This window comes from Aquarana catesbeiana, linkage group LG03 (assembly GCF_042186555.1).
Source record: "Aquarana catesbeiana isolate 2022-GZ linkage group LG03, ASM4218655v1, whole genome shotgun sequence".
In the NCBI taxonomy this organism is placed as follows: domain Eukaryota; kingdom Metazoa; phylum Chordata; class Amphibia; order Anura; family Ranidae; genus Aquarana; species Aquarana catesbeiana.
The window spans coordinates 628,578,977-628,651,065 of NC_133326.1; the positions used below are offsets into that span (position 1 = coordinate 628,578,977).

The 72,089-nt window shown below is 45.0% G+C and overlaps 2 protein-coding genes across 11 annotated transcripts in view; both read right to left on the minus strand.

Moving 5' to 3' along the window:
* Nucleotides 1–3,635: 3,635 nt before the first annotated feature.
* On the minus strand, nucleotides 3,636–26,599 carry LOC141133214 (histone chaperone asf1b). 2 transcript variants are annotated; one of them, XM_073622445.1, is made up of 5 exons: nucleotides 26,300–26,599; nucleotides 19,592–19,725; nucleotides 18,104–18,219; nucleotides 16,127–16,303; nucleotides 3,636–5,636 (listed from the first exon to the last, which is right to left on the minus strand). In XM_073622445.1, exons 2-5 carry the CDS (start codon nucleotides 19,698–19,700, stop codon nucleotides 5,436–5,438), a joined length of 603 nt encoding a protein of 200 aa, XP_073478546.1. In that variant the 5' UTR covers nucleotides 19,701–19,725; nucleotides 26,300–26,599; the 3' UTR covers nucleotides 3,636–5,435. The 2 variants fall into 2 exon arrangements, with proteins under 2 accessions (XP_073478546.1, XP_073478545.1); XM_073622444.1 differs by having other exon boundaries at nucleotides 19,592–19,740.
* Nucleotides 26,600–70,449: 43,850 nt separating this feature from the next.
* ADGRL1 (adhesion G protein-coupled receptor L1) overlaps nucleotides 70,450–72,089 on the minus strand; it is a 631,260-nt gene continuing 629,620 nt past the window's right edge. For all 9 annotated transcript variants that reach the window (XM_073622453.1, XM_073622449.1, XM_073622454.1 and 6 more), the window contains one exon: nucleotides 70,450–72,089. This exon is cut by the window's right edge and continues 3,020 nt beyond it. The gene's annotated coding sequence lies outside the window, so the exon portion shown is untranslated.

Sequence of the window (72,089 nt, forward strand, 5' to 3'; positions counted from 1 at the left end):
CCACACTCGGGATCGCATTGCAGGATCCTGGGGCGGCGTTACTTACCTTGTCCCCGGGATCCTGCGATGTCCCCCGCAGTGTCCGAGGGCTCCGTCCTCCTCCGAAGCCTCTCTGTGCCAGGCTCCATTCCCTGCGAGCGGCGCGACGCACGGGGGCGGAGCCTGGCGGCAAATTAAAAAAAAGTAAAAATCATAACATACAGTACTGTAATCTTACAGATTACAGTACTGTATGAAATGATTTCACATCCCTTTTGTCCCTAGTGCTTTGTCCTATGCCCTGCATGCAGTTTTATATGATATTTACTGTTCTTTCTGCCTGGAAACTGGAGATTGTCCATAGCAACCAAAAAGTGTCCCTTTACGTCAAAAGTGGCTTTAGACCAGCTAGAAAACAGCGATAGTAAATTCGAACACTTGCAGAATTGAGCGATAGTGAATCGTGGGGAAATTTATTTTATTACCATTTTTTTTTTTTTTTAATTATTTATTTTTATTTATTATATTATAATTTATGTTTTTGTGTTTCAAACTTTATCATAGCCGGGATATCTACTAGACTCTGGTTTGGACAGATTTAAGTGTGTTATTGTTAAGATTTACAGACCTACAATATAAAACGCCAAATTTCCATGCAAAATAACGGTACCGCTTTCAGCACCTAAAATCCGAAATAATCATACCGCCAGGGAGGTTAAGAAAGAATTCTCTAGGTTGAGAATCCAACCCAAACTTTCCAGGTAACTGGTTGTAATGCGCACGGCATGCTCCAAACGAGCCACAGACTGGTCTATTAGCAATAGATCATCTAGGTATGCCAAGACTGTTATGCCCTGTGCCCTTAACCTGGCTAGAGGTGGGACCAGGACTTTTGTAAACACCCGGGGTGCTGTAGCTAGCCCGAAGGGAAAGGCTACAAACTGGAAATCCTGCTGTTCTACCTCGAACTGCAGAAACCTTTGGTGAGCGGGAAACAGACATGCAGCTATGCATCCCTGATGTCGATAGAAGCCAGAAGTTCTCCTCCTAGTAGGATAGACACCACTGACCTGATTGACTCCATGCGAAAGTAGCGGATCTTCAGGAACGGATTTAGATTCTTTAGATCTAGAATGGTTTCGGTATCGTAAAGAGGTTTGAATAAAACCCCAAACCTTGCTCTTCTGTGGGGATTTGTATAATCACCCCCTGAGCCAGTAAGTGACCGAAACAGAGATTGCCTTTTCCCTGGATCTTTGAGAACATTTGACCTCAGAAAATGAGACGGTGGAAACTCCCGAAATTCTAGTTTGTACCCTAGAGATACTGTGCAGATGACCCATCTGTACCTGAATTTCCTCTTGCCAGACCTTCATGATGAGGCTTTGGCATTCTGCTTTGCAGGTTTACGCCCCCAGGACTTCTTTTGTGCCTGGGCCTGACCCTGAGACTTTCTTCTAGAGTCTGAGGCTGTTGCCACTGCCTAGAGGCAGATGCCCCTGGCACAGGAGAAACAGTCTGCTTAAATGAAGGGTCTTCATACTTTCTTTTGACTGAAAAGAGCACTTTTCCCACTAGAAATCATTTGAATGTTTTTGTCCAAATCATCCCCAAATAGCTGATCCCCATGAAAAGGATAAAAGGAAAACCAGACAGAAGCCTTTTTACAAATCACGCGTCTATGGCAAAACATAATGCTTTTGGTAGCTCGGCCAAATCCCAGGCTTGTTGTGCAGGAACCTCTTTAAAGGCCTGTCTAAACTGGTCCTTTAGGGACTGACAGATGCCTATTGCAATGACTGCAGGCTGAGTAACGGCACCTGCCAAGGAAAAGGAGGATTTTAACAGGAATTCCAACTTTTTATCTGTTGGATCCTTAAGCATTTGTGCATTGTCTACTGGACAAGTTAGACTTTTATTCACACTGGAAATCGCAGCGTCACCTGCTAGTACATTCCACTTTTTGGTGACTTTCTCCATCCATGGGATAGAGTGCTGTGAATCTCTTTGGAGGGACGAAAATGCTTATCTGGGTGAACCCATTCAGCATAAATAAGCTGTTCTAGTAATGCACGCACAGGAAACACATGCAAAGGCTGTGAAGGTTTTAAAGGAACCCAACAAAGAAACAGAACTTTCAGCTGACTCCGTTAGGGGTAGCTTGAAAGTGGAACGAACCCTCGCCAAAAGAGACTGTACCAGCAATTTCTCAGATTGAGAGGCTGAACAAGGTTCATCAACCGTTGTCTCCGGTGCAGAGGAGTGATCGGTTCGCCTTTCCTCCTGATCACCTGAGGGTAACACCTCATCCTCTGCTCACTGTTCCCTTGGTAAAGGGTTTGAGGTGGGGGAGGGGGGTCTAACACTTCCTAGCCTTTTGGATGGAGGATGCGATTAAAGCCACTAATCTTCCTTCTAGACCCTGCAGGGCAGAGGAAAATGCATCTTCAGTCACATATACAGGGGCTGGATGTGAATAGCAGCTGCACCACCAATTGTGGTTCAAATAACTCACCCTGGCTTGCCATATCTGGTATTTCAGGAGAGGATGACACTGTAGAGGCACGACTGGAGATCCCAAGGCCTGCGGATGGGATTTTTGGTACCTTTGTGGTGTCTTTTTTAGAAGCCATAGTGCTGAGTACAAAAGCAGAGGCATTTAGTAAATGCACAACTCGCTGAGCAATAGTCTAGCAAAAAACAATGCCGCTAATAAAGTTCAGCTTTGGTGCCGAGTGTTATTTCCTGTACTGGAAATGCCTGTATGCATCCTTATGTGCCCCCAGCGCTCCTTATGTCCCAGACTCCAGCTGGTTAGCTGAGAAGCGTCTGCCTCTGTTTTCCCCAGCGCCTCTCGTGGACTTATGTCCTGCGCACAGCACCGTGTCTTAAGCCACACCCCCGTCAATTACAGTCTCCCCGTTTAAATTAGCCTAGTTCGTGCGTGGACAGCGTCAATACGCTGCTTGGTCAGTGCAGACCCAGCGAGAGGGCTGGAGAGGCAGGAAGTTAAAAAAAAAAAAAAAAAAAAACTTATGAGCTTCTGTGGGGATGAGAAAAAACCAACATAGGAAAGCCGCCGTCAACCCCCTCCCTTCCCCCTATCCTCACCGCAGGATACTGCTGAAATCAGATAGATCCAAACTCCACCCATCACGGTGAGCTGTGTTTAGCAAACCTTCAAGGACTGGGTCCCTTTTTATCGGGGTTCCACTCCCTTGGACCTGTATAGCACCCCTCAGGAAAACTTTAGGTAATGTGCGCATGACCAAAAAGCCCTGGGTCCCGCCCTGCAAAGAGGCGTTACAGGCAAAACCTTGTGCTTTGTATAGGAAGCCCGGGTACCATTCACCGTGGCCTCAGTGGCACTTTGCATGGATTCGGTCTGTGGAGGCCATTTACATCCAACATGGATCCCTCCTGGAACTCCTCAGACACATCTTCACTCGTGACCAACACCTTAGACACTGGCAAAAAAACTGAGGTACTCCTGGTAGGAGGGGCTATATAGGGAGTGAACTTCCTGTACTGGGTATATCAGTGTCCATCACCTGAAGGTGCCTATATACCACAGTGATTACTATGGTGCTCTGTGTCCCGTGATTTACTATAAAGAAATTCATTTTACCTACAAGCAAATCTCATTATAGGCTTACCTGTAAAAAAAAAAAAAAAAAAAAAAAAAAAAAAAAAAAACAAACAAAACAAAACAAAGCGGGGTTTACAACCGCTTTAGAAATCAAACTGCTGCCTCTTTTCAGAGTGACCCTTAGTCAGAAAAAATAAGACTGCCTGGGAAGAGTGGAGAGAGAAGAAATATAAAAAAAAACAAACACACCATTTCGCTGACGGCTACTAGATGTAGGAGTACTTCTCCCACCAGTAACTTGTGACTTCCTTGAGGACAGAATTCCCTAAATAGGCATTCACCATCAAAAGACATGTGGTGAACAATATGGCTGAGAACATGGAGAGCAAGGTCAAAAACAGCCCTACACTGTTTAAAAAAAATAAAAATAAAGATAAACTGAACTTATGCACCTTTACATTATAAGAACTCATTCGTGCACGAAGTGCTTTTATTTCAAAAAGTTGCTACATACAAATATATATACACACACACAAAAAAAAAAAAAAAAAGAAATCAAACCACCACAGAAAATGATGGTGGAAACTCCTAAATAAGCCACACAGTAACAAAATACAAAACTGGACAACATGCTGGATGCAGAATAAAACCTGCTTATAAAAAAAAAAAAAAAAAAAAAAAAAAAAAAATTATATATATTGATACAAAGAATGCACATTTTGCAAACGTCAAAAGTGGAGGTTGTTTTTAAAGGAGCTTTCATCAAAGGGGCAACAAATTATTCCGCATTAAAATATCCTGGTGCTGGTTAAGTGCTTATTTTTTTTTTCTCTGATGCAACATTGACACCAATACCGCCCTTGGATGTCTTCAACCCTTTGTAGTGGGGCTGGACCTGTGTGCATCTCTGACGTACAAGAGGTAGGGAAAAGTCCACAATAAGTAGGATGTATTTGGGCTCCAAATATATTAGAAACAGTGCTGCCTTCATTGGACGTATCAAACATGTCATTAAACCTTGACATAAAAGACAAAAGTCTGCTAGTGTAACTGAATAAAGGGTGACTTAAAAAAAATATTAACGTGGAAGGAATGATACTATCAGATCAAGAGCAATGATTCACATACGGTAAGGAAATTAAGTGGTATCTACAAATGTTACAGAACTGTTGTAACACAACGGCAGAAGTTTTTTTCTTTTGTTAGGTCTCCTTTGGCAGTTTAAAGATAGAGATGAAATTCATAGGAAAAGAAAAAAAAATTGTGGATATCAGTGAAAACCTGTATTTACAACACCTAGATGGCACTGCCAAATAATGATCATAGAAAAAACAAAAACCAAAACAAAAAAAACCCAAAACAGGACAAGGATGAGGCAGCGACTCTTCAATCTGCATTTTGTTGCTCGATTGGAGGGTCTTATTACTTCAAGTTACAGCTCACACATATAGGTAGCTAGGCTCATCATAGCCAAACAGTGACTTTTCCTTAACAAATGTTCAACAACGCCTGTTAAGCACAGGCTAGTGATGCAACACTTCAGTAGTCTAAAGCTGCTCACAGGTCAAACAGTATTACATTGCTAAACTACAGTGTGTGTGTGCTTCACAACCTCTGTTCTCTGGTGATGAGCATACAAACACTGCACAATGTTGCATAGCTGTGATGTGCCTAGCTACCAACATGTATGAGACATTACAGCAGTGTGATCTGATGGTCTCAGGCACCATTGGAAGATTGGCAGTGACCACAAGCACCACTTGATGAGATTAGAAGCTGGTGCTGACCGGCTTGATCTTTAATATGTCTTTCCGGCACAGTGAGTAGAGGTTTATAAACTGATTCCCAAGCTGGAGTGCTCCGGCACTCACATACAATCCATTGAGTTCTCTGGAATGGGGTTAAGTGCACCAGAAAGACCCTTCACAGGTGCGCAGGTTGGAGGAAGCATCGCATGGGCAGCAGGGTCCACATTCTCAATATCTTCCATCTTTGACTCGCCTGTACTCTCCCAATTGATGTGAAAGCGCGTAACACGTGGATTTGATGCTAAAATGTTCCTTTGAAGCTGTTGGGAGAAAAATCAATTGTCAAGTAACAAGTCTTTCTACAAAGGCAAATAGATTAAATGATGCCTTCCCCAAAAAAGCAGCAACGAAATCAACAAACCCTCCCATGTTACCAGTAACTAAATCAATGCTCTGATGTTAATGCCTTTAAGCAGAAGTATAGGCCAATATAAGTCTGCTTAACCACTTCAGCCCCGGAAGAATTTACCCCCTTCCTGACCAGAGCGTTTTTTGCGATTCGGCACTGCGTCGCTTTAACTGACAATTGCGCAGTCGTGCGACGTTGCTCCCAAACAAAATAGACGTCCTTTTTTTCCCCACAAATAGCTTCTTTTGGTATTTGATCACCTCTGCGGTTTTTATTTTTTGCGCTATAGACAAAAAAAAAGAATTTTGAAAAGAAAAAAAAAGCATTAATACCACCCAAAAAATTTTAAAACATTTTTTTCCCTCAGTTTAGGCCGATACGTATTCTTCTACATATTTCTGGTTAAAAAACAAAAAAAAAAAAAAAACCCAAGCGTTTAATTGGTTTGTGCAAAAAAAAGTTATAGCATCTACAAAATAGTGGATAGTTTTATGGCATTTTTATTGATAATTTTTTTATACTAGTAATGGAGACGATCAGCGATTTTTATCGTCACTGCGACATTACGGCGGACACAGACATTTTTGAGACCATTGTCATTTATACAGCAATCAGTGCTATACAATGCAGATTCCTGTGTAAATGACACTGGCAGTGAAGGGGGTTAACCACTAGGGGGCAGCGTAAGGGTTAAGTGTGTCCTGGGGAATGTGTGGCCATGCGTGACACGTCACTGATCTCTGCTCCTGATCACAGGGAGCAGAGATCAGTGACACTGTCTATCGGCAGAACGGGGAGATGCTTGTTTACATTAGCATTTCCCCGTTCTTCCTCTCCATGAGGCGATCGCGGGTATCCCCGTGGCGATCGAGTCCACGGGACCCAACTCGCAGAGCTCCTGGCCGGCGCGCGCCCCGCAATGGCACGGCGGTAAATTTAAAAGGAACGTACGGGTACACCCAGCCATGCCATTCTGCTGACTTACATCGTCCTGCGCAGTGTTTGTGCTGTGTAATCTGCCCCCTCTAAACTGTAAAAAAAACCCTCCCTGAACCCTCTATTTCCTGTATGCCCTTTCTATACTGACCACGATAACCAGGGCTGTTCAGCCCTAATCACCATGGTCAAAGTGGGGCCTCCGTCATACGCTGCCCTTGGTTTCCTCTCTCCCCCCTCACTCCCCTCCTAACGGTCAGCGCCCTCTCTGTCTCCGCCCCCCCATTATTGAAAAATACCTAAAATTGTCACTGCCAGCCTCTCTATTACAGGCTGGCATACGACACCGTAAATCCATTCTAAAAACAAGCATTCTAAATAGTTATTTAGAGGTGTCTTCAGGCCGGTCCCGTGACTCGCAGCCGATTTACAGCTCTGAGACAGGGCTTCTGCGGGAGGAGCTGAGCTATCATGTGATCTCCCCGGCTGGCGTCAGAGGGAGATCACGGTCCCTACTGCAGTAGCCTTGTATTGGAGTTGAAAAACAAGTCACGTGACCAGCCTGAACACAGCTCTAAATAGCCATTTAGAATGCTAATTTTTAGAAAGGATTTACAGCGTGCTATGCCAGCCTCTAATAGAGCGACTGGCAGTTTGTTTTTTTAAAAAGGCTTAACACCAACCTTAAATGGACAATGGGGACTTTAAACACTTCAGCCCCAGATGGATTTACCCCCTAACTGACCAGGCCATTTTATACGATAAGACACTGTGTCGCCCCTTTAACAGACAATTGCATGGTCGAGCGACGTTGTACCCAAACAAAATTGATTTCCTTTTTTCCCACAAATGGAGCTTTTTGGTGGTATTTGATCACCTCTGCGGTTTTATTTTTTGCGCTATAAAAAAAAAAAAAAAAAAAAGCAACAATTTTGAAAAAATATATATAATATTTACTTTCTGCTATAATACCTATCCAAAAAAAATATATAAAAACAAAAATGTATTCACCAGTTTAGGCCAATATATTTTCTGACACATATTTTTGGCAAAAATCAAAATAAGCGTATATTGATTGGTTTGCGTAAAAGTTATAGCGTCTTCAAAATGGGGCAAAGATTTAGGGACTTTATTTTTTTATTGGTAATGGTGGCGATCTGTGATTTTTAGTGGGACTAACATTGCAGCGGACAAATCTGACCCCAAGTGACACTTTTTGGGGACCAGCGACACCAATACAGTGATCAGTGCTATAAAAATGCACAGATAACTGTATAAATGGCACTAGCAGGGAAGTGGTTAAATGTGTCCTCTGGGAAGTGTATCTAACTGTATGGGGGATGGGCTGCCTGGGAAAATAGATGCTGTTCCTGATCACTAGGAACAGCTGATCTCTCTCTCTCTCTCTCTCTCTCTTCCCCTGTCAGAACGGGGATCTGTTTGTTTACATTGACAGATCCCCGTTCTGGCTCCCTTTCTCGCGATCGCGGGTGGCCAGCGGACAGAGCCAGCCAGGCCCATTGGTGAGCTCCCGCAGCACCACATGCACAGACTGACGTACAGGTACATCGGTTTGCGCAGCCGATTCGCAGTATATATGCGGAAGGCGGTCGGCAAGTGGTAATATCTAAATGATGTCTGCAACTATAGTCTGTCTGCATCATCCAGATATTTTTAAGCTGGCGATTCCCTCACGTGTAAAAGCTATCATAGCGGCTGTTTAGCCAGTTGATTGCTTTTACAGGCGGCAGGAGGAGACGCCGCCCCCCCCAACGACCATTGGAAGCCAAAAGCTAAGTCATGACATCACTTCCGGCAATGTAAACGTTTTTTTTTTTTTTTTAAAGCTGGAAAGCCTGAGATAGATTTTTATTTATTTTTTTTTAATTTCAGGCTTTCCAGCATAGAAGAGATTGCGTCAAGGGGTTGTGGCGGGGTGATGCTTGCAGATGCAGACATCACCCCAGTACCTTTTTTTTTTTTAATAGAGCCCACGGTCGGCTTTCTAGTAGGGGAAAATTAACACATTTCATTTTTTACTGGCTGAGCAGTGGTATGTAGTGAGCTAGGGAAGTTAGGGAAAGATAGACTAACTTTATAAACATTTAACAGCAAAGGCTTTATCTAGACGCAGATGCCACAAGATACCTGCTATAATACTGTATATATTAACCAGAAAAGTCTATGTGCCTCTCTCCGATTTAGATTGTGGCAAGGGCCCAACTTTCCATTCAAACCCATCTGCGCAAAAAAAAAAAAAAAAAAAAAAAAAAAAGGGAAGTTGCCGTCTAAATTTATGACTGTCACGTTTACTTTGAACCCAGCTCTTGCACCTATTAGACAATGTTTCAGCTAGAAATTGTAACTGCAGCATTACTGCTGCATAATCATTGCTTAAAACATCGCCATTCTAACCAGACCAAAAACAATAAAAAAAAAAATCAACGAATTAAAGCCTTTTTTTGTAAGAACTAAGCAAATGTCTGAATGAAAGAAGGAACCCCCCCCCCCCCCACACACACACACAATGGTTAACCACTTGCTGACGAGCAACGGTATAACGTTATACGCCGGCAGGTCGGCACGTTCCTGCAAATCGCCGTAGGTGTACGTCGTTGAGCCGCAGCAGGCGCGTGGCCGTGATGTCCGCCGGCCACCTGCAATCACGGGAACGAGAGCCAGAAAGGGGATCTGTCAATGTACAGAGACAGATCTCCGTTCTGACAGGAGAGTTAGAGAGAGATCTGCTGTTCCTAGCGATTAGGAACAGTGATCTCTCTCCTCCTCCAGTCAGCCCAGCCCCCATACAGTTAGAAACACTCCCAGGGAACACACGAAACCCCTTGATCGTCCCCTAGTGTTAACCCCTTCCAAGCCAGTGACATTTATACAGTAATCAGTGGCTATTTTTAGCTCTGACAACTGTATAATTGTCAATGGTCCCAAAAAATTAAATTTTTATAACAGCTTACCTGTAAAATCCTTTTCTTGGAGTACATCATGGGACACAGAGCCTTAATTACTTAAATGGGTTATGGGCCACCTTCAGGTGTTGACAGTGGAATACCCAATACAGGAAGTCGACTCCCCTATATAACTCTTCCTCCTTCCAGGAGTACCTCAGTTTTTGTAGCCAAGCAATATACTTAAACCCCAAAAAGAGGGACGGAACCTCTGTGTCGCATGATGTACTCCAAGAAAAGGATTTTACAGGTAAGCGGTTATAAAAATCCTATTTTCTTTATCGTATATAATCGGACACAGAGCCTTAAGTAATTACTTAATGGGAGGAAGACACAACCCAGAGGTCACCCCCAGACCTGAGGACTTATATTGCTGCCTGCAGCACACTGCGCCAGAAGGCGATATCCTCATTCCTCCTTACATCTACTTGATAAAACTTTGTAAATGTATGTACTGAAGACCAAGTTGCGGCCTTACAGATCTGAGCCATGGAGGCCTGGTGACGCACTGCCCAAGAAGCACTAACCGCTCTGGTAGAGTGCCCCTTAACTTGAAAAGGGGGAATCTTACCCCTTGAATCATAAGTTTGAATGATCACTTGTCGAATCCACTTAGCGACAGTGAATTTCAATGCTGCCTGTCCTCTTAGGACCCTCTGGCAGAATAAATAAGAAATCAGTCTTACGAATCTGAGCAGTTTTCTTTAAATAGATTTTCACTGCTCACCACATCAAGACAATGTAGTGACTTTTCATCCCTGGAACATGATTTTGGAAAAAACAATGGCAGGACAACATCTTGATTCAGGTGAAAACCTGAAACTACTTTTGGCAAAAAAGCCTGGACGAGGGCGTAACACCACTCTGGTCTCATGAATAATCAAATATGGCTCTTTACAAGAGCAGCCAATTTTGAAACCCTCCTTGCTGAGGATACAGCAAGCAAAAATACCTGCTTCCTTGTCAAAAGGACTAAGGGAATATGCTGTATCGGTTCAAATGGCTGTTTTTGTAACACTGACAAAACTAAATTCAAGTCCCAAGGGCTTAAAAGGTGATTTAACTGGCGGATTAATCCGCATCACCCCTTGCATAAAACCCCGGACTAAAGAATGCGTAGCAAGCAGTCTTTGAAATAAAAAATTGATAAGGCTGAGATTTGGCCCTTAATATTACTCAGGGCCAATTTCATCTCTACGCCTAATTGGAGAAAGGCAAGAATTCTGCCTATGATATATCTCTGTGAGTGCCAACCCTTGGATTCACACCAGGAAACATAAGTCCAAACTTTATAATATATAGTTCTGGAAGCTGGTTTCCTTGCATCAAAGTAGAGATAACTGACCCGGAAAGCTCATGTTTCTTCAGAATGTGGGTCTCAATAGCCAGGCCGTTAAATTTAGCGCTTGTAAAGTAGGATGGAATATCGGCCCCTGTGAGAGCAGGTCTGGCCTTAGTGGGAGGGGCCATCCACTGCCATCTTTACGATTGCTGCATACCATGACCTTCTGGGCCATGCTGGCGCTACCAGAATTACCTGCTTTCTTTCCAGCTTCATCCTGCAAAGTCGTCGTGGCAGCATAGATCAGCGAGAACTGATCCCATGGGGTTACCAGCACATCTGTTCCGCATGCGAGTGGATCCCTTGTCCTGGACACAAAGTTGACTAACTTCATGCTGAATCTGGACGCTAGAATATCTACTTCCTGAGTCCCCCATCTTTGGCAAACAGCCCGAAAAACGTCGAGGTGAAGAGACCTTTCCCCCGGGAATAACTGCCGGCGACTTAAGTAGTCCGCCTGCCAATTCTCTACTCCCGGAATGAAGACTGCCGATAGGCACGGAACATTGTTTTCTGCCCAAGTTAGAATATGGTTCACCTCTCTGAGCTGAGACTCTTGGTGCCCCTTTTGGTGATTGATATAGGCCACAGCCGTGGCATTGTCAGATTGGATCCTGACAGGACAATTCTTTAACCTGAAAGTCCAGGTTTTCAGAGCCAGACACACTGCCCAAATTTCTAGGATGTTGATGGGCAAGGCTCTTTCGGCTCTTGACCACTGTCTCTGGACAGTCGTCTTCTAAAGTACTGCTCCCCAGCCTGAAAGGCTGGCATCTGTCGTTACTACTTTCCAGATAATTGGTCTGAAGGTTTTCCCTTACAGCAGATTCTGACTTAGTAACCAACTGAGGCTTTGGGACAGCCGCATCGGCAAGTCCAAAGCCTGGATCGTTTTGTTCCAAGCAGACAGGATACTGTTTTGTAATAGTCTTGAATGAAGCCACCAGCTTTCCTAACAACCTCATGCAAAGGCGAATTGAGGGATTTCTTTTCGACCTGACCATCCATACCAGCTCTCGTATGGAGCTAATCTTTGCCAGAGGCAAGAACACCCATTTCTGGGCTGTTTCTATGATCAGGCCCAAATACTCCAGCTTTCTTAGCGGTTTTAAAGAAGACTTCTCTAGGTTGAGAATCCAATCCAGACTTTCCAGGTAACTGGTTGTAATGCGTACACTTTGCGCCAAGCCACTGACTGGTCTAATAACAATAGATCGTCTAGGTACGCCAAGACTTTTGTGAACACCCAGGGTGCTGTAGCTAGCCCGAAGGGCAAGGCTACAAACTGAAAGTGCTGTTCTACTTCGAACCGCAGAAACCTCTGGTGAGCAGGAAATATAGGGACATGCAGATATGCATCTCTGATGTCGATGGATGCCAGAAGTTCTCTTCCTTGTAGGATGGAAACTACTGACTTGATTGACTCCATGCGAAAGGAGCCGATCTTCAGGAACTGATTCAGATTCCTTAGATTTAGAATGGGTCTGACACCCCCATTTGGTTTTGGTACTGTAAACAGGTTTGAATAAAACCTCAAACCTTGCTCTTCTGTGGGGATCTGTATGATCACCCCGAGCCAATAATCGGTCTAATGCTTGAAACAGGGATTGCTTTTTCCCTGGATCTTTGGGAACGTTTGATCTCAGAAAACGAGACAGTGGAAACTCCCGAAATTCTAGTTTGTATCCTAGAGACACCGTGGAGAAAACCCATCTGTTCTGAATTTCCCTTTGCCAGACTAAGTATTTCAGAAGTCTACCCCCCACTCTGGTGAGGGGGAGCGCCTCTTCATGATGAGGCTTTAGCATTCTGCTTTGCAGATTTGTGGCCCCAGGTGTTCTTTTGTGTCTGGGCCTGACCCTGAGGTTTTTCTCTAGAGTCCAATGACGGAGGCCGTCACCACTGTCTAGAGGCAGATGGCCCTGGCGCAGGAGAAAAAGTCTGTTTAAATGAAGGACTTTTAGACTTTCTTTTGACTGGCAAAAGAGCACTCTTTCCACTAGAAATCGTCTGGATGTATTTATCCAAATCATTGCTAGTCGCTCCCCATGAAAAGGGAAACTAGTCAGAAGCTTTTTGCAAGGTGCTTCGGCTGACCAATTTTTTAACCAAAGGGTTCTACGCATGTGTATTAGCACAAGCGCAAGGCGGGACGCCTGGTGAATAGAATCTTTCATAGCACCTATAGCAAAACATAATGCCTTTGGTAATTCGGCCAACTCATGGGCCTGTTGTGCAGGGACCTCTTTAAGGGCCACTGTTAACTGGTCCTTTAAGGACTGACAGATGCCTATTGCTGTGACTGCAGGCTGAATAACTGTCCCTGCCAAGGAAAAAAGATTTTAACAGGTATTCCAACTTCTTATCTGTTGGATCTTTAAGCATTTACGCATTGTCTACTGGACAAGTTAAACTTTTATTTACACTGGAAATCGCAGTGTCAACTGCTGGAACCTTCCATTTCTTGGTGAATTTTTCCTCCATGGGATAGAGAACTAAGAATCTCTTTGGAGGGAGAAAATGCTTATCCGGATGATCCCATTCAGCATAAATAAGCTTTTCTAGTAATGCATGGAGAGGAAACGCATGCAAAGGCTGTAGAGGTTTCAAAAAACCCAAGGAAGAAACCGGACTTTCAGCTAACTGTGTTAGGGCTAACACGAAAGTGGAGTGAACCAATTCCGTAAGGATTTATACCTCAGATTGTGAAGCTGAAAGATCAACGGTTTCCTGCACAGAGGAATAATCGGCTTGTTTTTCCTCTCGATCGTCTGAGGGTAATACCTCATCCTGTCCCCACTGTTCCCTTGGTAAGGGGTTTGAGGTGGGGGAGGGGGATCTAGCACGCTTCCTATCCCCTTGGATGGAGGATGCGATTAAAGCTGCTAATCTTCCTTCTAAGCCCTGCAGGGCAGAGGAAAATGCATCTTCATTCACATATACAGGGGCTGAAGTATGAGAAGCAGTTGCACCACCAATCGGTTCCAAAGACTCACCCTGGCTTGTCATATCTGGTATCTCCGGAGAGGATGACAGTGTGGAGGCATGACTGGAGTTCCCAGCGCCTGGGGGTGGAACTTTTGATGCCTTAGTAGTAACCTTGGAAGCCATAGTACTAAGCACAAAAGCAGAGGCACTCAAGAAATTTACTATTTGCTGAGCAATAGTAAGAAAAAACAATGGCAGCATAGATTAAACTGATGCTAAATAATACTGTCTTTTCCTGTACTGAAAATGCCTGTGTACACCCCTCATGTGCTCCAGCGCTCCTGCGTCAGCTCTTCATTCAGCTTCTCTAGTAGACACATCTAGTGATAAGGGCATCAGCCTTTACACCCCCCCCCAGGTATAAGCCTGATTGCCTTGCGCCAAGTGCTTCACAAGGACACTAAGTCCGCGCACAGCGCCGAGCGCTTTAGCCACGTCCCTTTATCAACCCGCCCTCCTCCTCTTTCAAAGTAAATCTCAGCGCGCGCGAACGCCACAGCTTTGGGTCTGAGACACAGACCAGAAGGAGAAGGGGCTGCAGCTGCCATGCGGCATCTGTCTTCTCTATGAGAAAAGGCTTCTTTGTATATAACAAAAGGCATGTAAATGTTTCTCTAAGAAAACCGCCCCACACCCCTCGTGGTGGGGGGATATCTTAGCAGTTTGATGTTTATTACAAGTGTGCTGTCATACTGAGAACCCACTGCTTACAGGTGTAATTGTACCTTCACAGTACAAGTACCCCCAGCCACTCAGTTTCCCCAATTGGGGGGAGAGGACTAAAGAACCCCCTCCAGCTGATAAGACACCCACTCTGTTGTAGCACAGATTGAAAGGGTATGTGTAGTCTTACTCCCTCTAGAGGAGACTTTAAGGCATTACAATGTTACATATTGAAAGAAAAGGCAAAGGTGGGCTTTACAGTTCCTAAGCTTTTTTCTTACCTTTTCCTCGCTGCAGGATACTGCTGAATACAGACAAATCCAAACTTCACCCATCACAGTGGGCAGCGTAGTTAAACCTTCAAAGACCGGGTCCCTTAATAGGGGTTCCACTCCTTTGGACCTGTAAAGCACCCCTCAGGACAACTTTAGGTAATGTAGCAAGACCAAAAATTGTCCTGGTTCCTAGGGTCCAGCCCTCAAAGACAAGAGTTACAGGCAAAACCTTGTTCTTCTATGCAAGGCCCGGGTACCATCCTGTGGCCCCAGTGGCATGGATGGATCCAGTTGTGGAGGTTTTTTAAATCCAACATGGATCCCTCCTAGAGCTCCTCAGAGCACATCTTCACTGGTGACAAACACCTTAGACACTGGCGAAAAAACTGAGGTACTCCTGGAAGGAGGGGTTATATAGGGAGTGAACTTCCTGGATTGGGTATAACCTGTGTCAACACCTGAAGGTGGCCCATAACCCATTAGGTAATTACTTAAGGCTCTGTGTCCCATGATGTACGATAAAGAAAAGTGTCAAAGGTATCTGATCTGTCCGCAGAAACATCATAGTCCCGCAAAAAAAAAAAAAAAAAAAAAAAAAAAAAAAAAAAAAAAAAACACAACCTAATAAAAGTGTCATAAATATATCCCGTATTTTGTAAGCGCTATAACTTCTGTGCAACCAATATACGCTTATTGGGATTTTTTTTACCAAAAATATGTAGAAGAATACATATCGGCCTAAACTGATGAAGCTTTAAATTTTTGGGGGAATATTATAGCAAAAAGTAAAAAAATTATTTTTATTCAAAATTTACGTTTTTTGTTTAAAGCGCAAAAAATAAAAACCGCAGAGGCGATCAAATACCACCAAAAAAAGCTCTATTTGTGGGGAAAAAAGGAAGTCAATTTTGTTTGGGTATAGCGCTGCACAACTGCGCAATTGTCAGTTAAAAAGACGCAGTGCTGTATCGCAAAAAAAGGCCTGGACTTTAAGGGGGAAAATCTTCAGGTCTGTAAGTGGTTAAGCTTTTAATAATCAGTGCAGTCTCTTATAAATGACATACACATGCAGCTATGGGATGGAAGTGTGTCTAATGAGTATTGAGCTTTTATGTAAAAGGTTATGTGTCCTGTTTCAGGCTGACACACTTAAGTTGACGATCTAGGGAAATTATCACACATTTTAAGAGTGTAAACACAAAGTTTGAAAAAGGAATACATGAGGAACCCGTACCTGACAGAAATCTGGTTTCAGTGGTGGATTCTCTCGAAGCTCAGGATCAGAGTATTCATTATTTACATAGTAGCCAACCCGGATAAATTCTTGACCCCTATATGTGCAAGTAATCAAGACGACTGTAACCCCCACCGCATCGGACTCTGGGATAAGGCTGGAATTCGGAGCATCCGCCTACAAGGAAGAGTGCAACGTTATAGTTTCTTATGATACAGTTATCCAAGTACAGAGTATAGTAGCAGCTTTATTACTTAGCCAACTAGTATATAGGGTGTATGCCCCTCCCTGACAGGTACAGCAAACATCTCTTAGCTGTTTAAGACAATAAACCCAACAAGCATAATTCTCAATATAAATTTGGAGAAATGTTTTCACAAGCTAGGTCTTCCCCCCGATTCATACAAGCACCGAGCAAACAAAAGTTTGGGAAGAGCACCATTCCTCTTCTGACTTCTTCAGTAACTGTATTTAAGCCAAATGCTCAGCGAGGTAGGCAGGCAATTAGTTGGAGGGACAGCAGTGGCAAATTCTAACCAGTTAATATTGTGCACAGATATTCTATGTACATTTTGTGTAAATACAAGACGTGTTCTAACTTGAATCTTTGTGTGCTTAGTATATTTGTTCCAGACCTGTGTAGTAATCCAGTGTGAAATTGCCTCTGCATATGAAGCTTCCTGCAATAAAGACCGGTCAATGTAAACTGCTTCCTGCCAACTGCCTCCAGGAACTTTAAGTGTTCTAAAAAAAAGTCAGGAGGTGGGCATTTGGGTCATATGACCATTGTGATCAGAAAGCTCCGGATCGCAAGTATGCATCAGCAGCTTACCGGTCCCCTCCGGCTACGGTGCTAGGAGCGCGCTCTCAGCTCGGTAAGTTTTTTTTATTAACAGGGTCGCATATATGCGTACGGCCGGTGTCAAGAGTTTACATTTGTTTTAGGTTAAGAAGTGCACATTGAATACTCAAAAAGGGTGGCTAGAGAGAGTTTTAATAGTTTAGACGGGACAGAAAAAAAAGGCATTACCAAAACTAAGTGCTGCATCTTTAAAAACAGTTCACATCTCTACATGTGAACTTGCCAGGTACACCAATTTAGTGCAGGATATTTACTGAAAGTTTAACCCCTATTACTGCCAGGTTTGTGCTTTGTGGGGGGATGAACACACTCCCAGTGGCTGCAGCCAATGGGAGTGTGTGAATATGTGACAAGCTGACTGCTGGCTGTCAGATTAAAGATGGGCAGCTGCCAGATCACTTCCAAACACCTTCAGTAAAAGCCACGCCTCCACCACACATCACGGGCTCTGCGTGCCCAGGACAGACATCGCAGGTGTCGCTGACTTCCCTTCTTGCTGACCAGGAAGCAAAGCGTGAAACGTCACTTCCAGGTTTCAGTGTCCGTTTCCCCAGTCCGTACGGCTTGGGAAGAACCTAATGTAATCTGCATTGCATTAGTTTCATTGAAGGAGATATTAGGGGTCACTTAAAATCCCTCCCCTCCAAAAGCTGAGGCTCCCTCCACATACGAATCTTAACGTACACCTTGGGGCACCTACGCACAAAAACATTGATTGTAATACACGTTACATATTTCCGCACATGCTGAAGTGGGAGCAATGTCTTCAGCACCAGAGCTCCTGCGTAACTCTGAACCGATTACCTGCAGTGCTTTTAAAGCGCATTGACTACGGAAAATAGAGTACTGAAGTCTGTTGCCATTTCATGGGCGCACGCAATTTTAAGGTTAGACATGTTGGGTATCTAGTCAGTGCTACCTCACCTTTTATACCAAAATGTATTTATGTGCCCTAAAATTAACTTGTGCATTTTTTACTTAAATTATTGCGTAAGCAAAACCGGCTCTGCAGCAAAAGGGTTAAAATTAAGGTTCACTTTAAGCTTTGCACAACGTATCAATTCCCATTGTGCAGAAAGGTATGACTGCAACACAGCTTGATGTGGCATTCTTACCTGAAATACAAACATATGACGGCCAGCAGGGACTGGTCCTACTAGCACTGAATCCAGGACCTGATCATATTCTTCACTTTCTGCTGAACCCACATATATTATTTTCCACTCCAAATCTGTCAACAGAAACATATATTGTCAGAAATAACCAGAACAGAAGGAGAGTCTTCCCACTGAGGTGAGTGATCGCAATAAAAGCCAGAGCTGCACTTGGACTCGTTCAACAACTAGATCAGTCAGAATGGCAAAGGGTATCCTCAGGGACTCGGAAGTTAACAATAAGTGAAGTCAGGCAGGTAATGGGTCACAGACCATCACACTTCAGGTGACAATCTGATTTCCTCAGCAACAAAGTTATTTTAAGCTGTCAGATGATTATCAGTTAAAGTAGGAAAAGCAAATCTTTAATGTTTTACTTTGCAACACCAACTGGTCTGTCTCAGATTTCATGGCCAAACTACAACTGTCATAACAATGTCTTGGTAGATTGTAAAAGCAGTCTCATGTAAGGACACAGGGTGGTGCTTAGCCATGAAATAAGGGAACGTCAGTCCCCAATAAAGTAGGTTCAAAGATGGGTAGTGCAGAGGAATTTCCATCAAATACAGGCAATAGCAAGTATGTGTAGTAACTCCTATAAAAGTAAAAAAAAACTGAAAAAAAGTTAACTTTAACCAGCCCCGGAAGGATTTACCCCCTTAATGACCAGGCCATTTTTTGCGATACAGCACTACGTCACCTTAACTGACAATTGCGTGGTCGTGCGACGTTGTACCCAAACAAAATTGAGGTCCTTTTTAAAATAAATCACAATAAGTGTATATTGATTGGTTTGCGCAACAGTTATAGTGTCTACCAAATAGGGGATACATTTATCACATTTTTATTATTTTTTTTTTTTTTTACTAGTAATGGAGCTGTTTTTAGCATGCCGCTGTATAGTCTGCAATATTGACATTTTTGCTAAACTCATTTAATGAATCCAAGCTCTGCAAGCGGAGATAACATGCACTGGAAATGTTATTGTTTTAACAATATTGTTTTGAGTCAAAAGCGGGTCAGAGGAGCCGCTGCAGAACAGAGATGAGACAGTTGCTCTTTAAAAATTGTAATTTAAATAAAATCCACCCTGCTGGGGACTGTCAATCGCAGCTCACTAGAGAGCTGGGCCGTGGAAGGGATGGGAACGACCGTCTCAGGCTCTCTGCCAGCATGTGGGTGGATCCAGACTCCGTGGTCGTGATGACGCTGAGCATGGACTGACTTTGTGATGTCAGTGATGACTTTGTGATGGCATGCTGAAGTTCACTCTCTCTCTTGCACACTGGGTCACAGGAGTGCAAAACGAACTGCACTCCTGTGATCCATAGGGGAAGTACAGCCAAGCGAGCTTAGGCTGTACTTATTTTAAATGAAATTACAGCCTTTGCATTTATTTTCCTTTATTACACATTTGCATAATAAAATGAGGCGCAAAGGATAACTCACCATCGGGAAGATCTTCTATACATTCAAAAGTAACCTCAAACTGAAAAGGGTTACGGAAAGGACAGGGGTTATCCAACACCACCATGTTGAGAATCTGCACCTTCGCCATGATGCTGAAGAGATTACTGTAAGCACTGCAAAAAAAAAAACTGGAACAAAACATTTATATTAATAACCAAAAACAGATCCAGCAATTTATCAATGTTTCTTAAACAAGCCTTTGCACCCCCCCAGTAACCAGATTCTCCCCTGATACCAAACTACTCTAAGACCCCTTTCATACTGGGGCACTTTGCAGGCGCTAGAACGCTAAACATAGCACCTGCAAAGAGGGGACAAACTGAGTGATCCATGGTGTTTGATCGCTCAATTCTCTGAGTAGAGACGGCAGGGGACAAATGCAGCTCAAATCCATGCTGCAGCCATCTAGGCAAGTATGACTTTTTTTGTTGATTCCCATACATCAGGGATATGCAATTAGCGGAACTCCAGCTGTTGCAGAACTACAAATCCCATGAAGCTTAGCAAGACTGACAGCCACAAGCATGACACCCAGAGGCAGAGGCATGATGGGACTTGTAGTTTTGCAACAGCTGGAGGTCCGCTAATTGCATATCCCTGCCATACATGATGCATGTTAGCAGCGCTTTATTTGCAAGTCCCCAGGACACGCAGGTGTGAATGGGGCCTTACGCTAGGTTTACACCCCTGCATTTTGCCGCAACACATCACAGTCTTATTTAAAATGAGTTCCTATATGTCCCCTTCACATCCATGCAGCTTCCACTGTGTTTTTTTTTTTTTGGAAAGGTGCATGACCTTTTTTTCTACACAGCACAGTGAATTTATGGCTCTATAGACTTCAATGGAAGAGCAAGAAAAGCAAAAGTACATGCGTTATTGATGTTTTTTTCCTGTATGACAGCAGACGCCTCCTCCTAGTAACAAAGTAGAACTACAAGCAAAACTTGTTTTTCACTTTGGATAGAGTAAGGGAGGGTTATAACCCGTCAGATTTTTTTTTTTTTTTCGCCTGTGTCCCATTGGGGAGTTTTCCCTTCACTTCCCGTCCCATAGCCAGACGGGATGGGAGAGCAAATCCCTGCAAATTAAGGGAATCTCTTGGGGATCCCCAGGTCATCAGAACCAGTGTCATAATTGGAAGATTTCCTCTCCATTACTTTTCTGGGGACAACCCAAAATTTGTGATTTTTTTTTTACTTTGAATGATACAAATAGAACAGGACAAAAAAAAGAGAGGGTGAATCTCCTTAAAAATGGGGACACAGCAATAAAAACTGACAGGAGGTCTAATCCATCTCCACTCTATCCAAAACTGAAAAAAAAAAAGAAAAAAACAACAGAGTTTTGCCTTTAGTTATACTTTAATATGCAGGGGTCTCCAAACTGCGGCCCTTTGGGCAGTGTTCCTCTCACTGATACAATACACTATTCCAACCAATGATGGATAATTCCTCCCACCAACGATAGTGCATTATTCTTCCTACTGACACCAACGATGAGACACTATTCCTCCCACAAACACCAATGGGGTACTATTCCTTCCAATGACACAAACGTCCGGCCCCCCTAAAGTCTGAAGGACAGTAAACTGGCCCTTTTTTTCAAAAGTTTGCAGACCTCTGCTTTATGGAGAAGTTCACTTTTCGAACATGTTACATGTTCCAGGGGCAAGAATTAAGGTTGGGTCGATATTTACTTTTTTTGAAGCATCGATCAGAAACTTACTGCCGGTACCGATATTGCTTCAAGGGGTTGTACCAGGGTGATGCATGCAGCTGCACACATCACTGTACTGTTCTTTAGAGCGGACGGTCGGCTTTCTGGTAACAACCACAGATGTGGCTCAGCAGCTGCTCGGCTGTTATTACAAGCAATGGGAGGTGACGTCCCTCCCCCCCTCCACAGCTCTCCTTTGCCACCGGGAGGCCCGAGCGACCAGCTGGCATGTCCGCTGGCTGGCCGAAGACCCAAAATAAAGCAATCGTCTCAGTTCTAGTAACCCAGAAGCGATGGCATGACATCACTTCCAGATTACTGGCATCCTAAAGGCACCAGTTTTAAAAAATAGAAAGTGTTGAAAAACGTTCATCTTGATGTTTTGAATACTTTCAAGTGCAGAGGGGTTTGGGGTCTTATAGATCCCTCCATAAAGAGTACCTGTCACAAGGGATCTTACATTCCTTGTGACAGCAATAAAAGTGATTAAAAAAAAAACCTTAACAGCCTCGTGCCCGCCGACCGTCGGCCAGGCGGTACAGCTCTCGTTCTGGGCGGGCGTCATATGACATCCTCCCAGAACGACCGTTCTCGCGCGCCCCTGGGGGCGTGCATCATGGCAATCAGTGGTGCGGTGTGTCAGTCAGACACACTGCTACACAGATTTCGGTAAAGAGCCTCTGACGGAGGTTATTTACCACGTGATCAGCCGTGTCCAATCGTGGCTGATCACAAATTAAACATGAAGAGCCGTTGATCGGCTTTTCCTCACTCACGTCTGAAAGACACGAGTAGAGGTGAGCCGATCGGCTGCTCTCCTGACGGGGGGGGGGTTGCGCTGTGCTGATTGTTTATCAGCACAGCCCCCCCAGGATGCTGCCAGGACCACCAGGGATTGGCACCACCCTGGACCACCAGGTATGCCACCCTAGACCAACAGGGAAATGATAATCAGTGTCCAGGCAGCTGCCAATCAGTGCCCATCCCAAATGCCTGCCAGTGCAATCAGTGATGCCTATCAATGCCATCAGTGCCACCCATAAGTACCCATCAGTGCAGCCTTTCAGTGCCCATCAGTGCCACCTCATTGGTGCCGCCTTATCAGTGCCCATCAGTTAAAGTGGATGTAAACCCAATGTCATCTTTTCTAAACTACTGCCATAGGGGTTATCTATAAGGATATACATGCGTCCTGCATGTATCTTTACCTGTCAAATGTCTCCCCTCTGTCTGTTATGAGACCCGAAAAACTGCAGATTCTGTGGGTGGGTCTGTTGTCTGGAGCTCGGTGGGTGGAGTCGTGATGTCAGTAGACTCCCCGCCCACCTCTACACTCCCCTTGTCAATATGCATTTTCTCCTGTGTATTTCTAACACTGAACTTCTGCTATGATCTCTAACATCCAGTGAAAAGACAGGAAAGTAACCACATGACTTCAGCATGCCAAATCATGCTGAGGTGTAGAACAGCCAATCCTTGCAGAGCTGCTGAAGAAAGGAGTGGGGGAGGGAATTAAAAAATAATGCCTGTGTCTTAGGCTAGTGCATGAGATGTAAATCACCTGTCACTCACAGCAAGGGGGAGGATTTGACAAAGTTTTTCTCTGTTTGTCAAGTTTTATCTCACTGAACAATAAAAGAGGATTGCTCAGAGCTGGATTAACTCTTTGTGGCAAGACTGGGCTCAAATGATAGGAAATCTTATACTCTACATTATGACATAAAAAAGAAAAAATAATTTCGGGTTTACATTCACTTTAAGGGCCCTTTCACACTGGGACTGTTTGCAGGCGCTATTGCGCTAATAATAGCGCCTGCAAACTGACCCAAAACAGCTGCTGCCGTCTCTCCAGTGTGAAAGCCCCGAGGGCTTTCACACTGGAGCGGTGCGCTAGCAGGACGGGAAAAAAGTCCTGCTAGCAGCATCTTTGGAGCGGGGAAGGAGCGGAGTATACACCGCTCCTGCCCATTGAAAACAATGGGCAGTGCGGCTATACCGCCAGCAAAGTGCCTCTGCAGAGGCGCTTTGCGGTGGTTTTTAACCCTTTCTCACCCGCTAGCGGCCGAATACCTACGGTAAAGCGCCGCTAACAATAGTGCCGCTTTACAGCGACGCCGCCCCCATCCCAGTGTGAAAGGGGCCTTAGGAGAAAACTTACTTATTTACAAAATTTTATAACAGAAATAAAAGAAAAACTTTTTTTTTTTTTCAAACTTTTAGGTCTTTTTTTTGTTTAGCAAAAAATAAAAAACCCAGGAGGTGATAAAATACCACCAAAAGAAAACTCTATTTGTAGGAACAAAATAAAAATTCTGTTTGGGTACAGTGTAGCATGACTGCACAATTGTCATTTAAGCAGCGCTGAAAGCTGAAAATTGGCCTGGGAAGAAGGGGGTGTATGTGCCTGGTATTGAGGTGGTTAAAAGGACAGTGTAAAAATGATAAACTGAATCTACAGAATATCGGCACCTGATATCAGCCCGAAAGACAGACGCAAAATTGGTATCGGCCCTGAAAAAAAAAACATATTGGTCGACCCCTAGCAAGAAGATCCCCCATGGTGGTGGTGGGGGGGTGAAGTCTTCTCACCCTCTCGGAATTTAAAAACAGCACAGCTGTGCGAGGCTCCACCCACACGGCAACAATTATTCATACAGCTTTCTGTGAATGGATAGACTACAAGTACCATCAGCTGGTAGTTCTCAATGAACTGTGGAGGGGGGCGCTGGTGAGAGCTCTGGGTAGTTCATTGATCTTGGTGCTCTCAGCTAAGCTGAGAGAAATCCTGAGAGTCCGCTGATCGGAGGGGTGCAATGCTCTGCAGGTTTCTTAGGAGAGAAAAAGAAGCAGCAAAGTGTGCATTTTTTTCAGAAGGTGAACTTTAACGCATTAAAAACCAGCATAAAGCAAAACAAAAAAAAAACAAAAAAACAAAAAAAAACAAAAAAAAAAAAAGCAGAGCATGCTGAAAAAAAAAGGGACACTCAAAAACATAACTGCCCATACATAGATATGAAGCTACCCTTGTGCCCGGTACACATGTTGAGATTATCGAACGAATGATGATTTTTTTTTTTTTGCTAATCTCAGATTGAATCTGATGTTTACTAAAGTCACGAAAATTCCCACATGACAGAATAAAAAATGTAGGAAGTGATGTCATGTGTTGTGTTGTATTTTCTAACGACGACTGTACTGATTAACCACTTCAGTACCGGGCACTTAGACACCCTCCTGCCCAGACCAATTTTCAGCTTTCAGCGCTGTCGCAGTTTGAATGACAATTGCGCGGTCATACTACACTGTACCCAAACTAAATTTTTATCATTTTGTTCCCACAAACATAGCTTTCTTTTGGTGGTATTTGATCACCTCTGCGGTTTTTATTTTTTGCTAAACAAATAAAAAAAAGACCGAAAATTTTGAAAAAAATAAGTTTTGCTTTTGTTTCTGTTAAAAAAATTTGTAAATAAGTAAGTTTTCTCTTTCACTGATGGGCACTGATACGGCGGCACCAATGAGCGGGCACTGATATGCAGCACTGATGGGCACGCATGGGTGGCACTGATGGGCGACACTGATGACGTGGCACCAATGAGCAGGCACTGATATGCAGCACTAATGGGCACTGATACGAGGCACTGATAGGCATCCCTGGTAGCAGTGGTAGGCATTGTGAGTGGGCACTGATTGGCAGCTGCCTGGGCACAGATTGGTATTTCCCTGGGGGTCTAGGAGGCATACCTGGTGGTCCAGTGTGGTGGCCATCCTGGTGGTCCTGGGTGGGATCTGAGGGGGGGCTGTGCTGATAAACAATCAGCACAGACCCCCCCTGTCAGGAGAGCAGCCGATCGGCTCTCCTCTACTCGCGTCTGTCAGACGCGAGTGAGGAGAAGCCGATCACCGGCTCTTCCTATGTACATTGTGATCAGCCGCGATTGGACACGGCTGATCACGTGGTAAAGAGTCTCCGTCAGAGACTCTTTACCTAGATTGGTGTTGCGGGGTGTCAGACTGACATACCGCAACAACGATTGCCGCGATGCGTGCCCCCGGGGGGGGGGGGGGGCGTGCAGCGGCTTGATATCCTGATCACGTCATAGGACGTCTGGTCAGGAATATCAAACCACTTTGCCGCCGTCATTTTGTAATAGGGCGGGCGGCAAGTGGTTAAACAAAAATCATACAAATCATTTTTTTGTGCGTGTCCAATAGAATAATAATATCAGATGATCGGCTCTCGAAAGCTCTGTACTAACGATCCGATTATCGTACGATCGCTCTGAAATTGGCGTTTTCTGTGGGATTTTCTGATGATGTGTACCGGGGGGGGGGGCCCCATCAGGGATTGTTCACACCAGGGAGTGGGAATACATGTGAAGGTGTACGTCTTCCCGCACCACACGGCGACGCATCGCCTTCTACAGACACGAGCGGCCGCCAAAAACCTCAAAGCGGTTGGCAGGGACAACCCCCTCTCCCCCCCCCCATTCGGACACGTTCACAGCCACCAAAACACAGGGTGCTGAGGTACCACGTGGTGTGGATTGGTGGTGGTGTCATTTTAAACATTGTTCCTGCGCTACTTTTTTTTTTGCATTTCTGAAAGGAACGCGTTTCTCGCACACGCTCAGACGCACTCTGCGGCGTTAAAGAGCGCTTAAAGTGATATGCGGTTCCGCGCACTCCTCTGAGCGCAAACGCTTGCGTCAATGAACAGCGATTATCACATTTTTCTATGACCCCCCCCCCCATATCGATGATGCTAAAAGCGAACGGCGGTCAGATCTTCGCTCATGAATAAAATAAATCCCCTCCGTACCCCAAATCCTGATCATAAGTCCTGGAAGCCCCCCCCAGGATAATGAGGGGGATCAGTCCGGGAAATGGGGGACAGGTGACCCCAGCCCCAGGACTGACCCTGTCATGACTGGAGGGAGGGGGAAGGGGAGGTGTAGCGGCCATTACCGGCTCCCGGTGTCGTCTCTTCTCTTCTCAGCTCCTCTTCCAGCCGCGCGCGATCTTTCCCGCTCTGCCGTTTGTCTCCCGCGCGAACTCCCCACAACCCCGGCTCGCGCCGAGCGGCCCCGCCTCCTCTCCCCTCTGCCGCGTCACGTGCCTCGCGCCGCCCACCAATCCGCGGGAGCGAGGCGTCACATAACGGGGGCGGGGTTACGGCCAGGAGAGCTGGGATCCAAACTTCGAAGGGAAATTGAGGCGCCTCAGCAAGTTTGTAGCTGGGTATCAGGATAGCCCGGGTGTACGGGCGTCACAGGACGTTTATTTTATAGAATGACTTGCCCATGGCAAAGATGGCCGTCCAGTTACTCGTCGTAAGGGATGACGCAATGAAGCGTTTTGAGTGGGCGGAGCAATGCAGCTGCGGCTGACGTTCCTTCCCGCGCTCTGGCACGACTGTCAAAAGGGGTGGAGTCTTTGTGGAATGTCACGTCATTTACGTGTCGCTAGAGGGCTGACTTCCGGTTGACCTCGTTCTGGAAGTTATCTCCGCAGGTGTTCCGTCAGATTAGGCAACCCGTCAGAATGTGTAGCGGAAGTAACGTTTCGTCGCCGCCTTCTTTCTACACCCCGCACTCCTCCACAGTAAGAATACACTGAGAAGGGGGGCAGCGGACATCTTGTTACACCCACCGGAGTTTTGCATTTTACACTTTTTTTTAACAGTAAACTGAAGTTACATAGTGATATATAGTACTTAGAACTCCGTCTGAATGTTTATGAATTTTAAAAGCAGTGAACTTCTGTCTGATTAGCAAACCTGTGAGATCAGCAGGCTTGCCGCTGCTTTTATGGTTGAATATATTTTTATTAATCATTTTTTTTTTAGAAAAGTAATTGGAGGTAAAGAATAAAGAAAAACAGGTGGTATATAAATTGGTGGTTGAAAGCAGCCGCCACATTTACAGTACATAGAATCAATTTATAAAATGCAGGTATCAGGGTGAGAAATGCGCAGCTACTGTAAGTGGAAAAGAGGGTCAACAATGCCCATTTGCAGCCTCACTGTGCCCAGTTGCAGCCATAGGACTCCCGAGCTTCAAACTCGGTAGTTATGGGTTCCTAGATGCCCCCTAGCTGCAGCCAAAATTTGGGGTCTCTGGACTCAAAGGGTCCTGAAATGGCCATTGCTCCAGGTGGACACAGTTGACAGAATTTGGGGCCCCGTATCTTGGGGCCACTTGGTGCTAGGAACCACAAATTTGGTGTGCAAACCCAGTGGAACTAGCACTACAACATGTCCAAAGCTGGGGTTCCTAGCACCAAGTGATCCCAAGATACGGGGCCCCAAATTCGGTTGGGAAAATGCCATTCTCTGCTGCAGAAAAGAGCTTGACATTTTCCAAACTGAATTTGGGGCCCTGTATCTCGGGGCCACTTGGAGCTAGGAACCCCAGCTTTGGATACGTTTTAGTGCTAATTCCACTGGATTAGCACACTGAATTTGGGGTTCTTAGCACCAAGTGGTCCTGAGATACGGGGCCCCAAAGACGGTTCGGAAAATGTCATTCTCTGCTGCAGAAAAGTGCTTGACTCAGTATAAACCGAGGGGGGCATTTTCAGCACAGAAAATGTGCTGAAAAACTCGGCTTATACTCGAGTATATACGGTACATTCAGTGCGACTGTGGTAGTTTTCCACAACATGGATGAGCACAGATGGTTAGAAGGTCGTTCACCAGTGTGAGGTCATCAAGACATCTGGACCATCTACACCGGTATTGTTCCAGCTGTCAATTCTAGGTTGTTATTCAGCTCATCCTTTAGTAATTCTATTCAATAGTCTATCCGATGCAGAGTAGTGTACCCAGACATATCACAGTACCTTGTGTTTATCCCAGTCGTCTCCCACTCTGGCATGCATCTCTTCCATTAACATAATCTCATTGAGAATGGTGATCCACCTTTGGATGGGGGGGGGGGTTGCCTCAGATTTCCAGTATTTCGTGATCAATTGTCTGGCTGCTGATAGGAAAAAACCTAAGAAGATTGGTTTTCTGGGATTTAATTGATCCCAGTAGTATCGACAATAGGGCTATTTTAGGGGAGAGGGCTGTGGAGATATCATACATTTCATTATAAATCGCGAATATACCTTTCCAGAAGGGGTGAATCCAAGCACATTCCCACCAGATATGAAGGTATGTTCCTTGTCCTCTGTGACAGCGCCAGCAGACATCAGGAGCACTGGGAAACATCCTGGGAACCGAGACCAGGTCCCTATACCACCTGGAGAGCAGTTTATAATTTTTTTGCCGCTGCTTTTAACCACTTAAGGACCGAGCCTCTTTCTGAGATTTGTTGTTTACAAGTTAAAAACAGTTTTTTTTGCTAGAAAATTGCTTAGAACCCCCAAACATTATACATTTTTTCGAACACCCTAGAGACTAAAATGGCGGTCGTTGCAATACTTTCTGTCACATCGTATTTGCGCAGCTGTCTTTTTTGGAAAAAATACACTTTTTTTAATTAAAAAATAAGACAACAGTAAAGTTAGCCCAATTTTTTTTATATTGTGAAAGATAATGTTACACAGAGTAAATTGATACCCAACATGTCACGCTTCAAAATTGCGCCCGCTCGTGGAATGGCGACAAACTTTTACCCTTAAAAATCTCCATAGGCAACGTTTAAAAAATTCTACAGATTGCATGTTTTAAGTTACAGAGGAGATCTAGGGCTAGAATTATTGCTCTCGCTCTAACGATCATGGCGATACCTCACATGTGTGGTTTGAACACCTTTTTCATATGCAGGCGCTACTCACGTATGCGTTCGCTTCTGCACGTGAGCTTGTCGGGACGGGGCGCGTTTAATTTTTTTTTTTTTTCATATTTATTTTACCTTTTTTTTTACATTTCTACACTGTTTAAAAAAAATACAAATTGTGTCACTTTTATTCCTATTACAAGGAATGTAAACATCCCTTGTAATAGAAAAAAGCATGGCAGGACCCCTTAAATATGAGATCTGGGGTCAAAAAGACCTTGAGGGGGGGCCCCTCTCCCGCTGCCGATAAAAGTGATCTCGCGGCGAATCCACCGCAGAGACCAATTTTATCTTGCAAGGGACCGCCCGCTGAAGAAGAGGATACCGGGGTTATGGCATCTAGCTGCTGCCATAACAACTGTATTCCTCTTCAAATTAGCGAAACGATTTGAAGAGGCGCACGGTCCAGAAGTGGTTAAGCTCTGTTTACTGTTAAAAATAAGTGTGAAATGCAAGACTCCAGTGGGTGTAACAAGATGCCTGCTTGCCACCTTCTCAGTGTCTCCTTACTGTGGACGAGTGTGGGGTGTAGCAAGATGGCGGCGACTGAAAGTCACTTCCATTACAAAATCTGACAGGTCGCCTAATCTGACGAAACACTGGTGTTCTATCAGAAAGCCGCTACCGAAGTGACGGTCTGTCATGGCCATCTTGGTACACCCAAATTCGTCCACAGTAAGGTTACACTGAGAAGGCAGCAAGCAGGCATCTTGTTACATCTTGCTGCTGGTGTACCAAGATGGCTGCAACGGAACGTCACTTCCATTACATATTCTGATAGGTTGTGGCTTTCTGACAGAACACTGGTGTTTTGACAGATTTGGCGACCCATCAGATTTTGTAAGGAAAGTGACGTTCCGTCGCAGCCATCTTGCTACACCCCGCACTTGTCCCCAGTAAGGATACAGAGAGAAGGCGGCAAGCGCACATCTTGTTACCAGACATCCCAAGTCTCCCACGAGGTGCAGGAGTCTCCCACATTTGGTAGCAGGCTCCTGGACACCCGTGAGTGCCCTGCGATCTCCCGGCTACCGGGCTGATCCTGGGCAGCAGTGGTGTCATCTATGTGTCCCCCTCCTTTCTCCTCCGGTCCGCTGTCCTCCGCTCCCTCCTCTGGCCCGTTGTTCTTCACCGCTCCCCCCTCAGTTCTCCCCCACCCCGCTATCTTTCTCCGCTCCCTCCTCCGGCCCGCTGTCCTTCACCGCTCCCCCCACCATTCTCCTCCGGCCCACTGTCCTTCTCTGCTCCCCTCTCGTCCACTGCAGCCGGATCTCTCCTTTCCTCTCCCACCGGCTGCGGGAGGGATCTGTCAGGATGGAGAGTGGAGGAAGGGGCAGGTAAATATATAATTTACTGGCCCCTTTCCTGTTATGAATTGGACACAGTGAGCTATCGCTCCTGTGTCCTGTAATAACTGAGCAGAGTAAACCGTGAGTTTATGAATGGACGGGAGACAATGTTTCCTGTCCATTCATCTTCAGTGCAGACAAAGGATCTGGGGAATCTGTGTCCTCAGTCCCTTTCTTTGTCTCAAAGGGGAGATGTCAGGGGTCTGTATAGACCCCTGATACCTCACCAAAGCCCCCCAACAAGGCTGATAAGAAGAAAAAAAAAAAACAATAAGTATAAAAAAAATGAAATTGTAAAAACATTATAAAAATTAAATTCCACCCACCTCCCCCCAAAAAGCATTGTGAAAAAAATTAAAAACAAAATAAATTGTAAAAAAATCAATAGGTAAAAATAAATATACATCGCATACTAGCCCATTATGTGCCACTTACCTGCAAACAAAGCCCGCAATGTCCCCACTGGAGGAAGCATCCATTTTCACCCCTCTTCCTTTCGGGGGGGCCGTGGACAATGGCGTCCCTGGGGGGGGGGGGGGGCAGAGGGGGCCCTGACCCCCCCAACATTATGCTGTGCCCCCCCCCCCCCCCAATTAAAAAAAAAACATTTTTTTTTTTACAAAAAATCAATGTCTAAGAGGGAGAGAGTCCCCAGTCAGCTCCTGCGGGTGATTCCTCCCCCCTCCCTGACACTGCATATTGCGAGCGCTCACACAACCACGGCCGCCCGATCTGCTCCTTCCCCTGCATCCTCATTGGCAGGGAGAAGAGCGAGTTGCAGGAAGGGCTCCACCAGGACTCTCAGTTACTGAAAAAACAGACTGATTTCTCCCATCCTTAGGACAGGAGAACCAGCCTGTAAATTCCAAGAGATGCCAGACCAGAGCATTCAATAGCAGGGGCAGGACAGCAAGAGGAGGCTGGGAAACCCCACAGTGGCAGAACACCAGGGCCCGGAGGCAAGACAACCTTTGCAACCCTGATAGTTCTCCCACTGCTTTGGATCCTTATATTTTCTTGGTATGCTGGTGACATATGTCTCTTGTTTTCTGCCACCCTGGGGAGACCTAATACAGTAGGAAGGGAGCTCACTGCAGAACATGTGAAAGGGCCGTTGTGGGGTCGTAGTAAAGGGCCCCAGTATATATTTATATATCTATAGATCTATATATGCATTTTATAGTTGCCCCCCTACTTTTGTCCATGTCCCCCCATGTGCCCCCCGTAAATATGAAAGCTGGAGACGCCACTGGCCGCGTTACATCACTCCCGCGCATGCAGCTGCAAAAAAAGCAAGAAATTGGAAATCCACTTCCCAGTTTAATGTTGAGTCCCAATCTATCACCTACCTAGGCATAAAAATAGGCAAAGAACCTGTGTCTCTATATTATTTGAACTATCCCACTCTTATTGCCAAGATTTGTAGAGAATTAGAAGCAGAAGATGAACCTACCATTATCACTGTTTGGTAGATGTCATTTATTTAAAATCGTATCTTTTGCCAGATTATTGTACCCGCTACAAACAATCCCACTATTGCTTAAACACACAGATACAAAAACGCTCAACAGAACTTTAAATTCATTCCTATGTGTAGCGCTGGTAGATTTTTATCTACCGCTTATAGGTAAATTTAGTGGGTTATCTGTTTCATACGTAGTCAGATTTAGCCTCTGTTCCAGTTTGGCTGTGTTGCATGTAGTTTCACACTGTGCCTGTGGGTGTCGTTGTCGCCATGGGTCGGTGTTGGAAAGGCAACGCACTGAAACGTATGAGTGCTCCTCTGTCCCGGAGATAACTCGGTGGAGGTGGTCCTCCGAGTTGCATTCTGGCAGAGGGTATTTATGGGACAGATGCCATGTTTTGGGGTTTTTCGTTCCACCTGCTGGCCCTCCTGGCCGACAGGTATGTTAGGAGTACTACCGCGTGGTCCTCCGACCGGGAGGACCACGTTGCTGCAGCATGTGGGTGGGCCTAGAAGCCCATCTGGGGCCTACCACAGTGGCGAGGGAATGGTCCTGTGCTGTCTGTCCTACGGGAAGAATCTGGACAACTGAGAAGATCCCAGGGGAGGACCCATCATGGAAGGATCATGCAGAGTGCTGGTCTGGAGAGGGGCCTGGTGACTCAGTTGGAGGACGCATCCTAAAGTTAAAATACCACATAGTACTGCCGGGTCGGCGTAGCCTCCCTGGCGGTTTTCCCGAGTGTGGCTCGGGGTTAAAAATCAGGACCATTAGCGGTAACCCCGAGCCACACTCGGGATTACATCGCAGGATCCTGGTGTGGCTTTACTTACCTTGTCCCCGGGATCCTTCGATGTCCCCCGCAGTGTCCATGGGCTCTGTCCTCTGCCCGAAGCCTCTCCTTGCCAGGATCCGTTCCCTGCGAGCGTCGCGACGCACGGGGGCGGAGCCTGGCGGCAAATTCAAAAAATGTAAAAATCATAATACATACAGTACTGTAATCTTACAGATTACAGTACTGTATGAAATGATTTCACATCCCTTTTGTCCCCAGTGCTTTGGCCTATGCCCTGCATGCAGTTTTATGTGATATATACTGTTCTTTCTGCCTGGAAACTGGAGATTGTTCATAGCAACCAAAAAGTGTCCCTTTACGTCAAAAGTGGCTTTAGACCATCTAGAAAACAGCGATAATAAATTAGAACACTTGCAGAATTGAGCGATAGTGAATTGTGGGGAAATTTATTTTATTACTATTTATTTTTATTTTTTTTTATTATTTATTTTTATTTATTATATTATAATTTATGTTTTTGTGTTTCAAACTTTATCATACCCGGGATATCTACTAGACTCTGGTTTGGACAGATTTAAGTGTGTTATTGTTAAGAATTACAGACCTACAATATAAAACGCCAAATTTCCATGCAAAATAATTGTACTGCTTTCAGCACCTAAAATCCGAAATAATCATACCGCCAGGGAGGTTAAAGGTTCTAGTGCTGTGTGTGCTGTCCATCGTAAACCATTATATCCTGTGGCAGAGGATCGTACGGGTTTCTATTCCATTCAAGTCTGTGGCAGAGACTTTTGTTCGTGCTGCGTGCCGGTTGCTAGGTTAGTGAGAGAAACCTATCCGGGCGGGCAAAGATTCAACTCTAAAGGGAGAGTACATTCATCTACAAGATTCCAATTCATAATACTACATCAAGAAAAGGTATTTGAACTTCCCTGCAACTCTTCTTCTACCTCTTTCCTGCTACTTCCTTCAGTTACTCTTTATTAAAGCATTGGAAAAGATACTCAAGAGTCTGGTGTCTACACTGTCTGGTATTAAACTCAACGGGACCCTAGACCCGGTTCTGGTGAAATTGAGGTAACAAAGGTGACGGCAACAGCCCGCTTTAAACCAGCAGCTCCACCGTGAGTTAGTGCTACATATGGAAGACTGAAAAACCTAAAATATCTTTGTCTAAATTTTATCTCCCAAAGAGTGAAGGAAGGGCTGGTATACCAAATGTTAGAACCTATAATTTGGCATGCTTGCTTAGGATAGGCATTGACTGGCCATTGGGAAACTCCTCCTATACAAATAATATACTGTAACTGGAATACGTTCAACCCTATAATCTACCAATTCTACTTCAGAGCAAGTTCAACAACCTGCCCTCAAATTTACAACAAAGTATACTGATTACAGACACATTCATGGCCTGGCGCTCAGTGAGGATATCATTAGGCCTTCTCAGCTTCAATTTCCAACCAGCTAACATTGTACAATAACTTAAAATTCTTCATAAATATAAGCGAAGAGGCAGGGCCGTCTTAATAGCATCATGGGCCCCTGGGCAAAGTAATGCTCTGGGGCCCCTACAGTGGAGACAGCGCAGGTAAAAAGACATCAAGTAGGTAGGAGGCAGACAAGCGGAACTTCCCCTTTTGGGTGGAGCTCCGCATTAACTACATGAACAATCATTCTGTACAGCAAAGAAACAATGGGAAAATACTACATACATAAAGTAACAAAGCTGTCCTGTGCATATAATATATCTGCTAGATTGATGCCTCCCCAGCACTATGGCCCCTCTACACCCCAGATATCCCCCAGCACTCTGACCCCTCTACACCCCAGATATCCCCCAGCACTCTGATCCCTCTACATCCCAGATATTCCCCCAGCACTCTGATCCATCTACACCACAGATATCCCCCCAGCACTCTGACCCCTCTACACCCCAGATATCCCCCCAGCACTCTGACCCCTCTACACCCCAGATATCCCCCCAGCAGTCTGACCCCTCTACACCCCAGATATCTCCTCAGCACTCTGACCCCTCTACACCCCAGATATCCCCCAGCACTCTGACCCCTCTACACCCCAGATATCCCCCAGCACTCTGACCCCTCTACACCCCAGATATCCCCCCAGCAGTCTGACTCCTCTACACCCCAGATATCCCCCCAGCACTCTGACCCCTCTACAACCCAGATATACCCCAGCACTCTGATCCCTCTACATCCCAGATATCCCCCCAGCACTCTGACCCCTCTACAACCCAGATATACCCCTGCACTCTGAGCCCTCTACATCCCAGATATCCCCCCAGCACTCTGACCCCTCTACACCCCAGATATCCCCCCAGCAGTCTGACCCCACTACATCCCAGATATCTCCCCAGCACTCTGACCCCTCTACAACCCAGATATACCCCAGCACTCTGACCCCTCTACACCCCAGATATCCCCCCAGCACTCTGACCCCTCTACATCCCAGATATCCCCCCAGCACTCTGATCCCTCTACATCCCAGATATCCCCCAGCACTCTGACCCCTCTACATCCCAGATATCCCCCCAGCACTCTGACCCCTCTACATCCCAGATATCCCCCCAGCACTCTGACCCCTCTACACCCCAGATATCCCCCCAGCACTGTGACCCCTCCACACCACAGAAATCCCCCCCAGCACTCTGACCCCTTTACACCCCAGATATCCCCTCAGCACTCTGACCCTTCTACATCCCAGATATCCTCCCAGCACTCTGATCCCTCTACACCGCAGATTTCCCCCCAGCACTCTGAGCCCTCTACACCCCAGATATCCCCCCAGCACTCTGACCACTCTACACCCCAGATATCCCACCCAGCACTCTGACCCCTCTACACCCTAGATATCCCCCCAGCACTCTGACCCCTCCACACCACAGAAATCCCCCCCGGCACTCTGACCCCTTTACACCCCAGATATCCCCTCAGCAGTCTGACCCTTCTACATCCCAGATATCCTCCCAGCACTCTGACCCCTCTACACCCCAGATATCCTCCCAGCACTCTGACCCCTCTACACCCCAGATATCCTCCCAGCACTCTGATCCCTCTACACCCCAGATATCCCCCCAGCACTCTGACCCCTCTACACCCCAGATATCCCCCCCAGCACTCTGACCCCTCTACACCCTAGATATCCCCCCAGCACTTTGACCCCTCTACACCCTAGATATTCCCCCCAGCACTGTTACCATATACCATAAGATACTCCTTGTGGTGTGACCCCACTACATCCCTGATACCCCCTACACTGTGGCCTCTCTACATCCCTGATACCTCTAGCACTATAGCCACCCGAGCTATCCCAAGCATTGCTACCCCCTATACACCCCAGATCCCCCTTCAGCTTTGTTTTCCCCCTTACATCCTTGATATCCCCAGCACCATTATTCAATCCACGTAGTACCCCCTTTTCCAGTGGAGATACAGTGCATGTGAACTTTTGGCTCTGTGCCCACCTCCAGCACTGGACTCACCTATACCAATCAAGCAGGCAGAAGGAGAGGTGGAGGAGGAAGCATTCCTCCGGGCATTCCAAGCCCTTCGGTGCAAACAGTGCTGGACAGCTGGGCTCATGACATCATCCACAATGCTACTTCCGCAGGCGGGCTCTCAGCCGACTCAGCAGCTCCCACTCCAGCTCCTACCCCGCAGCCTTCGAGTCCTGAGAATTCAAGCTGCATGGGGCGGGGTCAGAGCATCACTGACGCTCCGGCCCTACCCCTCCCTGCTGACTGTAAAGTAATAGGTATTGTTCTACACAACGCTGCCATCATGGGGCCCCCAATTTTGGGGCAGCGTGGGCTCAAGGACCAGCTGCTTTGGGGAAAGTTCAGGGGCCCCCCATGCAGCTGGAGCCCCTGGGCAGTGCCCACTCATTAAGACAGCCCTGCGAAGAGGACTATGAAACCTGGAACTCTAAAGGCCCTACAAAAGCGTCAGAACTTTTTAAACCAAACTCAACTCGACTCAAATCTTTCAGTGAGATGTCAACAGACTATGATTCTTCAAACGATGCTTCAAACAAAAAAGAAATCCCTTTCAACATTCAATTATTGACCAAGCCACTGAGCATACTCTATATCAAAACTATATGCTCCTCTAAACTTCAATTTTTCAAAACCTCAAGGACATTCTATCTTAAAAAGTTAGCAAAAAGATTTTGAAGACGAAAACATCTGAGAAAAGATCTTAAACGGATATCTTACGATTCATCACTTTACAATAAAGGAAAATTGGAGGGAAACCCAATTCAAACTTATACACAAAGCTTACGTTCCATTCCTGTTTAACCACTTAAGGACCAAGCCTCTTTCTGAGATTTGGTGTTTACAAGTTAAAAACATTTTTTTTTGCTAGAAAATTACTTAGAACCCCCAAACATTATACATTTTTTTTCTAACACCCTAGAGAATAAAATGGCGGTCGTTGCAATACTTTCTGTCACACCGTATTTGCACAGCGTTCTTACAAGCGCACTTTTTTTGAAAAAAATACACTTTTTTTAAAATTAAAAAATAAGAGTAAAGTTAGCCCAATTTTTTTATATTGTAAAAGATAATGTTACGCCGAGTAAATTAAATCTCACCATGTCACGCTTCAAAATTGCGCCCACTTGTGGAATTGCGACAGACTTTTACCCTTAAAAATCTCCATAGGCGACGTTTAAAAAATTCTACAGGTTGCATGTTTTGAGTTACAGAGGAGGTCTAGGGATAGAATTATTGCTCTCGCTCCAACGATCAGGTCAATACCTCACATGTGTGGTTTGAACACTGTTTTCATATGCGGGCGCTACTCACGTATGCATTCACTTCTGCACGTGAGCTCAGTGGGACGGGACGCGTTTAAAATTTAAAAAAAAATTATTTATCTTACCTTTTAGTTTTTATTTTTACACTGTTTAAAAAAAAAAAAAAAAAAGTTGTGGCTCTTTTATTACTATTACAAGGAATGTAAACATCCCTTGTAATAGAAATTAAAGCATAACAGGTCCTCTTAAATATGAGATCTGGGGTCAAAAAGACCTCAGATCTCATATTTACACTAAAATGCAATAATAAATAAATAAATAAATAATTAAATGTCATTAAAAAAAAAAAAAAAAAGTTCCTTTAAGTGCTATGGGTGGAAGTGACATTTTGACATTGCTTCCGCCCTGCAATGATATGGCGGCAGGTGGGCGACATCTCGCCTCCATGCCTAACAGGGAGAAGAACCCTATAGCCTCCGCCGCTATCGACCGCTCCGATAAGCGGTGGAGGGCACCGGGGGGGGGGACCTCTCCCGCCGCCAATAAAAGTGATCTTGTGGCGAATCCGATGCAGAGACCACTTTTATCTGAAAGCGGACTGCCCGCTGAAGAAGAGGATACCGGGGTTATGGTTGCTAGCTGCTGCCATACCAACGATATTCCTCTTCAAAGCAGCGACGTAAAACGACAGCGGGTGGTCCGTAAGTGGTTAATAAACAAGACCTTTCAGCTGCTACTTGCTCGTGGTGCAAGTCCTTACGACCTTCTCTCTCACGTCATTTCTGGGAATGCCCAGAGATAGCAACATTCTGTGACCGAATCCTCAATTATATCTTTGGCATCACTTCAACACAGATAGCTAAACATCCAATGTTATGTCTTTTTGGTCACGATGACATTCCAGAATACGCTAATCCTATGTCTGCTGACAGCACGTAAAGCCATCGTAAAATCCTAGACGGTCCCTACTCCACCATCACTCTCAATAAAAAGATCTGAAAATGCTTCTATATTTTGAAAAATTGCACATATCAAACCACTCTTTCAACTCAATAAACCGCTTTTTTAAAAGATGGTAAACATTCATGGAAAGTTTTCTGACTAATGCTGTGTACACACGGGCGGACTTTTTGACCGGACTGGTCCGACGGGATGAATCCGTCGGACAATCCGACCGTGTGTGGGCTTCATTGGACCTACACCGGACTTTTTCAGGAGAAAATCAGATGGACTTTAGATTTGAAACATGTTTCAAATCTTTCTGACGGACTCGAGTCTGGTCGAAAAATCCGCTCGTCTGTATGCTAGTCCGACGGACGAAAACCGACGCTAGGGCAGCTATTGGCTTCTGGCTATCAACTTCCTTATTTTAGTCCGGTCGTACGTCATCACGTATGAATCCGTTGGACTTTGGTGTGTTCCTGTGTAGGCAAGTCCTTTAGTTCGAAAGTCCATTGGAAGCCCGTCAAAAGTCCATCGAACGTCCGTCTGAAGGACCGTCAGACCTTTAATGTCGAAAAGTCCGCCCGTGTGTACACGGCATAACACCGAAAAAACACAAATTATTGCAACGTTTAAATACTCTGAGTGGTGTAATAAAGCCTTTCTCTCTAATTCACTGGGCATGTTGGAACTGAGATAAATTATCTACAACATGCCCTTAGCCCTCTGCAAATCCCTTTGGAAATTATCCCATTGCTGCACATCTTGTCTCTAGACTGAAATGACACTTTCTTACACATAGGTACAACAGTTTCGGTCATTACTTTTCCTTCTCTTTTTATTTTTATTTTTTTTGTTTTTTATTCCTTATTTTTATATTTTTGTTTTTATTTTATTCCTATTTTATACTTTATTACACTCTAAAATACACAGTTATGCCCCGTACACACGATCAGATTTTCCGACAACAAGCTTTGGATGTGAGCTTGTTGGTTGAAAGTCCGACCGTGTGTATGCTCCATCGAACATTTGTTGTCGGACTTTCCGCCAACAAAAGTTGGCTAGCAGGTTTTCAAATTTTCCGCCAACAAAATTTTGTTGTCGGAATTTCCGATCGTGTGTACACAAGTCTGACACACAAAAGGTCACGCATGCTCGGAATCAAGCAGAAGGAGCTGCGCTGGCTATTGAACTTCCTTTTTCTCGGCTTGTTGTTCGTCTTGTACGTCACCACGCTCCCACGTTCGTAATTGTTGGCCAACATTTGTGTGACCGTGTGTATGTATATGCAAGACAAGTTTGAGCCAACATCCTTTGAACAAAAATCCACGGTTTTGTTGTCCGAAAGTCTGATTGTGTGTACTCAGCATTAGAATGGGTTTTTGACAAGGAATCTAGAATTGTTAAAATGTTAAACTTTAAAATGGTCCAACTGTTCATCCATTCTTAACAATTACTAATACGTTAAGAGTACAAATTATTATTATCAGATGAACCGCACATACTGTATTTACCATTCTTCAAATATAAGCGTTATTTGACACATTCTGTATGATAATTTCTTGTTTGTACAAATTATCCAGAAAACAATAAAAATTATGGAAAAAAAGAATCACTCACTTACTTCTCCTGCCAAGGACTACATGTCCCATGAGGCACTGCTCCTCACACATTCACAAATTCTCAGCCACTTACTGACATGTATGAATGGCATACTGATCTGTATGCGTGCTGCACTGTGTACACTGACATGTATGGATGGTGCACTGAGCTGTACATGGGTTGCACTGTATTTTCTGATATGTAAAGAAATAATGCATTCTGTATGCAGGCCAACTAATCAACTGACCATCTAAGTTGACAACTATTTTCATAATTGATTATAATCGATTATGTTGATTAGTTGTTTCAGCCCTAATCATGCCATTTAAGAAGATCCAATGAGTAAAATAATAGTAAAAATACTAGTAATGGTAATGGATTGGATATGTATTGTACAATAGATTCTGATTTTATATTTGGTACAATGTATGCACAGTAGATCCATTCCACTGCATTATAATTACTATAATTAAAAGGCAGCTCACCTTCTCATCATCAAGGAATGTAATCTATGAAAATAAAGGTGTCAGTTTTATTAGGTAGGTTAGTGCAAGAGCTAAGATGAGCACACAAAGTGCAATAATAGTAACCCATACCAAATCATTACATTCATTTTACTGTAGAGATAGATTAGTGGAAGGCTATTTCAGGTTTATTAATATGAAACAAGAATAACTTTAATACTGGGCACTTTCACCCCCTTCCTGCCCAGACCATTTTTCAGCTTTCAGAGCTGTCACACTTTGAATGACAATTGCACGGTCATGCAACACTATACCCTTATGAAATTGTTATAATTTTATTCACACAAATAGAGCTTTCTTTTGGTGATATTTTATCACTGCTGGGTTTTTTATATAAAAAAAAAAAAAAAGACTGAAAATTTTGAGGAAAAAAACAGTTTTTCTTAGTTTTTGTCAGTAAATTTTGTAAATAAGTAATTATTCTCCTTCACTGATGTGCTCTGGTAAGGCTGCAGCGATGGTCACTGATAGGCTGCACTAATGGACACTGACGAAGTGGCACTTATGGGCACTGATGAGGCGGCACTTATGGGCACTAATTAGGTGGCACTGATGAGGAGGCACTAATATGCCGCACTTATGGGCACTGATGAGGTGGCACTTATGGGCACTAATTAGGTGGCACTGATGAGGAGGCACTAATATGCCGCACTTATGGGCACTGATATGTGGCACTGATGAGCACTGATAGGCAGCACTGATGGGGCACTGGTGGGCACTGATAGGTGGCACTGATGGGCACTGATAGGTGGCACTGGTGGGCACTGATAGGCGGCACTGGTGGCCACTGATGGGCATTGATGGGTTGCACTGATGGGCATTAATGGGCAGCACTGATAAGCTGCACCGATGGCCACTAAAAGCCATCACTAATGGGCACTGATTGCTGGCACTGGTGGCATTTCATTGTAATCAGGGCACTGATGATCAGTGCCCTGATTACCTCCCTTGCTGTCTCCCGTGAGGAGATGCCGTTGATCGGCTCTCCTCGCCACACACTCTGTCAGTGTAAGGCGATGAGAGCCGATTACCGGCACTTCCGTGTTTACACGTGACCAGCTGTGATTGGACACAGCCAATCACATGGTTAAAAAACCACATCAGCGGCTCTTTACAGAGACCGGGGTCGGCCGTTCGGGTGCGTGTCATATAACGTCCACCCGGTACGAGAGCCGCACTGTCCCTCCGTCATTTGACGGTGGGCAGGTGGCAAATGGTTAATTTGTATATCATAACTGGCTCTTGCCATACTCTTGCCATATCTTCCCCAAAACAAAATGTTTCTTGGTGATTATACAAGAGCCGAGGAAGGTCTGTCAGTTAACATTGTCCCCTCCCCTGAGGGGAACAAAGATTTTTCAATGGAGTTGAAAATGTCACATTTTTTCAAATCTGCAAAATTTGTTCCTAACTGTGTATGATCATAACTATGGAACGGTAAGTTTACCCTATAACAGATTTGACCCTCACTAATGGGGCCTACACATTATATGATAATAGAGGGAAAATTCAGAATACGGAACGATTATAAGATTTTCGTATAGTGTGTACACAAATTTCAAGAGACATTTCAGGCATTCCAAAAGAAAAGGACTGAAGGAGAAAACTACACAATTTTTCCTGTTACTAAACAGACTATTTTGTGTAGTGTATAAAGGTTTCGTACAAAAAAACATCACATCAAAAATATTGTACATGATCGAAAAAAAAAAAAAGTTACAACCCAGAACATCCCTTGCTTTCCTAGAAATGTAAACCTCCAATTCAGCCACAAGATGGTGCTGTGGGTATAGGAAGTATGTAATCTGCAGTACCAATCGGATAAATAAATAGCTCTTGGGATGGTGCAATTCTAGACTCTCTTCCCTGATCTTCCCATTGGGATCTTCCCAAAGACTCATATGCCAAGAAATACAGTAATTATTCTGGTTGTTGGGTTTGCCAAAAGAAGCACATTTCCCATTAAGGGAGATCTAAGCAAGTTACAAAACATTTTTACTGCAATATATTTCCACATATTTCCAGCCACGGTCATCCAAATCTAAACACGTATATTACTTTTTTTTACTAAATCTGGAGTTCTTTTAAGTTTGGAGAAGGCATATGACCAACCGCCTTTGTGCGTTCAGTCAGCAGTAGATGCTGAGTGTTTATAGGGTAAGGGCTCATTTATACTTGCTTCGGCTTCAACACACATTAAGGGTTAGTTTACACTTGCTTCAAAACATGGCTTTGGACACGCTTTGTTAAAGTGGAGTTCCACCCTAAAGTGGAACTTCCGCACATCGGATTCCTCCCCCCCTCCGGTGTCACAATTGGCACCTTTCAGGGGGGAGGGGGGTGCAGATACCTGTATAATACAGGTATCTGCACCCACTTCCGGGTATAGCTAGCCGCAGCTAGCCGCAGAGTCCCCGCCCACCCCCGTTGTGTTGTGGGAAATACACAGTTCCCACAACACAACGGGGACCAGTGTAGATGCGCAGAGCGACTCGCGCATGCGCAGTAGGGAACCGGGCAGTGAAGCCGCAACGCTTCACTTCCCGAATCCCTCAGTGAGAATGGCGGCGGCAGCACCCGAGGATCGAGGGACGGTTCGGCCTCGGGTGCCGACATCGCTGGACCCCGGGACAGGTGAGTGACCTTACTTTAAAAGTCAGCAGCTGCAGTATTTGCAGCTGCTGACATCTAAAAAAAAAATTTTAGCGAAACTCCGCTTTAAAGCTCTCTGAATGCCATTTAAAGCCCCTGCCACTAAATAAAATGGTTAAAAACTGAAGGTATACAGGTTCAAAAAAACGTCGCCCCAGGCCTGTATTGCCACCTCTGCGCTATGGTTTCAATATCAAATATCAAAGCCCTATCGGAGCTGCCACTTAAAAACTAAAAGTAAATAAAAAACTGAATTCACCAAGGAATATTGAGGATGAATAGTGGCGCTAACCCCCAGGTAGTGGGGAGGTGTCAGACACTCCTATATAACCAATAAGCTACAATGGATATAGACGTGTACTGGATGATACAAAGATGTAACTAAAATAAACAAATACTACATGGGTAAAGTGATCTTCCCTATTACCCCCCCCCCCCCAAAAAAAAATAAAAAATATATATATATATATATATATATATATATATATATATATATATATATCAAATAATGAACTACAAACAAAATCAAAACACCCTGTGACAGTGGTCTAAAAAAATTATATCCACAAAAGGGATATTCTGACACTGGAGGGAATATTGCAAAATCCAAAATATATAAATATATTAAATAGTGTTAATAATGATAATAATAATAGTCCCAATAGATCGTGAAAAAAATGAAGAAAATCCAAAAAGTGAAGGTGACTCCAAACTGATCAGCTGTGTTTCAAAGCATCCACCACACCTCCGTGACGTGATTCCACTCCCTTCTGAAATTCAAACTCACCAGCTTTTAAGGCCTCTCACTCTCGTGTTTGGCCTGACAGAGCTTTTAACCCACTCTCATGGGGGTCAGCATGCGAGCACACACATCCACTACTCCATAGATCGAACACCTTCCTTACATTGGTGGTGTGACATATAAGTGAAAAAAAGCTCCAATAGTGCATTAACGTTTAAAAAGGTTTAATCACACATTAAAAAACGCCTTAAATTACACTCACATTTAAAATAAAAGCAAAAGGCAAATCACTCCACAGCATATGGGAATTCTCACGGCAAAGCATGCGATGATAACAGAGAACACAACAGACGGCCACGGCGGACCCAGGAAGTGTGTGCGCTAGCGTTCGTCTTACCCATCCGCAGAACTCGTCCCTCCACTGACCCTCCGCTCCGTCACCCTTCACTCCTTCCTTTAGCACTCGTATAGAATTGCCGTGTAGCCGCGCCCGACATGTTTCGTCACAAGGACTTAATCATGGGGTTAAATAAAATGGTTAGCTTACAGTCCTGTTTACACCTGCTTTTGCTTGGTGCTTCGATGAAGCTTCGATGAGGCTTCGGTGGGGCTTTGGTCGGGCTTCAATGGGGCTTCGATGGGGCTTCAGTGGGGCTTCGGGGAAGCTTCGCGGGGCTTCGGTAAGGCTTCGGTGGGGCTTCAGTGGGGCTTCAAGCGAGCTTTGCCATAGACTTCTATGGAGGCTTTGAAGACGCTTTGAAGCACCACTGAAGCTACATGGGATATACTTTTTGAAGCGAAGCCGAAGCAAAGTAAAGTAAAAGCAAGGTGTAAACAGGACTGTAAACTAACCATTTTATTTAGTGACAGGAGCTTTGACTAGCATTCAGAGATCTTTAACAAACCCTGTCTGAAGCCTTGTTGAAGCCAAAGCAAGTGTAAATGAGCCCTAAAGGCTAGTTTACACTTGCTTCAAAACAAGGCTTCAGATTGCCTTTGTTAAAGCTCCCTGAATGCCACTCAAAGCCCCTCTCACTAAATAAAATGGTTAGCTTACAGTCCGGTTTACACCTGCTTTTGTTTACTTTGCTTCGGCTTCATTAAAAAATTATACCCCATGAAGCTTTAGTAGTGCTTCAAAGCACCTTCAAACCCTCCATAGAAGTCTATGGCAAAGACTGCTTGAAGCCCCACTGAAGCCCCACCGAAGCCTCATTGAAGCCCCACAAAGCCTCACCGAAGCCCCATCAAAGCTTCACCGAAGCCCCAACAAAGCTTCACCGAAGCCTCATCGAAACACAAAGCAGATGTAAACAGGACTGTAAGCTAACCACTTTATTTAGTGACAGGGGCATTCAGAGAGCTTTAACAAAGCGTATCCGAAGCCATGTTTTGAAGCAAGTGTAAACTAGCCCTAACAGGTGTACTTTTCCCATAATTATCTCTATGAGTTTATCAATACAGGTGCATCTCAAAAAATGTGAATATCATCAAAAAGTTAATTTATTTCAGTAATTCAATTCAGAAAGTGAAACTCATATATTATATGGATTCATTACAACACAGAGTGATATATTTCAAGCATTTCTTTGATGAATATGGCTTACAGCTAGTGAAATCCCAACATTCAGTATGGGCTCATTTACACTTGTTTCGGCTTGAACAAGGCTTCGGACACGCTTTGTTAAAGCTCTCTGAATGCTAGTCAAAGCTCCTGTCACTAAATAAAATGGTTAGCTTACAGTCCTGTTTACACCTGTAGCGCCCTGGGGTTTAGTCAGGGAGCTCCTCACCAAATTCCTTAGCAGGGGCAGCTACCATAGTTAAATTGTTAGAGATCCATTGATTTTTCCCTAAGTTTGGCCTTGTACTTTTCTCTTCTACCTCTAGGTGGCCAGACACTTGGTGGTACTAGATATGAGAGGACAACTCAAGGTCGGGTTATGGGTATATGGGGTATCTCAGCCAATAGGCATGTGTTTTCTTGAATCCCTTGGCCTGCTGGGAGAACCTATATATTCGGGAGAGGTCAGGTGATCTGTGTTCTCTGCCACCCGGACTGCCATCCGGGGGGAATCTGGCTGCCAGGCTGTGTGAGGGACTATATAGAAGTAAGAGGGCAGTGCAGGGTTGCGGGATGCAGTCCAACCAAAAGTGACAGTTCTGCCGGCCGGAGAACCTGTTGTGGTCGGAGGTAGAAGGGAAGCTGTCGCCACTAAGGGACCAACCACCTTTATCAGGGACCACAGTGAGTAACTGAAGCAAGTACCAGAACAGTATTCTCACCGAATGGGCATGGTGGAGAATCGGAAAACTTCAGGTGGTGATCAACTCAGGGACCCAACCAGCGGAGGTGACGCTTGCAGAGCAGCCTTGTGTGTCAAGCTAGGGATCGAGCCGGTCAGCAGGGGTGACGCTTGAAGGTATCCGAAATGCCAAGCTAGGGACCCAACAGGGAAGCGTGGGTGATACTTGAGGAAGATACCACCACAAAAGCCTTGAGGAGCTCAAGGGATTCAGATTAGTGAATCAGAGGGTTCAGTGAGAGACCAGGAGCTCAAGGGGCTGAAGATCTACAAGTAGAAGTTGTAGTAAAGCTGAGAGAACTGTTACTTTTGAATTAGGAACTGTTATGCCGCGTACACACGGTCGGACTTTTCGTCTACAAAAGTCCAACGGACGCCGACGGACTAAAGCTGGCTGGTAATCCGATCGTGTGTGGGCTTCTCCGGACTTTCAGCAGACTTTTTCAGCCTCAAATCCGACGGACTTTAGATTTGAAACATGCTTCAAATCTTTACGTCGTAACTACGACGGACCCCGAAATCCGCTCGTCTGTGTGCTAGTCCGACGGACAAAAACCCATGCTAGGGCAGCTATTGGCTACTGGCTATGAACTTCCTTATTTTAGTCCGGTGTACGTCATCACGTACGAATCCGTCGGACTTTTGTGTGGTCGTGTGTAGGCAAGTCCGTTCGTTAGAAAGTCTGCTGCAAGTCCGCCGAAAGTCCGCAGGAAGTCTGTCGGACAGGCTGTCGGACTTTTGTAGACGAAAAGTCTGACCGTGTGTACGCGGCATTAGGTACTGTAGCCATAGGTAACTGCAAACCTGCACGTGCAGAAGTGGCACCTTGCTTGAGCCTTTCCCTGTACAGCTGTCCTCCTATTGAAGTCTCTGAGTCTGCCTATTGAAATTGCAACTACTTAAGGGTGTCAGGGCCCCAACCCTCTTTCCCTTGCAAAATATAAAAGGACTGTTAAAAGAAATAAACCCAGACTGGATGAGCAGGATCACCGCATGGATCAGTTTGCCATGGCTTTACAAATGCTCCTGAGTTGCACGGCTCACCTGGAATCTCCCACTGTGGCTGCTCTGGTACAACCTGTGTTGCAGGCCATCCCTGCTGCTGCTCCACTCTCTGTGCAGGCACCCGCCTCGAGTATTACCTCTCTATAGGTATGTCTGGTTCCACTCCGCTTCCCCAGCGATTTGGGGGTGATCCAGTCCAATGCAGAGAGTTTCTCAACCAGGTTGAGATATACTTTGAGATGCTGCCCCAGGCGTTTCCCACGGACAGAAGCAAAGTAGGTTTCGTGATATCTTTGCTTTCTGAGAGAGCCTTGGCCTGGGCAAACCCTCTATGGGAGACACAAAAACCTGTTGTCTTGAGCTACCCTGAGTTTGTGACTTCTTTTGAAACGTGTATAAACTTAAAAAAAATATTTCCTTATAATTTATTGAGAGACACAGGAATTTAGTAATTCTTGGACATTTGGGTTGTACTGCTGTCTTCAGGTGGCCAGAACACTGAAAAACCAAAAAACATTTATTTTATCGGTCTGTGCATAATTATTGAAGCCATCTGCATGCAGAGGCTCTAATGCCGCGTACACACGATCAGAATTTCCATCAGAAAAAACTTGGATGGTTTTTCCTACGGAATTCCGCTCAAGCTTGCCTTGCATACACACGGTCACACAAAAGTTCTCTGAACTTTCGACCGTCAAGAACGCGGTGATGTACAACACTACGATGAGCCAAGTAAATGAAGTTCAATGCTTCCGAGCATGCGTCAAATTGTTTCTGAGCATGCGTGACTTTTTGCGCGTCCGAATTGCATACAGACGAACGCATTTTCGGATAGGAACTTTTCCTGACCGAAAAATAGAGAACATGCTCTCAATCTTTTTCTGGCTGGAATTCCGCCAGCAAAAGACCAATGGAGCATACATACGGACGCATTTTCCAACAAATAGCTCTCATCTGAGTTTTGCTGGCGGCATTTCCGATCGTGTGTACGCGGCATAAGAGTGTTCCAGCACAATCCATAACAGAATCTAATTCTGACTCAACTGTACCTCCACCATGAAAAGTGTCTGAGGCTCCTATTACCGTCTCTGATTCAGATTTAGAGTCATCACAGCCTTTTACTGTAGAGCAGTATTTCAGCAAATTTCATATGACTTTACAAAAATTTCTTGGTATTCTGATTGATGTAGTGTGTTTAACCCTGCATTTGGTATGTAAAACATTACTCTCTGAAGATGGGAAACAACCTGTAGAGTCAAGGCTTCCTCATGGTAATGTGAAGGAGTTTCTTTTCACTTTGAAAGGGAATTTATGTATGATGTTTCCATATATAGGTTTGGGTTTGGTCAGACACTTGTTATTGTTTTTGCTGTATGTTTCATAGCTATACCTTTAATAGCTGTGGCTGGGGTGGGAGCGTATTCAGGAAGGAGTGTCTCTTTGAGGTACATGAATCTGGCATAAGCACAATCGCTTTTGGCTACTAAACCCTGTATGAATTCCCCAGTGTCTTCAGGGTCCTGCCTGTCCCTGGTCCAGCTTATGTTCTTCACATTTTGCAACAATGCACTTAAATTTATATAGGTTCCATCGAGACTGAGGATTAACAGACCATGGGGTCAATTCACTAAAGAGTTAAATAACGGCTAATCTTATGTGGTAAAATACGGCATGCGGTAACAATTGTGCAAGTGTTCAATTCACTAAGAATTTGTAGGTAAATTACCTGTAGCACCCTGATGTTTAGGCAGGAGTTGCTAAGAAATTTAGTTTGCCAGGTAGTAATTGTCCTGGCTAATTGTTAGAAGATCCACTGATTCCTCTCTAATTCTGGAATTGCTGCACCTTTTCTCTTTTGCCAATTGGCAAGGGTTTCTTTAGTCCCTTGGCCTGCTGGGAGAGCCTATTTATTTGGGTGTCAGGTGATCGGGGTTCTGTGCTACCTGAATGGCTGTCTAGGTGGATGTGTCTTACAGTATGTCACCCTGGGTTGCTAGCCTGGAAGCCAGAGGCCTATCCTGGGGACACCTGGCTGCTAGGCTGCCTGAGGCCTATCCAGGAGCAGGAGAAGCAGCGTAGGGTTGGGACTGCAGGATTGGAGTTCAACCGAGTTGTAAAGGTTCAGCCGGATGGGGAACCAGTTGTGGTTGGAGATAAAGGGGAAACAGTCGCCACCTTATTACCGGAGACTACTGTGAGTAAGTTCGAGCAAGTACCAGAGCAGTCTTCTCACCAGCCGGGGATGATGAAGAAGTGGGAAAGCTTCAGCGAGTGCCAAGCCAGGGACCCAGCAGGTTATCAGGGGTGACGCTTGAGGAGTATACAGTGGGTTAGCTGTGGAAGAGCTCAGAAGATCCAGTGACGACTGGGATCTGGAAGTCTAGTGAGAGACTGGGAGCTCAGTGAGTGAAGACCTACAGTGGGATACTGTGAGATAAGAGAAGAACTATTCTGTGTTACCAAGAGTTATATACGACTACCTTTAGTGACTGTTACAAGTTCAGTTGCCATAGGAGACAGCGGTCCTACCTATACAGATGTGGCATCTGGCTGGAGGCCTTGATAACTGACTACCTATAGTGTCACGGAGTCTGCCAATTATCATTGCATCTACCTACCTACCTTATCCCTAACCTATATGAGAAATGTCAGATGCAGAGCCTGCAGTAGGCAGCCAGCCTTCACCAACGGCAGGAGCGCCTTTGTTATTTTTTCTTTTTGGGTCCAGCAGGCGGCATTATTGGCGGTGGATTTACATCGTGGGGCACAATTTTTTTTATTTTTTAATAAAAGAATTGTCAAAAACGGAGCCCCCCCACCCCAAAGCACCCACCCCCCCATGTTGAGAGTATGTGGCCTGGTATGGCTCGCTGCCCCCCCCCCGTTTTCCGACCTGCCGGGCTGCATGACTGGATAGGGGTCTGATAGTGACTCTCGGGGGGGCCCCACTCTGTTTTGAAAAAAAATTTTGGTGTGGAGTTCCCCTTAACCACTTGCCAACCGCAGGTTGGCTCTATTGCGTGAATAGCCGTAACTGTACATCAGTTTGTGCAATTGACACAGTGGGCAGGATTTATATAGCACCAACTGTTTGCGCAGTGCTTTACAATATAGGGGCAGACAGTACAGTTACAATACAATTTAAAACAGGAGGAATCAGAGGGCCCTACTCCTTAGAGTTTACAATTTAGGAGATAAAACGAACTGTGCAGTTTTGACTAAAGTTGAATTATGCCCTTGCTATAGGTTTAAGCCATTTATGTACTTCATATAGCCTGACCTGAAAACTCCCAGGACGTTGCTAGGATGAGGCTAAGTGAGGCCTAGCTATTGCTGCTCATGTTCACCATCACAGGAGTGAGCTCTCAAACACTGAGCTCAGAACTTCATCAGGCTTCATGGGGTACGTAAAGGGCCACACCTATAGTAGGGGCATAATTCGCTTTTAGTAAAAGCTGCTCAGTTTGATTTTTCTCTACAGACCCCCACCATCTGCATTGGCAGTTTTATTGGTAAAGGGGAACTAACCCTTTAAAATACAGACCCACTCCCCACTCACCAAGCCTCAATTTCCTCAATCCTTTTCTCTTAACCCTTTTGCTGCCAGAGACATTTTTTGCCACATGTTAAAATTCACATTTTAGGCTTGAAGACTATTTAAAAACTCCAAACTTTATATATTTTCTGAAGGCAGAGATTTGGGAAAATAAAATAGTGGTAGTTGCTATTTATTTATGTCATGTTATATTAGTGCAACCATTTATTAAACCCATATTTGCCAGGGGGCACATTTGCAACTGGGGCTCTTTCTCAAAGTGGGGCTATTTCTATAAGTGGGAGCACTTCTGACTCTGCACTCATCTGCAGTCATCTGATTGTCTTTTGGTTAAGATCAAGTGTAGTATCTGTTCTGTTGTCAGGAGGTGGCACTTGCTTCTGTCCCTGATCTACGGCGAAGTGGTATCAGGGATGGCTATGCAAAACCTGATGGTGTAAAGGTAACCTGGAGCGGTTCGTAGTAGAAAGGGAAGCCTTCTGATGAGGATGGAGAACCATTGGGTCTGTCCAGAGGGTCGGGTCCCTGGCCATCTGGCCTAGATTGGGGTAGCTCTAGCTCCGGTGAGTTTTTCGGGAGAGAACACTGACTCCTCCTTTGGGGGGGGGGAGTGGTTAGTATTTCCCGAATGTAATTAGGTAGGAGGGATGGGAGCGACAGTGGGGCCTGATGGTAAAGGGCTCTCACCAAGCTTCATGAACTTCAGGCCTGGCTGGGGTGGGGGCTGCTGTGGTCTGGGTTAGGGTTCCACGAAAAGCCAGTGGTGAATGTGCCCCTGAAGTGGCAGTTCAGGGGTTCCATACAGTCACATTGTTCAGGCACTTGATTTATGTCACCATGGTCACTTCACCACAACACACGTTTTTCACACCTGCCTCTAGGGCCGAGCCTTAAGGCTAGGACCAGGGGAAATTTTTATTCCTGGACGGAGGACCGGCCATTGTATTACACAATGGTCACTTTTCACTCTCCCACTTCCTTCTCCCCACTTTCTTTTAATTTATCCCCGTGTTTGTAACTTTTTTGTATTTTTTTTGTTTGATGTGTATACACGTTTGTGACTGTGTGATGAGTAGGGTGTGGGTCCTCGGGCCTACTCTGAAAGTCTTGGGAGGGGGTGGACATAGGCCTTCTGGCTTGGTTCGCCCTCTCTCATGGGGTCTCCCTTCGGGGGGTCCCACCTAGTACTTGGGTGGGTCTGTTTCGGCAGACCTTCCAGAGAACGGGGGTCCGTCTGGTTTCGGCCAGATGGACCCAAGTGAAGTACCTCAGTCCCTGTCTGGAGCCTAACACCCCGGGGGATCAGCGTAAGGTCCTTCCCTAGTGGAGGATCAGTGTAACACCCGTTGCACGTTGTTGTGTGTCACTCTTTATGTGTGTGCACTTTTTTTGGCACCGGGTGTAAGTTTTTGGGTGTGTTTTGCACTCCACAGGCTTTTAAAAAAAAAACTCATCTGATTGTCTCATCTTAAAATATCATCCCCCCCCCCCCCACATGTATGCTCTTACTGCTGCAACTCCAGCTAGAATCACATTACTGAAAACTGTTTCCTATGTCTCTTAACTTTGGTATGCTCTTACTGCTGCAACTCCAGCTAGAATCGCATTACTGAAAACTGTTTCCTTTGTCTCTTAACTTTGGTATGCTCTTTTGCTTAAACATCTGTAGACATTGCTATTGCTTTTGTTTCCTCCCTATGCCTTTCCTTTAAATTATGGCCTCCTTATCTTTATTAGCTATGCACCTATAAGTCTGTTTCTGAAGTGAGAATTTTGCCCTGTTAACCAGCCAACCTTTATTACCTGCTAATTGAAATGCACCCACCCCTCCCATCCTTATCAGTATAAATATAAGCTTCTTTTGGGGGAAGCATTTGCAGGGGGCACATTTGCAACTGGGGCTCTTTCTCAAAGTGGGGCTATTTGTATAAGTGGGAGCACTTCTGACTCTGCCCTTCAGCAAATGCACAAAGTGAAGGAACACAAGAAAACACCTTGAAAAATACAATACAGGTGACCTTGTTTACACTTTTAGCTCTTTCTCCCCTAAAATGCAATGTCTACCACTCCTTCTGACAGCTGTGTCTTCTATCCTTAAACTATCTCTTCTGCACACTTCTTCTCCACCCCACACCTTATATATATCACCCTCACTTCTGTCCTCTCCTTATTACTGCACTCATGAACTCTGGCTAATTCTAAATCCACACACCCAATACTCCAAACCACCGGGGCATGTCCCTTCATATAAATCACACTCCCACATTACCTCCCTCACCCTTCTGCTTCTCCTATCTTCTGGTGATGTTTCCCCAAACCCTGGGCCTCCTTCATCTAACTGTACTCAACACTCCCATTATCGTACACCCTCTGGCTGCAATCCACACATCTAGTTCCCATTTCTCTTCTTCCCAAGACCAGACTCCCTTTCTCTTGCGCCCTTTGGAATGTTCGCTCTGTCTGTAACAAACTCACCTCCCTCCATGATCTCTTTATTGCTAACTCATTTAATCTACTCACCATTACCGAAACCTGGCTTCGCGAATCCGACACTGCATCTTCTGCTGCTCTATCCCATGGTGGTCTTCTTTGGACTCACTCCCCCAGACCCAGTGGGCGCAAAGGAGGGGGTGTTGGAATCCTTTTAGACCCCCATAGCACTTTTCAAGTACTTCACCCACCTCCCTCTCTGTCACTCTCCTCATTTGAGGCGAACTGCATTCGGCTCTTCTCCCCAGTTTCTCTAAGGATAGCTGTGATCTACCGGCCCCCTGGTCCAGTATCATCCTTTCTTGATTACTTATTTGCCTGGCTACCCTACTTTCTTTCTTCTGAAATCCCCACAATCATTCTTGGGGACTTCAGCATCCCTACTAATACTAACATTCCTGCAACTTCCAAACTTCCCAGTCTAACCTCCTCCTTTGACCTGAAGCAATGGATACATGCTCCTACTCACTCCGAAGGCAACACCCTTGACCTCGTCTTTTCCCACCTATGCACTCCATGCAACCTCTCTAACTATCCTTACCCTCTCTCTGATCACTACCTTATTAACTTCACTCTCTCCCTCACCTCTGCCTCCTCACCCCCCATACACCTAACTGTTACCCGAGTTAAAATTTGCCATCCCAACCCTTCTCTTCTCTGCTACTGACCACCTCTATGACAAAATCACACCTCTGTCCTGCACCATCCTAGCCACTTCTGTCTACAACACTTCACTTCTAGCCTCACTGGACACACTGGCCCCCCTCACTGCACACAGAATCAGGCCCTGCTCCCTTCAAACCTGGCAAACAGATCACACTAGAAGTCTGAAAAAACACAGCCATGCTCTCGAGCGCCTGTGGCGTAAGACGAAGTCCCAGAAAGATTTCAGCCAGTATAAATCTGCCCTCCAAAAATACAATTCCAGCCTCCTCACTGCCAAGCAGACCTATTTCATCACCCTCATTAAAAACTTATCATCCCGTCCCCGTCAACTCTTCTCTACCTTCAACTCTCTACTTCGCCCTCCACCCACTAACTCACTCACTGCCCAGGAGATCGCCAATCACTTCAGACAAAAGACTGATTCAATTTGCGAGGAGATCTCTACCGTTCAGACACCCTCCATGCCTTACACCTCATGTCCACAGGTACAATCATTACTTCCCTCTTTCAACCCCACCACTATAGAAGAGGTTGCTAAATTACTTGCTAACGTCCATCTTACCACAAGCCCTCTGGATCCTGTTCCCTCGCAAATGCTACAGTCACCCTCTAGCTTTATTCTACACTCTCTAACCCACATCTTCAATCTCTCCCTCTCTTCTGGCATCTTCCCCAACTCCTTAAAACATCCACTTGTCTGCCCCATACTTAAAAAGCCCTCACTGGACCCATCCAATCTTAACAACCTACGCCCCATCTCCTTGCTCCCCTTTTTATCCGAACTCCTTGAACATCTAGTCTACAACCGACTGAACGTCCATCTTGCTGATAATAGCCTTCTTGATCCCCTTCAATCTGGATTTCGTCCTCAACATTCCACAGAAACTGCTCAGCTAAAACTAACAAACGATCTACTAATGACCAAAACTAAGGGACACTATTCTGTACTCCTACTTCTGGACCTCTCTGCTGCCTTCGATACAGTTAACCACCCACTCCTCCTTAAAAAACTCCATGCCTTTGGCCTCTGTAACTGTACTTTTCGCTGGTTTTCTACCTACTTATTTTTAACGGCACCTTTAGGGTTACCTACAATTTTACTGCCTCCTCTCCTCTTCCTTTCTTTGTTGGGGTCCCCCAAGGTTCTGTTCTTGGACCTCTCCTATTTTCAATCTACACCTCCTCCCTGGGTCAGCTGATAGCCTCCCACGGCTTCCAATACCATCTCTACGCTGACGACACTCAAATCTATTTCTCTACCCCTCAACTCAGTCCTTCAGTCTCCTCACGTATCACTATTTTACTATCAGATATATCAGTCTGGATGTCACACCACTTCCTCAAACTTAATCTATCCAAAACCGAACTTATCATTTTTTCTTTCCCCACGTGCCTGTTCCCTTGAGCTCTCTGTCAAAATTGAAGGTACAACTATCAGCCCATCCCCACATGCCAAGGTACTAGGAGTAGTCCTGGACTCTGAACCCTCCTTTAAGTCCCATGTCCAATCACTGTCCAAATCTTGCCGTCTCAACCTCCGGAACATCTTACAAAATACGCCCCTTTCTAACCAATGACACAACAAAGCTCTTAAGTCACTCCCTGGTCATCTCTAGCCTCGATTACTGCAACTCCCTCCTCATTGGCCTACCTCTGCATACTCTATCCCCCTTCAGTCCATCATGAATGCTGCTGCCAGACTCATCCACCTTACCAACCGCTCTGTCTATGCTACTCCTCTCTGTCAATCCCTCAACTGGCTTTCGCTCACCCAACGAATTAAATTCAAAATACTAACCACTACCTACAAAGCAATCCACAACTCTGCCCCCAGCTATATCACAGACCTAGTCTCAAAATACCAACCTAATCGTTCTCTTCGTTCTTCTCAAAGACCTCCTGCTCTCTAGTTCTCTCATCACCTCCTCCCATGCTCGTCTCCAAGACTTTTCCAGAGCCTCTCCAAGCCTATGGAACTCCTTACCCCAATCTGTCCATGTATCTCCTACTCTATTAGCTTTTAGACGATCCTTGAAAACCCTTCTCCTTAGAGAAGCCTATCCTACCCACACCTAACAACTGTATTTTCATTTTGTCCATCTGATCATCCCCCACAGCTACTACCCTTTGTTCCACTTGACCCTCCCTTCTAGATTGTAAGCTTTAACGAGCAGGGCCCTCTAATCCCTCCTGTATTGAATTGTATTGTAATTGTACTGTCTTCCCCGATGTTGTAAAGCGCTGTGTAAACTGTTGGCACTATATAAATCCTGTATAATAATAATTTCAGTAAAAATATACTAAAGATATTTTTATATTTGTTATAGTAAGTATAAAAGATGGTGTTATGTTGAGTAAATAGATACCAAACATGTCAAGCCCTAAAACTGTGTCTTAACGTGAAATAGCAAAAAAATTTGGTACCCAAAATTGTCCATAACGATGGTCCTAGATTTATTGCTTTCACTTCGGTGTGTGTGTAAATACCTAGTATGCATACCACCATCATTTTTGTGTGTGGGTGCACCATCCACATGTGTTTATGTTCGTATGAATTATACATGGGGCAGGGGTGCTTTAAAACAAAAAAAAAAAAAAATTCTTGTGTACCTGGTGACACGTTGCCACACCTGTGAAGAATCACTTCCACAAGAAAGCCAGCAATCGGCTGAATAAGTAAACATTCCTGGCTGCTACAGGAGTTGGGAGTGCATGTAAAAGCCGCCATCGGGTTAATAAGACCTATCTGAGGATACTATCCTATGTCAGACTAAATAGGTTGAAGAACTTTGGATCTCTGTTTGACATATGAGGATTGAATAGAAATTTGGTTTGTGATTGCCAACAGCTCTAGAAATACTTGATATATAAGATATACCTGCTCTGTAAAATTTGACGTGTTACTACATTGGTACCAGGTGCGTGCGGTGAGGTCAGTGGCTGGTGAGGCACTGGCTAGTATCAGAACCAGATACACACAGGTTACTTCCGCCGCATTGTTAGAGTGAGAGCAATAATTCTAGCACTAGACTTCCTCTGTAACTCTAAGCATGTAATCTGTAAAAAATATTTAAAGCGTCGCCTATGGAGATTTTTAAAATTTAAGATTTTAACCCAATCTGGGTTGTCTAGAATTTTTTGACACATATTGTTGGTATGTGTAGAAAAAAAAATTCTAGACATCCCAGATTGGTATAGACCCATTTCATCTAGACTAGATTCAAAACTCTTTTTTATGAGTTTGTCGATAATGTCTTTGCAGATGGTATTATCTCCAAAAAGACGTGGGATTACATACACATGGATTTCCCTAAGATCCCCACTTTTTATTCCCTCCCTAAGGCCCACAAAAGCCTTAGTAATTCACCTGGGAGACCCATTGTCTCTGGCAGTGGGGCGCTGATGGAAAATCTGAGTCGTCTCATTGATGAACATCGGAGACCACACATACTCTGCCTCCCATCATACATCAAAGACACCATACACTTTTTGAAAATCATTGACAATTTGTGTATACCTACACATTCATATTTGGTTACAATTGACGTTGAGGCCCTATATAGTTCCATCCCTCACGATTTGGGCCTGGCTGCCATCAGACACGTTCTATCCCAGAGAACACAAGACGACTGGGTTTATAATCATTTCATAGTACAGGCCTTGGATTTTGTCCTTAGCCACAATTAGGGATGAGCCGAACACCCCCCCGGTTCGGTTCGCACCAGAACCTGCGAATGGACCGAAAATTCGCACGAACGTTAGAACCCCATTGACGTCTATGGGACTCGAACGTTCAAAATCAAAAGTGCTCATTTTAAAGGCTAATTTGCATGGTATTGTCCTAAAAAGGGTTTGGGTCCTACCCCAGGGGACATGTATCAATGCAAAAAAAACTTTTAAAAACGGCCGTTTTTTCGGGAGCAGTGATTTTAATGATGCTTAAAGTAAAAAAAAAAAAAAAGTGAAATATTCCTTTAAATATCGTACCTGGGGTGTGTCTATAGTATGCCTGTAAAGTGGCGCGTGTTTCCCGTGTTTAGAACAGTCCCTGCACAAAATGTCATTTTTAAAGGAAAAAATCTCATTTAAAACTGCTTGCGGGTTTAATGTAATGTCGGGTCCTGGCAATATGGATGAAAATCAGTGAGACAAAAGGCATGGGTACCCCCCAGTCCATTACCAGGCCCTTTGGGTCTTGTATGGATATTAAGGGGAACCCCGCACCCAAATTAAAATAAGGAAAGGTGTGGGGCCACCAGGCCCTATATACTCTGAACAGCAGTATACAGGCGGTGCAAACAAGACAGGGACTGTAGGTTTGTTGTTAAGTAGAATCTGTTTGTAATTTTTAACGGGTACATTTTTAACGTGTTTAGCTCCAGCCAAAAAATCTTTTTTAAGCTTTTTGGAAAACATAGGGAAGGGTTATCACCCCCGTGACATTTGTTTTGCTGTCTTTCCTCCTCTTCAGAAGATTTCACCTCACTTTTTGTCCCAATGACAAATGTTTTTTGAAAATTTGGGTTTTTTTGTGGAACAAGGATTGGAAAGCATCAGTGGAAAGGAGAAATGTTTTTCCCATATTAACTCTTACAGGAGAGAATTTCCCTTCCTAGGGGTAGATTTCATCTCACTTCCTGTTGTCTCCTTCCGTTTGCAAGTAGGAGTCGTTTGTAAGTTAGATGTTTGAAAGTAGGGGCCTGCCCTATATACTCAGCAGAAATTTGGGCCTTAGGTGTTGTTGTGGCCACAACACTGTAAGCCCTCACAGGGCCCTGCTGTGAAATATTAGATCAAGAATTGTAATTACATGCCCCTGTTGAACAAGGGCAGAAAAATTGGGCCTTTGGTGGTGGTGGTAGTGGTGCTGGTGCCACAACACTGTAAGTCCTCACTCGCTCTTGGTGGGTGCAGAAATGGGCCCTGCTGTGAAATATTAGATCAAGAATTGTAATTACATGTCCCTGTTGAACAAGGGCAGAAAAATTGGGCCTTTGGTGGTGGTGGTGGTGGTGCCACAACACTGTAAGTCCTCACTCGCTCTTGGTGGGTGCAGAAATGGGCCCTGCTGTGAAATATTAGATCAAGAATTGTAATTACAGGCCCCTGTTGAACAAGGGCAGAAAAATTGGGCCTTTGGTGGTGGTGGTGCTGGTGCCACAACACTGTAAGTCCTCACTCGCTCTTGGTGGGTGCAGAAATGGGCCCTGCTGTGAAATATTAGATCAAGAATTGTAATTACATGCCCCTGTTGAACAGGGGCTGAAAAATTGGGCCTTAGGCACTGGTGCTGGTGCCACAACACTGCAACCTCTCACAGATACTCTAGTTGGAATGCAGAAATGAGCCCTGCTGCAAAGTATTGCAACAAAAATTGTAATTACACGCCCCTGTTAAACAGGGCTGAAAAATTGGGCCTTAGGCACTGGTGGTGGCGCCCAGAACCAAAAATGTTCTTACAAGCTATCAGCGTGATGATTGAGGAGGAAGAGAATAATTACTCAGGGATAGTCACTCAGCATCAGCATAGGCAGTCTTTGAAGGGATCTGAGATTTCAAAAAATTATTCGGTTACATCTGCATCAGGTACTTGGTAGCTGGTGGTGATCCAAGACTGATTCATTTTTATGAAGGTCAGTCGATCGACCGAGTCAGTGGACAGACGCACCCTGTGATCGGTTACAAAGCCTCCAGCAGCACTGAATGTGCGTTCCAAAAGAACGCTGGATGCAGGACAGGCCAGTAGCTCAATTGCATACTGTGCAAGCTCTGGCCAGTAATCGATCCTCAAGACCCAGTAACCCAGAGGATTTTCGGTGGGAAAGGTGTTCAAGTCAGATCTTGCCCCTAGGTATTCCTGCACCATGTAAAACAGACGCTGGCAATGGTTGCTGGAACTGATCATACCTTGGGGCTGCGGACCAAAAAATTGTCTGAACGCATCAGTCAGACGGCCACCTTCTCCACCGCTCCTTCTTTGACTGACCGAAGCCTCAGCAACACGTTGTCCAGAAACAGGAGTTTGTAACCTCCCAGTCTCTGAGAACGCGTTGCACAGACCTTTTTGCAAGGCCTCCCGAAGATGTTTCATCCTCTGCTCCCTCTGCGATGGCAAGATAAGGTCCGCAACCTTACCCTTGTAACATGGATCAAGGAGGGTTGCCAGCCAGTATTGGTCCTTCTCCTTGATACCACGAATACGAGGATCCTTACGCATGCTTTGCAGGATCAGGGAGGCCATGCAGCGTAGGTTTGCTGAGGCATTCGGTCCGGAGTCCTCTGGGTCACTAAGGACGACATGGTCCGCAGCCACCTCCTCCCAGCCACGTACAAGTCCATGTGTTTCTTGGGACTGATCCCTTAAAGACTGCTGCTGATGCTGAGTGCCAGGCTCCACCTCCATACTGACACAATCTTCCTCCTCCTCCTCCTCCTCCTCTTCCTGTGTGATCGGCGGGCACGCATGAACACTGTCTGGATAAAGGGGGCCTTGAGAGCTAAGGAAGTCCTCCTCTTCCTGCCTCTGTTCTGCCTCAAGTGCCCTGTCCATTATTCCATGCAGCGTGTGCTCCAACAGGTGGACAAGGGGGACAGTGTCACTGATGCATGCACTGTCACTGCTCACCATCCTCGTGGCCTCCTCAAATGGTGACAGGACAGTGCATGCATCCCTGATCATGGCCCACTGGCGTGGGGAAAAAAACCAAGCTCCCCTGACCCTGTCCTGGTGCCATAGTCGCACAGGTACTCATTGATGGCCCTCTGCTGCATGTGCAGCCGCTGCAGCATGGCCAACGTTGAGTTCCACCTGGTGAGCATGTCACAGATTAGGCGGTTCTTGGGCAGGTTAAACTCTTTTTGGAGGTCCGTCAGCCGAGCACTGGCATTATATGACCGACGGAAATGCACACAGACTTTCCTGGCCTGCCTCAGGACATCCTGTAAGCCCGGGTACCTGCCCAAGAACCGCTGCACCACCAAGTTAAGGACGTGAGCCAAACAGGACACATGGGTCATTTGTCCCTGTCGGAGGGCAGAGAGGAGGTTGGTGCCATTGTTGCAAACCACCATTCCTGCCTTAAGTTGGCGTGGCGTCAACCACCTCTGAACCTGCCCCTGCAGAGCTGACAGAACCTCTGCCCCAGTGTGGCTCCTGTCCCCCAAGCACACCAGCTCAAGCACCGCATGGCATCTTTTGGCCTGCGTACTTGCGTAGCCCCTTAAACGGCTACGGAGCACCGCTGGTTCCGAGGACAAAGCACAGGAAGAGGCCATGGAGGAAGAAGAAGAGGAGGGGGTGAAGGAGAGAGGTGTGTCACAATCATTAGCATTTTGGAGGTGTGGTGGCGGAACAACCTCCAACACTACTGCACCTTGTCCTGCATCCTTCCCAGCTGCCAGCAGAGTCACCCAATGCGCCGTGAAACTTAGGTAACGTCCCTGTCCATGCCTGCTGGACCATGAGTCAGCGGTAATATGCGCCTTACCGCTGACCGCCCTGTCCAGCGAGGCATGGACATTGCCTTCCACATGCCAGTAGAGAGCCGGAATCGCCTTCCGTGAGAAAAAGTGGCGTTTGGGTACCTGCCACTGAGGAACCGCACATTCCACAAACTCACGGAAGGGGGCAGAGTCTACCAACTGAAAAGGCAGCAGTTGAAGTGCTAGCAATTTTGCCAAGCTAGCATTCAACCGCTGGGCATGTGGATGGCTGGGAGCAAACTTCTTTCGGCGGTGCAGCAGCTGGGGCAGGGAAATTTGCCTGGTACAATCTGACGTCGGTGTACCAAAAGCAGATTGCCCACAAGTACTTGGCTGTGACACACCTAATTCTACACCTTCATTCCTCTCAGTGCAGGTCTCAGAGAGGACTGAAGGTATAGTGGGGTTGGAGATCTCAGCTGATGAGGAGCAAGGAGAGGTCCTCTTTGTTCTTTGGTGTGGGTCTTTTAGATACGCTTGCCAACTAACTGCATGGCAGGTCAACATATGTCTGGTCAAGCATGTGGTACCCAAGCGGGAGATGTTTTGGCCACGCGAGATACGCTTGAGACATATGTTGCAAATAGCAGCGGTGCGATCTGATGCACTCGTCTCAAAAAAGACCCACACCAAAGAACTTTTTGAATAACGCACAGAGACTGCAGCGCCCTGCACATGTGGAGCTTTGGGGTGTGATGCAGTCAAGGTGCTGCCCTTAGGCTGGCCCCTGGAGGGCATCCTGCCTCGTTGGTGATGTGCCGCCTCCTCCTCCTCTCTCCTCCTATCAGGCACCCACGTTGAGTCAGTGACCTCATCATCCCCTCCCTCCTCATCACTGGAGCAAACCTGGCAGTATGCTGCAGCAGCATGACTGCCAGATTGCTGTCCTTCTTGGGCACCCCCTCTGTCCGTGCTCACGTTACTGCCTTCATTGAGCTCAGTATCATCATCAGAGCCTTCCAAACGCTGGGCATCCTCCTGGAGCATGTACCCAACACTGTGGTCAAACAGTTCGAGGGACTCCTCAGGAGGACATGGTGGGGCTAGGGAAGGAGCCACTGATGACATTGAGCCAAGGGAAGAGGCCGCTGCTTTGCCAGACAAAGTACCCTGGGCATGGGTGAGAGAGGATGAGGAGGATGAGGACGGCTTGGTCATCCACTCGACCAAGTCTTCCGCATGTTGCGGCTCAACACGGCCAGCTGCCGAAAAAAAGGCCAAGCGTGTCCCACGGCCACGTGCTGATGAGGATGCACCGTCTTCACGACCAGCACTAGACACAGAGCCTGCTTGCCCTCTCTTATTGGCTTGTGACTGTCTGCCTCTCCTTCTTGGCCTTCCAGACATACTAATGGCCTGTAGCTGCACTAAGCTGGGATATATATATATATATATATATATATATATATATATATATATATATATGTACTGATACTGCAGCTAGCAAAATCAACTGCCTGCCTGTAGTATGAGAACACCACCAACCTTCTACAGGTAGCTTTAGCTGAACACTGTGCAGAGCTCGCAAAAAACTAACTTGTAGCTTTTTTAGCTGCCTGCGGTAGTGATAGGATCAGGAAAACACCACCAACCTTCTACAGGTAGCTTTAGCTGAACACTGTGCAGAGCTCGCAAAAAAATAACTTGTAGGTTTAGCTGGACACTGTGAGGAGGACGCACCACACTAACTTGTAGTTTTAGCTGAACACTGTGAGCAGGACGCACTGCACTAACTGTAAATAGTCTAGCTGCCTGACTGTGGTACTAATAGCATCAAATGAACACCAGCAATTTTCTTCAGGTAGCTAACTTGTAGTTTTAGCTGAACACTGTGAGCAGGACGCACCGCACTAACTTGTAGGTTTAGCTGAACACTGTGAGGTGGAAGCACCACACTAACTTGTAGGTTTGGCTGAACACTGTGAGGTGGACGCACCCCACTAACTTGTAGGTTTAGCTGAACACTGTGAGCAGGACGCACCCCACTAACTTGTAGTTTTAGCTGAACACTGTGAGCAGGACGTACTGCACTAACTGTAAATAGTCTAGCTGCCTGACTGTGGTACTAATAGGATCAAAAGAACACCAGCAATTTTCTTCAGGTAGCTGTAAATACTGTAACAAAACAAGCCTGCCTGTCAGTAAGAAGATAACAGGAACGGATCTAGCTGAACACTGTGAGCAGGACGCACTGCACTAACTTGTAGCTTTAGATGAACACTGTGCAGAGGTCTCACTACACTAACTTGTAGGTTTAGCTGAACACTGTGAGCAGGACGCACAGCACTAACTTGTAGTTTTAGCTGAACACTGTGAGCAGGACGCACTGCACTAACTTGTAGCTTTAGATGAACACTGTGCAGAGGTCTCACTACACTAACTTGTAGGTTTAGCTGAACACTGTGAGCAGGACGCACCGCACTAACTTCTAGGTTTATCTGAACACTGTGAGGTGGATGAACCGCACTAACTTGTAGTTTTAGCTGAACACTGTGAGCAGGACGCACCACACTAACTTGTAGGTTTAGCTGAACACTGTGAGGTGGACGCACCACACTAACTTGTAGTTTTAGCTGAACACTGTGAGCAGGATGCACCGCACTAACTTGTAGGTTTAGCTGATCACTTTGAGCAGGACGCACCACACTAACTTGTAGATTTAGCTGAACACTGTGAGCAGGACGCAGCCCACTAACTTGTAGGTTTAGCTGAACACTGTGAGCAGGACGCACCCCACTAACTTGTAGTTTTAGCTGAACACTGTGAGCAGGACGCACTGCACTAACTGTAAATAGTCTAGCTGCCTGACTGTGGTACTAATAGCATCAAAAGAACACCAGCAATTTTCTTCTGGTAGCTGTAAATACTGTAACAAGACAAGCCTGCCTGTCAGTAAGAAGATAACAGGAACGGATCTAGCTAAACTGAATACAGTATATATATATATATATATATATATATATATATATATATATATATATATATATATGCAACACCTGGGATGCATATATATACACAATACACTGTAAGTGCAGCTAACTGACTGACTGTTCTGCCTAATCTATCTAACTCAAATCAAATGACACTGTCTGTCTCTCTCTCTCTCTATCTATGAACGCCGGAACACACACTACACAGGGCCGCCGTGCAGGCGGCCTTATATAGTGTGGGGCATGTACTAAATCCCCTGAGCCATAATTGGCCAAAGCCTCCTTGGCTTTGGCCAATTATGGCTCTCTGTTCAGACGGCGCTGTGATTGGCCAAGCATGCGGGTCATAGTGCATGCTTGGCCAATCATCAGCCAGCAATGCACTGCGATGCCGCAGTGAATTATGGGCCGTGACGCGCCACACGAATTTGGCGCGAAAGGCCCATATCGTTTGCAATTCGGCGAACAGGCGAACAGACGATGTTCGAGTCGAACATGGGTTCGACTCGAACACGAAGCTCATCCCTAGCCACAATGTGTTTACCTTTGACGCTTCTCTTTTCCTCTAGGTGCAGGGTGTTGCGATGGGGACTTGCTGTGCCCCATCGTATGCCAACCTGTACCTGAGGGAGTGGGAACATATGATCATGTTGGATGAACGATTATCAATGCATACGGACCACATAGCTATGTGGCACTGATACATTGATGTCTTTTTGATATGGGATGGTCCTAAGGGTTTGAGCAAATCCTTTTGGGACAGACTAAATAAGAATGAATTCAACCTGATGTTAACTATGATGTACCACTCCAAGGAGGTCACATTTTTTGATGCCTCAGTAACACGTGACACCAATTTTATGTTAAAAATTTGCTTATATCGTAAACCCACGGCTGGCAACTCTCTTCTGCATACGTCCAGTTTCCACCCCAAACCATTACTGAAATCCATACCATACAGTCAGTATCTTAGGATCAGAAGGAACTGCTCAGATGAAACATCCTTCCAGCAGGAAGCACTTAAATTAGGAATAAGACTGCTAGAGTGAGGATACACCCCAACCTGTTTGAAAAAAGCCTACAAGAAAGCAATTAGCAATTCCAGGAATAAACTACTATATGGCCCTCAAGTACCTAGAAAACAGGAGAATTTCACCAGAATCATAACATTTTCCAATCAACATTCCAGGATTAGACATATTATACAGAAACATTGGCACTTGATATCTCTAGATTCCAATATGGGGAGATTTGTATACCAGACTCCCCAGATTACTTATAGATGTTCTCTGTCATTGTGGGATTCTATCACCCAGAGTGAATACAAAGGTGAAAAAAGGAAGGATCCATGCAAATACAGGGAGGGGTAACTACACCTGCGGAGGTTGTAATCAATGTAGATACACACAGGTGCCTCCATTACAATGCCAAATGGACATCTACTCAAGGCCAAACATTTCATTAATTGAAAAACCTGCGGTGTTGTGTATCTCTTGATTTGCAGTTGTTGTTCCTTCTATGTTGGGAAAACCAAAAATGAACTGTGTAAAAGAATTTACAGGCATGTACTTAGCATGCAAACTGACAATCCTGAGCTATCCCTCGGTAGACACGTTCGCGTCTTACACAAGAGTTTTTTTTCTAGGGTTAGGCTTTGGGCTTTGGATCGGATCCACCCCAGCTCGCATGGTGGAGATTGAAACAAACTTCTCCTCCAGAGGGAGCTGAGGTGGATCCACTCTTTAGGGCCACCACATACCCAGGCCTCAGTTAGGCCGTTAATTACAAAACCTTTTTGGAGGGCTTTTTCTCAGGAGGGATGGAGTTATGATTCCCCTCTTGGATTTGGGTTCCTTCTGTGGCTTCTTCTCACTCTTTACCCTTGCCTTTGAGTGGAAACTGCATTAAGTCCCCCCCCCCCTTTTTTTTTTCCACATATACCATCTATCTGGCTCTGCTTGTTTTTCCCGGTGGTTGTTACACCCGGCACACCCAGGCCAATGCAGTTCAGATATACTCTGACGCTTGGGGATTATGTCCCCTTGTGTCATCACTGTCTGCATTTCATCGGCTTCCTTTTGCCGTCCACCTCTGGATTGCTGATATTTTCTTCTGCACCTGTGACCTCTTGCCGTTATTTCCATCTGACTGGCCGCCGCTTCCCATTGGCGACACTAGTCATGCCCACAGGCTTGGATGGCTGTTCTGTGCTGGCGGGTTCCGAGTGTGTGTCATCAGCCCGCACACTACGCCCCTCCTGTGGGGTGGTGCGGGATGATGCCTCGTGCCCTGTTCCCGGGAGATGACTGTTTTGGCGCCATCTGGCGCTGTGCACACCTGGGGCTGATTATGGGACTTTGTTCCCTCCCAATGCTCCACAAGTTTCCACTTAGGCACCTCTATATAGAGACAGCCTAGGTCATGCAGCAACCAGTTCGGCTTTCTGCATGCAGGTTACACCAGGCAAGGAGGATTCTTTGGAGCAGGTATGGATGTTCACCTTTTATGAGTTTGAACACACTTTGAATGTTGGGAAAGAGGTGGCAGGATCTTGTTTCCGCCGTCATCCCCACATTCTAGTATTATTTATCATCTACATATACACTTTTTTGTTTCATTTAAGAAACGTTTTGGAGTACATCATTTTCCTTGTGACATCCGCTACTGTTCTGAACCCCCTTCCTGGGAATAGACTTCTGAGCTGTATTTGGCTACTAGCACCATTTATGAGGAATTATCAAATACTTGTGGTTGCTTCAGAGCTTGGGGACCGTCTTACTGCTCGTGAGGTAACTTTATTTATATATGATGTGCATTTTCCTGTATATGTGTGTGTGTATGTATGTCTATATATATATATATATATATATATATATATATATATAGACATACATTTCATTTTTTCCCCCTTGTGTTTCACATTAGGTTATCTCTGTGTAACTCCCGTAGGCCCTGTCTAAGCCGGGGGGGGGGGGGATTCTTTGGCGCTCCTTTTTTCCACTTCACTGGATCCTGCAATATTATTTTTACATTTTGGTTGGCTGTGTGCTGTGTAGCTACTCTCAGACACTGTAAGTAATTCCTCCGCTACCTCTCTCTTTTCTTCTCTGCTCCCATCTGCTTTGTTTATGTTGCAGAGTGCCTGTGATTATGTTCTACTATGTGTTTTATTTTATAGAAGATATTTACCAAGGCTGTTTAAACTTATCCTGAAAAAGGAGCATATAGGACTTCGAAAAATGTTGGTGTTTGGTTTATACATCCATTTCATCATTGCATATTGATTGATGCTATTTTGTGCCTTGTGGCCACTGACAATCTAGCTTCATGTAATATTGTTGTATGTAAATTATTTTATCAATACTTTTTAACTTTTGATACTAATAAATACTTTGCATTTACTTTATGTTCAGCCTACGTCTGTACACCTTTTGAGCCTAAAATGTCCCGCCTGTTTTCTTGGGGAGTTTTCTTCCTATCTATGTACCAGGCATGTGGCCTAACTAAGCAGTTCTCCTAAACCTCTTTTTTCTCAACTGAAAAATTTATAATCCACTATTGATTACATGGCATTACAAACATCCCTAAATTCTATTCATAACTCCCATCTGAAGTAACTGTCTGTCTTTTGGAACACAATTCCTCTGTTCTTTCTACCTTTTCAGCAATTCCTATTTTAGGTCTGATGCTAAGACCTCCATGAATGAATATAAAAAGTACATATAAACCCCTAATGAATGAAATAGTATGGTGACGCACTGGGGGAGATTTACTAAAACTGGTGCACAAAGAATCTGGTGCAGTTGTACCTAGTAACCAATCAGCTTCTAGGTTTTATTGTCAAAGCTTAAAGTGGAACTTTAGTTAAAAAATTATGTCCTGCTAGATCGCTTCAGACTGGTCCCTTTTGCAGGTATAGTTATGTAAAACATTAAAAATAAGTGCCTATACTGTTCAAAATACAGTAATATACTGTCTCTTACCCTGCTCTGCACATGCTCAGTTGCTCTATAATTTTAGGCACTGCTGGGTTTGTAGAGGCCGATCTGCTGAAAGCCTTAAAGCAGAATTAAGCCCTCTCATCGTTTACAGCCAAGGAAGCTGCTTCAGTTTGATCTGCAACTGCCATGGTGCTGCACATGTGATCAGTTATGACGCCAGCCATTTGATGGTTTCACAGTTTGGTTGAGGATACAAGCAAATGTGACAGTTAGCAATCCTGGCATTCCAGGAATGTAACAGTTAATGATGGATTTAGTTCCGCTTTATGATTTACTGCTGCTCGGGAACTCTGGGCTTCAGCAAAATGACAGCCTCCAGCAAGAAGAAACAGGAATAATACTAGAGGCAATTTACAGCACACACTAATTTTGGTAGCATAATTATTAATGTGGAATGTATGTTCCTTGCTAAAAAAACTATTTTTTTCAAGATGTTGTGGGTAAAGTTCCACTTTAAAGTGGAACTAAACCCATTGATTTAACGGTTTCAAAAAACAGTTACATTCCGGCATGTGCCAGGAAGGTGACTGCCAAACCATCAAATGGCTGGTGTCATAACTGATTACATGTGCAGCATTATATCCGTTGAGGACAAAACACAAACTAAGATGGCAGCTTCCTTGGCTGAGAACGATAAGAAGGTTTAGCTCTGTTTTAATTGAACACAGTGAAGTTAGAAGCTGATTGGTTACTATGCACAGCTGCACCAGATTCTGTGTGCATCAGTTTTAGTAAATCATTCCAGTCTTATGAATTCAAAAACAAATGTTTGCCATCTTGCTTTCTTTTCACAGAAGGTTGTGCTACATGCTGCTGGTAATCCCTCCAAAAACATGGCGGCCACTACTGGTGGAAGCAGTTGTCAGAACAAGGTCAACTGGAATTCGGCCCTCTATCGTCAATGATGGGACGTTTCACGAAAAATGCCCCTTTGACCAGTTGTGCACGAGCACAGGAAAGAACATCAGACACAGCTGCATTTCTCCACCCACTCATAACATTACATTGTGTCACCCCCCTATGATAAGTAACTGGACAGCCATCTTTGCCATGGGCATGTCAGTATATAATGAAAATGTCAAGTCACGCTCGTATGCCTGGGCTATTCTGATATAGCTCTAGAAACTGGCTGATTCTGTGTGCACCAGTTTTAGTAAAATACCCCCAATGTATATCATAAACAATTGCCGTTTTTTTAAAATTAATTACTTGTTTTCATGTTTTTCATCCTTTGCTGTATCTTGTGCTGTGTACACACGGGTGGACTTTTCGACTGGACTGGTCCGACGGGACAAATCCGTCGGACAATCTGACCGTGTGTGGGCTTCATCGGACCTGCAGCAGACTTTTTCGGTCGAAAATCAGACGGACTTTAGATTTGGAACATGTTTTATATCTTTCCGACAGACTCGAGTCCGGTCAAAAAGTCCGCTCGTCTGTATGCTAGTCCGACGGATGAAAACCGATGCTAGGGCAGCTATTGGCTACTGGCTATCAACTTCCTTATTTTAGTCCGGTGTACGTCATCACGTACGAATCCGTCGGACTTTGGTGTGATCGTGTGTAGGCAAGTCCGTTCATTCAAAAGTCCGTCGGAAGTCCGTCAAAAGTCCGTCTGAAAGACCGTCGGACCTTTGATGCCGAAATGTCCGCTGTCATGGCATTAGTGCTGTTGGTCTCCTGCAGAGGCACGTTCTGTTTACATGCACTCCAGCCATGGATACATGGCATTTCTCAAAGCAGGCCCCTGATAATGAGAACAATGGACCATAAATGTGTAATGTGTGTGGACCAGTTATTATTTCTGCGTTCATTTCATTATGATCTGGGTAACCGGAGGTGTGTTTCCTTTATGTACATACAGTACCTTGTGCTAAATCCATTGTGCTGTCCTTCATTCTCAGAAAGTTGGGGTGTATGAAATGCAGTATTGCCATATGTGTGGCACAGTAAAAGCAGCTTATTAGGGTGCATAACTAAAATTTCGACTTTCCCTTACAGCCGAATAAAAGTTCATTCAGACAATGATGACAACCATTCAGAAATCAAAATGTTTTTTATTGGTGTGTTTCTTTCACTCCACAAGTTGCGATATTCATTTTTTTTTATATATTTTTTTCAACATCATTTTTTCTGCCTTTTTTTGTTAAATTTTTTTCTACGTACGATATGGTTTCAGTCTTTCGTACGACAATTTTTTTGTTTTGTTCGCTTGTAGAATGGCGTTCGACCCATTTCTGGTTTTGGCATATGAAAAAGAAAATGAAGGAAGGAGAGAGAGAGGAGAGAAGGGGGCGGAGGTATTTAACCCTTTGCTCTTGTCAGAATCTATGGGGTTCAGTGGTGGTTGACAACAAACAATGTAAAACAAAAAGGGAACAGATACACAACCTAAATATGCGATATAGATGTGCTGGGCCTGAGAACAAGTGTCAAACAGAGGAATTTTTCTTCTTGCCCATTGCAGACCAACCTCATCCTCATTGGTTGTGGCTGGGTACTATGGACAACAAATGTAGATCTTATTTTTCCAAAAGTCCATTGTTGAGGCCCATTATAACTTGTTCAAGTCTACCTCTCGCTGATTTTGTGAAAGAAGATTCCAAGGACGTAAGGTTCTTTTAATCTTAAATCTCTAGCCATCATAACTTCTCCAGCAAGGAGACATAGTGGCATGTTGAGTCTCGTATTCTATACTGGTCTTCAACATTTAAGGATCTGACGTCAATATTTTATAGGGGGTTCTTTAAAATTATTTTTTAAAAGGGATTTTACATAAATATTCATTCTGTATACATATATCCTTTGAAATACAAGCTTGACAAAAATAGTCTTTAAAAGTGCTGAGTTCTGTTTGGGGCAACATGCAAATTATTTACTTAAGCCATCTTGACAATCAGTGGAATTTCACACAGTGTTAGCAGTACAAAAAATATATACGACAGCCACCAATAGTCCCTGTGTAGCAGTAGTATCACTGCAAATAATATAGTAGTTTCTGAATGTGGCTACATAGTAATACACTCTTGTCCCTAATATGGTACAATGGCAGCCATTCTGTAAGTGTACAACATGTAAGTAATATTTTTGAGAAAGCAGGTCAATTGCACACTGGAAACTAACTGCACTGTCTCATTGATATCAATAGGATTAGGCCCAGATATTATAGGCAGGCCTCGTAGTCCCAGACATAAGGTACCATAGCTGTTAAGGATGAATCTCATGCCTTGCCACTGACCAGCCAGTGTCTGCAGCTTTTAGGTATAAGGAACCACAGGCACAACTACCTACACTTTCAATTGTTCACCACCTACCAGTATTATAGTCAGGAGGAACAGTCAGAACCAAGGGTCTAACACCTGCCTCTGTTGTTAAGGCCATGTTGTAAACTGTGCAAGGAGCCATTTTTAAGTTCCAAGGGATCCTTCAGTAGTTTCCAGTGGACTGACAGGGTGAGTGTTAAAGAAGCCCACAAACTAGGCCAGATGTATCATCATATCAGTACTAAGAACCGGATCTCCTTTCCTGCTAGCACCAATCAGGTTCAATCCAGTCCTGAATGTTTGAAAATGGCTGCTTTCTCCATTAGGTAACAAAAAACCCTGAAGCACAACGAGAAAACTGTGCTGTTGAATAAACGAGAAAACATCTTGAGATTCTTTGAACTGTCCACACGA

Coding starts and splice junctions, on each gene's coding strand:
- LOC141133214 (XM_073622445.1), bottom strand. CDS start 19,700: ATGGCGAAGGTGCAGATTCTCAACATGGTGGTGTTGGATAACCCCTGT. Junction 18,220..19,591: donor TATAGAAGATCTTCCCGATG/GTGAGTTATCCT, acceptor TTCTGTTGACAG/ATTTGGAGTGGAAAATAATA. Junction 16,304..18,103: donor GTCATATGTTTGTATTTCAG/GTAAGAATGCCA, acceptor TCTTCCTTGTAG/GCGGATGCTCCGAATTCCAG.